The sequence below is a fragment of the Vigna radiata genome, chromosome 9 (genome assembly GCF_000741045.1).
Source record: "Vigna radiata var. radiata cultivar VC1973A chromosome 9, Vradiata_ver6, whole genome shotgun sequence".
Taxonomy (NCBI): domain Eukaryota; kingdom Viridiplantae; phylum Streptophyta; class Magnoliopsida; order Fabales; family Fabaceae; genus Vigna; species Vigna radiata.
The window spans coordinates 13,156,463-13,218,346 of record NC_028359.1 but is presented as its reverse complement, the minus strand read 5'-3'; the positions used below and the strand labels follow the sequence as shown (position 1 = coordinate 13,218,346).

The 61,884-nt window shown below is 29.8% G+C and overlaps 4 protein-coding genes across 6 annotated transcripts in view; 2 read left to right on the top strand and 2 right to left on the bottom strand.

The window, feature by feature from the left end:
• Positions 1 to 30,185: 30,185 nt before the first annotated feature.
• LOC106774140 (delta-1-pyrroline-5-carboxylate synthase) lies at positions 30,186 to 39,874 on the top strand. The gene is made up of 20 exons (XM_014661008.2): positions 30,186 to 30,416; positions 33,406 to 33,477; positions 33,573 to 33,676; positions 33,982 to 34,084; positions 34,208 to 34,369; positions 34,625 to 34,902; positions 35,499 to 35,649; positions 35,988 to 36,152; positions 36,288 to 36,365; positions 36,658 to 36,747; positions 36,980 to 37,066; positions 37,201 to 37,287; positions 37,363 to 37,459; positions 37,533 to 37,636; positions 37,790 to 37,865; positions 38,319 to 38,469; positions 38,566 to 38,634; positions 38,997 to 39,063; positions 39,143 to 39,213; positions 39,490 to 39,874. The coding sequence occupies exons 1-20, from the start codon at positions 30,255 to 30,257 to the stop codon at positions 39,569 to 39,571; spliced, it is 2,256 nt and encodes a 751-aa protein (XP_014516494.1). The 5' UTR covers positions 30,186 to 30,254; the 3' UTR covers positions 39,572 to 39,874.
• Positions 39,875 to 46,307: 6,433 nt separating this feature from the next.
• LOC106773380 (putative cyclin-D7-1) lies at positions 46,308 to 49,368 on the bottom strand. Of its 2 annotated transcripts, XM_014660078.2 has the most exons (6): positions 48,715 to 49,368; positions 48,277 to 48,363; positions 48,083 to 48,181; positions 47,622 to 47,820; positions 47,144 to 47,277; positions 46,308 to 46,575 (listed from the first exon to the last, which is right to left on the bottom strand). In XM_014660078.2, exons 1-6 carry the CDS (start codon positions 48,961 to 48,963, stop codon positions 46,468 to 46,470), a joined length of 876 nt encoding a protein of 291 aa, XP_014515564.2. In that variant the 5' UTR covers positions 48,964 to 49,368; the 3' UTR covers positions 46,308 to 46,467. The 2 variants fall into 2 exon arrangements, with proteins under 2 accessions (XP_014515564.2, XP_022642064.1); XM_022786343.1 differs by lacking the exon at positions 47,144 to 47,277 and having other exon boundaries at positions 46,525 to 46,575.
• Positions 49,369 to 51,552: 2,184 nt separating this feature from the next.
• On the bottom strand, positions 51,553 to 54,869 carry LOC106773649 (glucose-induced degradation protein 4 homolog). Of its 2 annotated transcripts, none has more exons than XM_014660378.2 (8): positions 54,734 to 54,869; positions 54,509 to 54,564; positions 53,627 to 53,770; positions 52,821 to 52,894; positions 52,618 to 52,672; positions 52,482 to 52,544; positions 52,262 to 52,389; positions 51,553 to 52,105 (listed from the first exon to the last, which is right to left on the bottom strand). In XM_014660378.2, the coding sequence occupies exons 1-8, from the start codon at positions 54,777 to 54,779 to the stop codon at positions 52,027 to 52,029; spliced, it is 645 nt and encodes a 214-aa protein (XP_014515864.1). In that variant the 5' UTR covers positions 54,780 to 54,869; the 3' UTR covers positions 51,553 to 52,026. The 2 variants fall into 2 exon arrangements, with proteins under 2 accessions (XP_014515864.1, XP_022642093.1); XM_022786372.1 differs by having other exon boundaries at positions 52,014 to 52,105; positions 52,262 to 52,303.
• A 4,237-nt stretch (positions 54,870 to 59,106) lies between these two features.
• The window catches only part of LOC106772896 (UPF0160 protein), a 10,189-nt gene continuing 7,411 nt past the window's right edge, over positions 59,107 to 61,884 (top strand). The window contains exons 1-3 of the mRNA XM_014659519.2: positions 59,107 to 59,435; positions 60,248 to 60,394; positions 60,587 to 60,685. Coding sequence (XP_014515005.1) covers positions 59,193 to 59,435; positions 60,248 to 60,394; positions 60,587 to 60,685 — 489 coding nt within the window. The 5' untranslated portion in view covers positions 59,107 to 59,192. The remainder of the gene's footprint in view (positions 59,436 to 60,247; positions 60,395 to 60,586; positions 60,686 to 61,884) is intronic.

The window sequence follows — 61,884 nt, the reverse complement described above, 5'->3', positions numbered from 1 at the left end:
ATAAAAAATAAGATTACACTTCTAACCTAACTCTATAAATGGACATTCAACTTGATTATAATCTCATTCTATAACATCAATTAGTTATAAATATCTAACTAACTTGAAGGTTAGATAATAAAACTTAATTGAATAATAAAAAAAAATATAAAAGATCAAATTAATAATTAAATCTTTTACTAAACTCACATGTATTATTTTTCAAACAACATCAATACCAACTTAACAAAAATTAGACAAAATTAAATAAAAAATAAATATAAAAACCAAAACAAATAAAAAAAACTTAAAAATTATTATTATTTTTTATAGACACTAATAGAACGTAGGAAGAGATAGCATCTTAGCTCTTTTAAGAAAAATAATAAAAATAAGTAGGAAAATAGTATTTCGAAGGTTGTGGTGTTGATTTCTCAAATAATTGGCAGCTGGAACACCATTCATTATTAGAGGTGTGAGAAATTGTTACTTCCACAATAATGAATAATTTGGATAAATAATGATAAAATTGCAGATATTCCTTTGATGTGACCTCTATGCTTTTCTCATCATCTCCTCACTCTAAGCCATGCTCACTGTCTCTGTCATTCCATCCATACATCTCTGCAATTCAACCATAAGCCACATATCACTTCAAATTTAATAATATTATTTGATAAAAGTCACGACACAAGTAAATAATGTAACAATTAATTACTTCTATAAAAATATGTTTATAGTTTTTATTTCATCGAGGAGGAGCTTTACGGAAAATATATAAATATTAATGACATCGGAATGTAATTATATAAGAGATTAACATTATTTTTAAAATTTTAAAACAATAAATTAATGGGTCTTTCGTCTTTATATAGTGTTTTATTTTCTTCTTTTATCGAATGTGGGAGTTAAACTTATATTTGGATTCTCAATATATAGAAATAATACTGTTTAAAAAATTATTTATTTTGAAAACAAATTGAAAAAGAAAATCTTTAAATATTAATATAAAATTAATGATAAGACTAATTAAATTAAGTACTAATATGTGCATCAGCAAAATATTTGTGTAAAGTATTTAAATACATGCAATATTGTTATTATATTTGTAAAATTAAGATTACGAATCATTTAAGTAATTGGTAAAATGTTTAAGAAACTTAATTCCACTAAACAACATCTAATTTGCCAATTATGGTTTATATTTGTGTAAGTGTTCTTTTGATCGTTCAAAATATTATATTATTATTAGAGTAATATTCTAAAGATTTTCTGCTTGTGAATTTAAATTTCACTGCAGTTACTAAATTTGTTGACTTTTTCGAAAACTCTTAACATCTTTCTCTTGAAAGCTCTCCAAAGGTAATTTCGCTTTGAGTGACCATGAAATTTAGTATGTTAAATATTGTTGATTTTGGTTTCACCAATCATATGCAAATTAACTTAATCTCTTATTTATTTTTTTTAAACCACTCATTTTTGTGTTTTTGTGATGGATATGGAGTTAAGTACCCATCTTGAATGAGTTTTTATTTGGATGTTTATAATAGTTATTCATTCTGCACTTAGTTACATGGCGTTTAATATTGACATGAGGATTGACATATTAAAAATACATCTTTTTTTTTGTTTTATAATTAGAATAATGATATCATGACACACTTTTATATTCATTTGACACTGAACATTATGGTAAAATAGTCATAAAAATATAAATTTTAAGAGAATAAAAAGTAAAAAAAAAGATGGTGTCAAATACATATAAAAAATTTAGTTCCATCAAAGAATATTTTTAGAGAAAGGTTTTCTTGAGGTAATAAATGTGTTTATAGGTATACTTGTCATTTTTTAAATCATCTTAACTACCTTTATTACATCTAAATTTTAAAGTAATAAAATGTTTGAACTTGTGTTTTTGATAATGGTTATAAATACTTGATGATTATTTTTCTCATGTTACTTAGGTGTACTTGTTGAAATTTAAAGGTGAGGTTGTATATGTTTATAAGGATTTTCTCACATGTTTATCTTTAAATCTTCCTTTATAGAAAATTCCAAATCCTTCATTGTGATAATGACACAAAATACATGTGCAAAGATGCTTTATTTAACTTGTTAGGTATATTCCACCAAACAAACTAGTTTTGTTCTTATTCTTTCACAGATTGAAGTAGTGCATTTAAAAATTGAGACCTGATGAACATAAAAAAGATTTTTGATAATACAAATACATGTTTTAAAATTAATTTGGTCTCAAGGGATGATAATATTTTTTTATATTTTAATTAGTTATAATGTTAAGTGTTACCTTTAAATAACCTCTTGAAAAAATCATTTGATACATCCCACTTGAGGGTGTCTAGATGCATTTATTTTGGGTATATAAAAACTTTTCTTGGATTCTTTTTCACTCTCTAGCTATATCTCTTTTTTTTTTTTTATATATATTTCCTTTGAGTTCTAAAGACTTCATAAAAATCGATGTCTCTATTGATAATCACGTGTTTCTTAGAACATGACCAAATCTAAAAACCTTCATTCCAATATTATATGTTAAACACTTCCTTCTTACAAAACAAAATTTTTGTTCATCTTTTGAGCTTCGAACAACTCTTGTTTGGACAAAACGTCCAACCCTTTACTACTCATGTGTCTAAGATCCATGTGTCCGATGAGAATCCAAGTGTGAGTCTAAGTCTCACAGTAAAAATGAGAAAGTGGAGCACTATTGTGGTTAAGAAGTGTACCTATGTGGAAAGGACTCACCTTTGAGGGAGAGATTGTTGAGAATCCAAGTGTGAGTCTAAGTTCCACATTAGATAGAAATGAGAAAGTAGAATACTATATAAAGATAAAAGACTCATTACCCCATTGTTTGAAGATTTTAAGTAGAAAGTAATCTGAATCCCTTATATAATTGAACTCATATTTAATTAGTGTTTGTGTTTCCCCGATGAATTTCGATACAACTTTCAAGTTTTTGCAAAATTTTTTAGAACATATTTCAAACATCATATGATCATCCTCATATCGTCTAATAATCTTCCTAATGCAAAAAGTTTTCAATACATAAAGTCTTATTGAATCTCCCGTCTTCTATATTTAACTTGTTATTTCATAATGGATGCTACTTAGTCTTAAATATTACTTATAATTTTCTTTTGCATGTGTGTGACACAATGAATGGTTCATCATAGTTTTCGAGTAAATTTATTTCTTTTTTTTTTTTATCTCTTTTCTTATTTGGATTTTCTTTCTCATAATATATTGCGGAAAAATGACAACATGATGAACCATATGGTCATCGTTTTTTTGTCGTCATCTTTGTCTTGTTGGAACTACGCCTCATTTGGGTTTTTAACGCAACTTTGGAAAATGTCTTTGGGCTTGGTTTAGCAAATCCATTCAATGCTACATTGCTGTTAATTACATCTCTTCCATTGTTCATTTTTTTCGATGATCTAAAAACTCAAGCCAAGATTGGTATTACTGTCCTAAAGGAAAATGAACGTGATGTAAACCATTAAAAAGAAGCTTAAATATATTCTTGTATTAAACGAAAAATTATAACTTAAAAAGATGTATAAGGACTAAAAATTTATTTTTCTAAATACATTAATTAAATTTCAATTTTATTTCATATTGCATCGCTAATTTTTATTAATCTTATTATTATATAAAATATAAAATATAAAATATAATATAAAAATATTTAATTAAAAAATATACGGTGTGACAATTATAGGTAATACTTGCAGGGGTCCAGCAATTTGATGTTGATGATACTTGTGCCTTTCATAGCTATCCATGTCTTTGGGTAACTTTTGTCATTATTAACCAGAATAAATTTCAATAGCTTTCTTTATTTTTTATTTTTTAAATATTTTATCCATTTTAGTTTATTAATCACAATAGTTTGTGTTAACTTGAATTTTAATATTTAAAAAAAAATATCAGTGACTAATAAATATCTTTATTCTAAAATAATGTTTAAAATAATTATTTTTCCTAAAATTTGGTTGTATTATAATTATATATATATATATATATATATAAGTATTTAATATTATAAATTTAATCATATTTGTATTATTATTTAGGAACTGTCACTGTTAGCCAAAATTGCTACTAGTGTCATTTTCACCGTCATCTTTTTCTTTCTTCCTAGCATTGTACACACTTATATGGACGTTGTTTGATTTCATCGCCACACACTAATAAAAATTGTGGTGACAAATACCATCTTGTTTGGTATTATCTCAAAATTGGTTAAAAATAACTAATATATATATATATATATATATATATATATATATATATAACACCAATATATATTGTTTCTATCCATTCTAACATGCATGTTAAAGAGTACGATCCAATAAGGTTTTTTAAGCCTCTTCATTATGAACGACTAGTGCAAAATAATGTTTAACGTTTAAGAAACGAAAATCCAACGTAAAAAATGACGAGTGACAGTTTTGTAAATAAAACGTCATTATAGACCTCGACTATAGAGGTATCCTATGTGTCGCAACCAGGATCGCGACGGGACGGCGAACCGAAAAACAAACGGTTTTAGAAAATATTTTGGAAGTCGCCACCATAGTTTATTATGGAAAAACCCTAAAATAAAAGTATGGTTTACGAAAACAGATTTTTAGGTTTGAGAATCGGTTACGCGTAAGAAAGGTATTAGCACCCTAGCGCAATTAAATGTATAAAATCAACGTGGTTTTCCAAAATAAATAATTTTCCCCAAAAAAATAAAAATGAAATTAAACTAAAATAAAATTATTAGGAAACAAAAAATATTTTTTGTTTTATGAACCCGACAAGATTGACCTTGGTCCTACGTATATCCATTAATGGACAATCAGGGATCACATAGTTCTTTATGTAGAAAAAGGTTTGTGAGTTTGTTAAAAAAAAATGGATTGATTTATATTTTTGAAAAGCCTAGAAATAAGGGATCACGTAATTTTGATAAAAAGATTTAGTTTAACAAAAATTAACCTTTTTTTGGTTTTGAATAGTTTTGTATTTTTCGTGTTAAAAATATGGTGGAAAAAGAAGAAAAGAAACTAGACATAGGTCGACGCGCAAGAAAAGAAACTAGACATAGGTCGACGCGCACTTATATTTAAAAAATCATGATTTTAAGAAAACATTGTCTGTGTGTAAAAAAAAATCTTTGGAAGAAAACTGTAAAGTATAATAAAAGGAGAAGAATAGGAGTGTAGACATACCTTTTTAGCTTCTGGAATTCCCTTAGTGCTTCCTCAGTGATTGTTGCTCACAAAACCTTTATGTGTGAGAACATATTTTTTCTCTATACTCCCACCTTCAATCTCTAATATTTCTAAGTGTTTTCCTCTATTTTTTTCGTCCTTTTTTACTTCCACAGAGTGTGTATTTATAGGCACATATTGTAATATTAATGTGATCTTGCCTTAATGGTGAATTAATTGACAATGGACAAAATAGGAAAAAAAATGGTCTTGATTGCAATCAAATAAATGACAAAGATTGTAATTATTGTCAGACAATATAATTCAAATTATTACCATATTAAACTAATATTTCAAAAACATTCTAAAGTGACGTGTCCTGCATTAAAGAAGATTATTTTATTATTTTCTTTTTCCTTTTTTTCTTTACCCACCATTAATTATTATTCTCTTATTATTTAATTTTGATTATTTACTTTCCCGGACGAAATTGGGTGTTGACACTATGTCAAATACGTTATAGACATCGTCTCCCCCACCCACAGACATTAAATGGTCTGCAAACAGAACTGAAAAGTCACTATTTTACTAACTTTAGACGTTAGCTATAGGTCTCCTGACGTCTATTTTGAATTAGACGTCGGCTCCCCATGGACATCAAAAAGGTGTGGAAAGACCTAATTTTTGGCACCAATATTAATTTTTTAATGAATTATTCACCAACTCCAAAATGCGAGCATCAGTTACGAGTTTTTTCTCTCGTCGTCTTCGTCTTCTTCCTCTGGCTTTCTTGTTCGCCATTAACATTGAGGTAAGTTTTCTTCCACTTTGCACTATTTAAAATCATTTTACATTGATATATTACATTTGGAACCATTATCTTTCATTTACACCGATTAAATTCATTTTCATTGGCTTTTGGTGTAGTTTCTTGTGTGCGAGTTCTCGAACCTCAATGGCGACGCTTTCCCTCTCCATTGCTTGTGCCCATTCTCTTTTGGTGATTTCCATTTTCAACCCTTCAAGAAGTTAATGTTTTGATTGATTATTGGTTATTGGTTATCGGTTATTAGTTATTGGATATCTGAATTTTAGTTTTGAGATGTGATTGGTTATTGAAAATATGATTTTTAGTTATTGGATATTGGTTATTGGTGTTGTGATTTTTAGTTTTTGTGCATTGTCTCTTGAGTATGCATGAATGATTGATTAAGTTTGATGTGTTAATTATGACTGTAGTATGAAATCATTGAGTGAAAATTAGTTCCTGTTTGATATTTAACATAAACGATTAAACTTTTAATCGTTTGTATTAAATTTTGAATTGTCCGATCGGATAGTTTGGGAAAATTATTTTTCATAATTTGCTATAACATGTACGTTGGAGTTTATGGATATGTTTGATAAAATTTTGGTTCAGATTATTTATATTGTTCTCCGAATGCATATTTAATTGTGTTCATCCATGACCACTTTCATTTCGTGTATTTCAGAGACCAATACGGAATGTTGCCGAAATCTAATCAAATTTATCATGTTATACTTCTTTGTATGTGTGATAGCAAATTATGAAAAATATGTTTTTCGAATGGGTAGGGCCTAACCTTGTGAGAGTTAAAAATTTGAGATTAGTGAAGTTTGTTACGAACATAGTATGAATCAAAGCTGGATGAATGAACGCCACATCAGTCAAGAATATAAAAAGGGAGTTTTAGAGTTCTTGCAATATGTTCAACAAAACACAAACTCTGTGAATGNGACATATTTTTGTCCTTGTGTTCATTTTCTTAATCAAATACTTCAAGACTTAGGCAATACATATGACCATCTATTCATGTTTGGAATAATGAGAACTTATACTGTTTGGACTTAGCATGAAGAAGTACTAGACAAGCCTACAACGTCACGCGGAACAAATTATGTCAAAGAATGGTTGAATGATCATTTAGAGGACATGATGCATGATGTTGGTGAAGAAAATTTTGGAAGAGCTAATTTGTATGATTCTCTTAAGAATGATTCAGAGCAAGAGTTGTATCCAGGATGCTTCAACTTTACATTTATATCTGCAACTTTGAAGTTGTTTAATTTAAAAGCACGAAATGGATGGACAGATAAAAGTTTCACAAAGTTGTTGGAGTTGTTGAAGGAGATGCTTTCATAAAATAACACTTTGCCTATCTGTAATTACGAGGCAAATTTTTTTTATGTCCAATGGATCTAGAATATCAAAAGACACATGTTTGCCCTAATGATTGTGTCTTGTACATAAAGGAGTTTACTTCACTAAAGTTGTGTCCAAGATGTGGTTTATCACGATTTAAAAAGAAAATTGACAGAAACAATGGTGATGAAGGCAATGATGATGCACCTGCTAAGGTGATGCGGTACTGCCTATAATACCTGAGTTGAAATGATTGTTTTCAGTTAAAGAAGATGCAACCTTAATTGGCACGTTGACAGAAGAAAATGCGATAATCTTCTTTGACACCCAGTTGATTCCCCACAATGGAAGAAGATCGATGAAACATTTCCAGAATTTAGTGTAGATCCAAGAAACTTAAGAGTTGCACTTGCAATTGATGATATGAATCCTTATGGGAACTTAAGTAGCAAACATAGTTCATGGCCAGTTATGTTGATGATATACAATCTTTCTCCTTTGTTGTGCATGAAGAGAAAATATGTGATGTTGTCTATGATGATATCAGGTCCTAGACAACCTGGAAATGACATTGATGTGTATTTGAAACCTTTAATCGATGATTTGAAAATGTTGTGGGAAGAAGGTGTCGACATCTTCGATTCAGATTATGAAGAAACTTTTCCTTTGTATGCAATGTTGTTTTGCACTGTAGATGATTTCTCAACATATGGAAACTTGAACAGTTACAGTGTTAAAGGTCATTTCACATGTTCCATTTGTGAAAAAACACTAGTCACCTTTAATTGAAGCATGGTAAAAAAAACTGTATATACAAGACATCAAAAATTCCTTCCTTGAAATCACCCTTACCGTAGATTGAAAAAAGAATTTAATGGAAGTGCTGAGAATGATGTTGTGTCGAAATCCCGCAATGGTGAAGAAGTCTACAAGGAAGTAAAAAAACATTGACATTGTTCTGGGATCATTTTTTGTATTTCAAGTGTGGTTTTATTGTAAAAACAAATTTATTCTTAAGAAAAAAACAAATTGGACATCGGTTAGTGTCAAAATTGACGTTAATTGACGTCTGGTAGTGCACAATCCTATGTCTTATTCGTTCCAATGGCTCACCCCACGTATTTCTCGCTCAGCGAGGGAGAGGCGCACTTAGCGCAACTCAACGTCGGTTTGACAGTGGTTCAACGTCAATTTTGACGTCTGTCCACTTGGAATTTGATGTCAGTTGACATCTTGTGTGGAATCCAAGGTGAAATTGATGTCTTTAAATAAGACTTCGGTGCTAGGTTGGACGTTGAATGTTTAAAATAACAGACTTCAAAGGCCTTTTTTGTAGTGATGGACCCAAATCTACCCTTATTTGAGCCATATTTAAATATTAAAGCTAAATATTTATAGTTTGGTGTGTTAGTTATTATTTATCATTCTATTATTGTTTATCATACTTTTATTGTACTCTTGAGGTAAGTATTATTGTAATAAAAACATAGGCCTACTATCTATGTTAATTCTATAAATATAACTAGTATTCCTTGAGTAATACACACCCTCTCATAAATACCAAAGATATTTACAATGATTCTAACTCTCTTACTGACTTGAGCCTCAGAGAATATTTTGCAAGTGAGTCTCTCTCTTATCAACAACAAAGAGGCCATTTCCAAACAAAGGGAGCAATCAAACTACTGTTAGGATCTTACTACTTGTCCGCAAGTCCACACTCAAGATTCGGGTAAGATCATTTGGCATCCACCATGGGGCTCGATAAAACATTTCCTTGGCCTCACCTTCTTATGGTCACCATCCGAAGATCTGTACAACTCTCACACGTGATAAAGGTTAACTAGGTGGACCCTCCACTAACAGGTGCAAATGTTCATACAACAACATGATGAACAACAACACATCCAATATCATATTGAGATTGAGCCCTGTTGAACAACAACCCAACCTTCAGAAGTTGGCAGAAGCCGACCCGCCTAAAGAATGGAGAATCATCTCCTCTGTATCAACTACCAACATGAGAAGCTTTTTCGATGGTTATAAAGCATTGTCCTTCATCAATGACATTGCCCCAGGTAAAATGTGCTTGTACCTTTTTTATATACTTGTTGACAGTGTAGATACAGAGGACCACGACTTGAAGTCCAAGAAGATGCTCTTGTTTGACCCAACGAAAGCTCAGGCCCAATTTGGAAAGACGATGAAAGCAATTGTCACCATCACTAGGGACAACATTTGAGAAATCATCTTAAACTCAAACTGACCTCTTTAACCTGACAACACGACAAGAATCTAGTAGAGGTTGAGACTAACCTCTTCAATCTCAAATTCCAAGAGAACGAAGCAAGACAACCCAACCAAGAATGAGAGATAGTCGCAAACGAGCCAGACCAAACGAGAGCCCAGTTGGTGCAAACATCGCAACCCACTTCAAGACAAAAATTAGTTAAGTCCTAAGATTCCAAAGAAAACCCTAGAAAGTGGATAAATTGGCTATAGTAAGGTAACTAATTGGTGATTAGTGCGGTAAAAATTTTGAAGAGCTTAGAGTAGATAACCCAACGCATGACTATGTAGATTCGTTAAGCCGCTTAAGACGATTGAAAAAGGCACCACAGCCCCTACCGAGATGAAGAGTCGACAGAGTTTCAGAAACATACTTCACAGCCCCTACCGAGATGAAGAGTCGACAGAGTTTCAGAAGCATACTTCACATGCCAGAAGGTGAGTAAACCGGGAAGGACAATAGACTTCTTAGGCACACACAACCTTAGTATCTAAAATTTGAAGAATGAGGTCGACTATGAATTCCCGCCAAACAACTTTCATGACCAGAGATAACTTGGGAAAACAACCTAAAGGGGATTGTCAAAGCCAAGACAAACCTCGATCGCGAAGCTCGACCCTTAGAGGATGACCTTAGACTAGAAGTTTGACCTACAGAGCATGACCTCAACCTCAAAGCTCGGCTTGGATAGGGTGATCTCGACCTCGAAGCTCGGCCTACAAAGCGTGACCCAAGTGTTGAGAGGGGAAGCTTAGTCTCTTTATATCTTGGTTTTTGGTGATGAATGGTTAAATGATTAACAATGGTTTCTTGCACAACAAAATGGAATAACAAATGTTCATATCTTTATCATATTTGTGCTAGATGATTGAATCCATTAGTGTTGAGTAAATAAAGCTTAAAACAAATTAGAAATCTAGTTTCTGGTATAAATAATTTGTTACATTAGTTGTATAATCTGTTAAAATTAGCCATAACACTTAGAGAGCTTATCTAAACTTGTTTAATTAATAATTATATATATGTAAATTTTTACATGTCTAAAATATACTAATAAATTTAATAATTTTTTATACTTAGATCTATTTTCACCAAATTAGTTTTATATAATAGTTTTCATATACTTGAACTTTAATAAAAAAATTTAAATTAATTTATTTAAATAGAATCCACTAATATAATTAAAGTTAGTTTAAAAACATTTTAAAAAACATTTAATAAAAATAGCATCATAAGATTGGTACAATAGATAAATTATCCCAATTTGTAGAAGGATAACATTGTTTCATTTTAACAAAAATTAAAACTAAATTGAATAATAAAAAAAATATAAGAAGTAAAGTGAGAGTATGCCACATGACACTCTCACATCACATTATCAATGTCATGTCACACTAATAATATTACGTGACACAATTTTGATGTGACACATGAAAAAAAATAAAAAAAAGTTACTAATTGACATATCACATTATCTTTGACATCATTTGTATGGCACTAAGGAAAAGAACTTATATACATCAATGTTTGACAAATTAAGTATTGCTTGATTTTAAAAAATTAAAGTTAATGTGAATTATGCATGCTAAATGTAAATTAACTTGTTGTTAACTAAGAGTGGACATAATTAATTAAACTATACTAAATTATAATTAATTATATTTTTAATAAACTAAAAAAAGTTGAACTACTTAATATAATATTTATCTGTATTAATTTTTTAAGACTTTAGTTTTTTAAAACCGAACTTATATAAATTAACTAATAACCGAACTTTATATATAAGCATGTCTGAAACAGTGACCCTTCTTGTCAAATCTAGAAATAAGAATGTCAACATCGTCTGTAAAATGTGGAAGGTCATTAATGGCTTCAATTTTACTTGCTGTGATAAAATTTCTTCTTCCAAGTTTCACAGTCCAAGAAGGACCATATGCCTCATCAAGAATTCAAAAAGATTAAGTCATTAAATGTTATATATTATTAGGTTAAAACCATCAAACATTTGTCAATTTAAGTTTGTTACTCAGAAAATGATGCATCACGAACAACTACTATCACAATGTCTGCACATGATACAACTCTTGAACACACTTTCTCCACCTCAGTTTTTACTTAAAATTCTAAGCTATCATCAAGTAAAATGCATCACAACCCTAGATAAGAAGAAATTCCAGTTGAGAGAAGGGTTGATTATGGTATACTCGAGGATAAGAAAGAAGATTTTTGTTGTAGGGAATGATCTTTTGTTTGAGAGGAAAATATTGGATACAAACAAAGTCTCACATCAGAAAAAAAATAAGAGATAAACATGTGTTTATATAGATATAAAATACGTCCATTAATAAGAGGTTTTTTAAAGGGATATCAAAAATAAATTCGTGAGAACTTGATCCAAAACCTAAACTAGATAATAATATAATTAATTTTTAATTAAAATAGATTATTTTTTTTTAATGTAGAATAATACAGTTAACTATAGTTTAATATAGTTAAGTTATTTTTCCCAAACTCTATCATTAGCTAATGTAAGCTATAGATTATATAGAATGGGGACCTAGAGAAACTAATAAATTAAAATATTCAAGTCCATATTTTTTTATGTGACTCTACGTGCCAACCCACATTGTCATCCAACCTTTAAGTAGAGAAGAAAACAAAAAGTGCAGAAAATACTTGTGAAGGAAACTAACGTTATCCCTACATAGATATTGGAAATGAGTTTATGAACTACAATGGAAGTTAAAAAAAGTTCATAGAATTAGTGGTTGCAATTGAACATTGAACATAGTTGCGTAATTTCCCTGCCTTGTTTTTTTTCTTTTGTTGGTTCATGAATTGCAAAATCTTTTATATCTACATATAAAGACTCATTATTTGGGAATATCTATTTGAATTGACAATGTTAAAAGCAGTTTGCAAATTAAGTACTATCATCAAACTTTAAGAGAAGCATAATCGTACCAGAAAAAAAAAAAGTTAGATTGGTCCTTATCCATTTAGAAACTTCATAGGATAGATTATGTCAAATTAAAAGATTACAAATTAAATTAAATCAGAACAATTTTTTTATATGGTTATCTTGCAATTTAAAGAGATTGACACCAGTAAGGTTTAAATTTTTTTTTTTCTAATATCATATCAGAGTCATGATTGAAGCTTATCTTAACAAGATTTATGTGAATATTTTGTTCCACCTGTTGTCGGATAACTATCAGACCATCCATTAATTCTACTATCACATTTTTTTATGTTTATACCTTAGCGTGAAGGGATGTGTTGAAAGTCTCACATAGAGATAAAATCAAATTATGATATATATATATAAGTCAATTTTATAAGGTTGAGTTAAACTCAAAGTTGACTTTCTAATAGTTAATTCACAAGTCAATAAACGAATCCACATTTTTGTTGGTTTTTTTTTACTGTTTTTGAGTTTTCAAAGTGTACGTATTAAAATATTTTTTAATGTATTTTGAAAAATTAAAATAAATGTTATTATATTTTGAAAACAAATTATACACATCACCGAAAATTCAACAAGAGAATCCAAATACTTTATAAGCCAACTATTTTACAAAATAGTAATCATGTTCAATAAAAACTAATTTTATTTATTTTTATTTGTAAATTAAATTATGATGTTAAAATTTAAATTTGTATTCAATAATATAATTGCAATTTTAATAATATATTTTTTATTTAACTTAGCTTGATTTTTAATTTTTTTAGTTGACTTTAAAACGAGCAAAAATATTCTAAGGGTTAGATAAAAATAGGTAGTCTATTAAAAAATATGGGTTTTGTTGTCGTCTAATAGATGTTTTAAGCAGTATGTTAAGATAAGTTAGATTAAACCAACACAAGCCTTTCAAAACTTTAGGCCTAATGCACTATTATTTTTTCATTTGCATGTTTTAATTTATTTGCGATTTTATTGTACTAATAATATATATAATCTATTTTTGAATCATTCAATTGAACGTTATTTTTTGAATTTCATTTAGTTTTTTATATTTTATATTATATATAAAAAATATTCTTGCTAAATGATGATATTAAAAGTTATTATATTTTAAATATAATTTTTTTCTTTAATTTGATAATCTTGTATCAATAAAGAATTTGTTTATTATAACAAAACATAACATGTATACATATGAATTCATTAAAGGTTGACAAATAAAACACGTTTGTGACATTTTGAGAATTTTTTGTTTTTGTATGTGTTTTTCATAACATTTAAGAACAAAGTAAATAATTAATGGGATTACACGATTTCTTAAGCAATTTGTTTAGTTGTTAGAATCCAAATTCATCTTCTCTTTGATTAAGATTATTAAAATGATCATTAAATTAACCATCAATTCAATCCTGTTTTTTGTTTTGACTTTCTACAAGTATCAGTCTTCATCATGACACATATAATCACTAAATTAAGTATAATAAAATAAAGATTAAAATCTCAATTATAAACAAAAATGTCATGATTCTTACATTATATATGTTCCGAGAGATCAATTGTTTAAATATTATCAATTCAATAAACTATATCTTATACATCTAATTGATTTCCATAAAAATATTAAACATTCTTCCCGGACATTTTTTTTTCAAATATTAGTTTTAGTTCATTAAATTTGTGTTAACTTTTTTTTTTCTTTAAAATTAAAATTTATCATTTTATAGTTTCTGAAATTTGAAAAACAAATTGTTTCATTCTCTTGGCTCAAGTGTTAAATGAACACTTTGAAAGAAAAGCAAAAATAAACACATAGCTAACAATTTTATGATATAAAAATGTAAAATCCGAGTATATTATAATATAAATTATTAGTATTTATTATTCGTATAAAATTTTCAATTATAAAAAAACGAAACTTATCTGAAATTAAACTAACTAAAATACATGTAAGCTATATATATATTAAGTCAAATAATTTAAAGTAGATTTAAACAAGTTTTTTTTTTATAAACAAATATAAATAAATAAATCAAGTTTCATGAATTTAAATTAACTCGTATACAGGCTAAAATGCAAAAAGTTTTTCATATAACTTTTTTGTATTATTATTTCGAATAAATAATAAATATATTTGAAATTTCACTAAGATTAATGCCATTGAATTGTGTTTGATTTATAATAATTATTTTATAGATTTATGAAAAGAAAAGTTAATATCAATACATAATTAATTTTAAAGGATCATTAATATATTTTTAATTTACAAAACAAAAAAAAATGATAAAAGGCGTCTCTATTAATATTAATTTTTTTTTATAAACATTCGTTATAGTTACTGAATATTAAACACTTTTCAATTATCTCATTCACTAACGAAGTTAAAAATAATTAACAAAAATTAAATTTAAATATTAAAATTGTTTAATTTTTTTATTATGGTAAAAATAAAATATTTAAATATACATCGAATTGAACCTATTCTTTATTTTATTATTTTTTATTATGATATTTTTTTTATCAAAAGTGTTTTACATAGAAGTTGATCTGAACAAAACAGTTTTAAATTAAAGATTTTGAATGGTTTAACTAGGTAAAGTGAGAAAAGTGAAAAGAAATCCATGTGAAGATAATATTAGTTAATTTAAATAAGATAATGGTATTTTAAATTTTTTTTTTAATAATTTTTCGACAACAGAAAATATATTGTCATTTTATTAATTTATTTAAATTTATTTTAAAAAAATATTTAAAACAAACTAATCATAAATTGTTTGTAAAATTATTATGAAAAAAAGTAATGTTACATAGAATTTTTCCTTTAAATAAAAATCTTAAAAGTGCCTGAAGAGCCGTGAAATCCTTGGCTTCCAAAACGGTCAATTGCAGACACAAAACCAATCATTCACACAATATCTTCTCTTCGTGTTCTCAAAAGATGCTCTGTTTTTTGGGAAAGCCGAAAACGACAGAATCACGACAACGACAGCGACATCCTCCACCACGTGGCTGCATCCAACGCCAGCAACATGCCAAAAGCAACGTACACATCACGGATTCGTCGGTGACGTGGTTGGAATCCAACGGAGTGCTGCTGCTGGGTTAAGCCTTTGCCGTTGATAGCAACGGCTTTTATACCTACCAATGATGCGCTCTGGACTTTGTCGTTTTGCTCACAAACTATACGAGACGTGGCAAATCCTCACCTTGATGTTAAAAGGCTCATCATTACTTTTATCATTTTAGCTCCCACAGTAACGTCTTCCGTGCATTACAAATATACCTCATTACTTCCAACTTAAACATTACACATCAAGCTCTTCAGGATGTTTATGCTTCTGGCTGGGTTGAAACTTTTATTATAAATAAGATTAATTTATAATATCAGTATAAATTTTATTTTATAAATTAATTTTGAAAAATTAAATTACATTTAAAGTTATTTTTTAATAAATATTTTTAATACTTTTGTTTCGGTTGAATTTATTTGATAGTCGATCTTTTCTTGTGTTATGTTCTTATTTTGATTTTTTAATATTTTTTTTTTAAATATAATTTGTTTCGATGGATGGTTGATCTGTAAAAAATATTTTAATATTCAAGTTAGTGATATTTCATAAAGAGATCTCTGTAATTATTAATTTTGATCGATATATTTCATATAATACAGTTGTTATTATTATTATATTTAACAAATAGTTAAAATGAGCATTGAAATAGAGGAGACGAGTAAGAACATTTCGACTCTTTGCATCAACATTATTTTTTTTTAATGAATAGTCAAAACTTGCTTTTTTTTTTTTTTTCGAAGTGAAAGAAGACAAAAGCCAACTCTTACTAATTCTTTTCAAAAACAAATTTTTATGACTTTGGAAAGAGAGTCGTGTAGAGAAAATGAAGGAGTAATTTATTAAGGATGGTTTATGTTCTTAATTTGAGTGTAATTTATTAATATTGTCATAATTGAGTGTAATTTGAAACCTTTGCAACAAGTTGAAAAGGACGAAATTTAATGTGATGCAATCTTGCCATGAATTTGGAATTTTATAACTTCTAGTAAATTAAAATATATTTACTTTTTATTTTAAATTATTTAACTTTTAACATACTCTTTTCATTAAGATAGTTTAAATTTTCTAGTTTGGATAAAATATTATTAAATTCAAAACATTATTATTTCAATCTCACAAGACAAAAAATAGTCACTATAAATTTCAATTGAAAAAATATATATATTTGGTTGACATAACTTTGATTTAGTAAATTCTAACAAACATAAGTCCAAAAATAGCTTTAATATGTCTCATTAGAGATAAATAGTCTTCATTAGGAAATAATTTATGTCAACTTTGACCGTAAATCCGTAAATTCTAACTTATATTAGTGAAAGTATAATTTTATTAGAGTTGATAAAACCTAAGTTTATTTTGATCAAAGAATAACCTTATCAGTATTAGTTAAGAGAACTCTTATCAATGTTGGTTAAGAAATAATTTTAACTGCATTTTGATCAAGTTGATTGAAACTAACTCTCATGATTACGAATAATATTTTTCTTAATAACCAAATAAAATCATATTTCTGAAAAAAAAAATGTTGATATTAGTAAAACAAATCTCAAAATAATTAGTTGATAAAAATAATAAGCTAATGAAAGAAAAATCCCGGTAATAATGACAGTAAAAATAAAAAATCAAATTCACTTTAACTTGAAACAAACATTTGGTTACATTATAATGATATTGAACCAATAATTTCTAACTTTAATCCAGTTAGAAAAAGTTCTTACTAAAATTAAACTAATTAACAATATCTTGATAGAGATTTTGTTGTAGAAGAGACATGAAAATTTTATAAAAGAGAAAATAAAAAGAATAAATATTTTAATATTCTCAGTTTCAAAATTATTTAAATTTAAAAAATAAAATTACTCTTATAATTATTTATTTTTTAAAATTTATATTTAAATAATATATTTGTGTAAAATATTTAATAAAATTATACAAATAATTATCCTATTTAAACATAATGCTAATGACCTGGTATCGTAATGTATTTGAAAAAATCAGTTTGTTTAGTTTTCAAAATGAACAATGATTTACAATATATTTCCATCTCTAAACAATCTTGGAAAATGCTCTTGATTGCATAAAAATAATTATTATAGGAACCTAATATAGAAGATAATTATTAATTAAATGAATATGTCATTACTTTCAAATGCTTACAAATGATTATTTTGCATCAAAGTTTATAACAACAATATCGCCTATGTAACATCACATATTAGTAACATAATATTATTATTAAAATAAAAATTTCATTATAAACATTCAAAAAATAAATAATTTAATATATATCTTATATTAATACAATTTTACAATTATAATAATATTACTTATATACATTCTCAAATTACTATATTATAATTTTATTACAAAACTATACTTAAATATAATCTAACATCCCTTAATCACCCAAACAGTTAACTTCTTAGACTCCTTAATCATTAAAAGTGTCTTTATGCCTACATTTTCAAATTTAATATATATCTTATGTTAATACAATTTTACAATTATAATAATATTACTTATATACATTCTCAAATTACTATATTAATCTAACATCCCTTAATCACCCAAACAATTAACTTCTTAGACTCCTTAATCATTAAAAGTGTCTTTATGTCTACATTTTTATTCGCTTACACTAATAAAATGATCATTGTAAAATAAAAACACAGTAAATAAAAAACAAACAAACAATAATAGAGGATAAACTAATTTATAAAATGAATACTATATATTAATAAAACATCTTATATCAAATACAATACAATATAACTAATCATACAAATATAAACTATATAGTCAAGACTCTTCTAAATTCAATATACGTGCACTTGGGTCAAATTGTGAAGCCCATCACCTGTGGTGGAAATACATTGTTCTACCGAGTTGCTCTTCAGAGCTACCACAACAGATTAATTCTTGACACAATCATAAAAACTATGAAGTTGTCCTTATGACTTGATCTCCTGCCACTCTCACCACATAACCATTTTGCTTTACATAGTGTGAATTATTAGTAGAGTTAAGGATAGTTACACAAAATGAAGTAGTCCTTACCTTAAGACACACACCCTAATGAATCACACATGATAGTATTCTCTTATTGGGAAATCATTATACATAATCATTTCCATCATCATAACATCACATTCAACAATCTACATCATCACCATTCATTTAAATACCTACATATATCACATAACAATTTATTCAAGGCTAAACATTCAATTAAAGATATTTGAATTTCCTCCAAACTTACCAAATATCTTTTAACGTAAAAAAACATTAAAAATTATATAATTTATTTTCTATTAAGTACATCAAATGGAGAGCAAGATTTTTCTAACCATAGACCTCAACTTAAACGTTCCAATGGTCAAATTAAAGATTCATATTTCTAAGACCTGTTGTCAAAATTTCAACTTGATCTGACAGTTAATGAAGCAAGAATCCCATTTTTCTTGAGATAATGCAAACAAAAAAGAAAGGATGGTACCCAATGCTGGAAAATGGTAACCGACGTTACAACCCCTAAGAACCCATTGATTTAAGTGTGCCCGGGGTCCAAAAGTGGCACCCAACGTCCCCAAGTCAGTGGCCACTGTCTCAGTGGCACCCAATAGCATTGCAACAACGTCTGATAATGTATCCGTATCCAAAACTACCCTTTTTAGCTTTAATTGAGCAATTTGAATCTTCTTGAATTGATAGTCACTTAGTAAACTTTTAAACACTTAATATTTTATTTTTTTAACTTAAGTTGGAACATATTACTCAGTTAAAGAATCTCATAGCATTACGAATTATAAATTAACCATTAAACATATGACAAGACATATGAATAACACACATCTAAAATAGATTACATCAATTTCTATATCATATTTCAATATAAATACATATAATTAACCAGATAGTTTAACCTAAATCAAGTATAATTAACTTCCATCTTCTTTGAAAACAATCCTTAATAACTCTGATCGTCTTCCACTTCACAAAATACTCTATCTACATATAGGGACATCACAAAAATAATCAAGTCCTATTATCAAGATAATATTTATCTTAATAACCAAATAAAATTATATTTCTAAAAAACAAAATGTTGATATTTGTAAAAAAAATCTTAATATAATTAGTTGAAAAATAACAATAAACTATGTATGAAAGAAAAATTTCGGTGATGACGATAAAATAAATAAATAATCAATCTCACTTTAACTTGAAATAAACATTTAGTTACATTATAAAATGATATTGAACCAATAATTCCTAACTTTAATCAAGTTAGAAAAAGTTCCTACTACAATTAAACAAACAATATCTTAATAGAAATTTAGTTGTAGAAGAGACGTGAAAATTTTATTAAACAGAAAATTAAAGGAATAAATTTTTTGAAATTCTCATTTTCAAAATTATTTAATTTTAAAAAATAAAACTACTCTGCTATTTTTTTTAGTTTTTAAATTTATATTTATATAATATTTTGTTATAAAGTATTTCAAAAAATTATACAAATAATTATCCTATTTAAACATAATGTTAATGACCTGATAAGTTGTAATTTATTATTATGAATTATTTATTTTGGTATCATAATGTATTCGAAAAAATATCGGTATTCATCAATGGAGCTCTTTTAGCATTTTTATTTTTTTTTTCATATAGAGAACTTGGGAAAACTAAAATACTTCCTAAGATTGGAAGTGGCCATATCTAAAAAGGGGATTCATCTGTGTCAAAGAAAGTATGTCTTGGACATCCTTGAGGAAACAGGAATGTTTGGGTGCAAGCCTTCTTCTATCCCCTTCCCGAGTGACACAAGTTCGCTATATAAAATGGACAACTATTTAGATGATCCTGGTCCCTACAGAAGATTAATAGGGAAGTTGCTCTATCTCACCAATACCAGACTCGATTTATGTTTTTCCATTAATTTACTTAGTCAATTCATGCAATCTCCTACTAACTATCATTATCGGGCTGTTCAACATGTCCTTAGGTATATAAAATCTAAGACCTCTGAAGCATTATTTTTTTGCTGACTCTCCAATGCATCTAAAGGCCTTTAGCGACTCTGATTGGGCAACCTGTCTGAATACTAGAAGATCTACTACAGGATTTTGTGTTTTCCTTGGATCATCCCTCATATCATGGAAATCTAAGAAGCAGAGAATTGTGTCCAGATCCTCCACTGAAGCCGAATATCATGCTCTAGCAGCCACTGTATGTGAAATACAGTGGATCCACTATCTCCTACAAGACCTTCAAATACAAGAAGCAGGGACCCCGACCCTATATTGCGACAACAAATCAGTAAGACACATAGCTCATAACCAAAGCTTTCACGAATGGACCAAGAATATAGAGCTTGATTGCCATATTGTTCGTGAAAAAATACAGGAAAATCTTCTGCATCTTCTTCCCGTTCGATCCGATGGCAGCTGGCCGACATCTTCACCAAATTTCCCCATCGCGTTAGGTTCAGATATATAGTACCAAATCTTGGACTGGTGAACATACACCATCCAGCTTGAGGGGAGGCTATTAAGACTGTTTGTACCGGTTACATTACTGTCAAAAGGACAGTAATCAGTTTTTTATTGTTTATTTTTCTTTTGTTATGTCAGTTTTCCTTTGTTCCCCAAGGAGCTCTATAAATAAAGCTTTCCCCATCTCATTTTGTAAAGAAAACAAACGATGAAAGTTTCAAGTTTACAGAAATAAACAAAGATAGTATTTTTTCTTACCTTTCTCGTTGCCGTCATCAAGATCGCCTTCTTCCTCTCTCGCAACCGCCGTGATCCAAAGGTGCTAGAGGACTTTGCTTAGCCTCTTCCTTCATCATCCAGAAGAAGCTTTGAGTGCCTTATCTCTTTGTCGTAAAAGTAGATCTATCTCATCTGCCAGCAAAGAAGCATCAGAGATTTTATCTCTTTCTCGGGCTAGAAATGAGTTGGGCCACTTTCTTAAGTCATAAACAGTGCTGGGCTATATTTGAAACTTTTTGTGCAAAAGGTCCTTTATGTGATTGATTTCTACCATAGAGTTTCCTGTCAACACAATACCATCAATGTATACAAGCAAAGCAGTAAAACCTATAGGTGTTCTGTTGGTAAACAATGAGTGATCGGATCTATATTGAGCATAATTGACAGATATGAGTAGGGATGGCAAAAAAACCCATGCCCGCGGGTATCCTCAGATTAAACCCGTTGTGGATAGTTGGTACCCGTGGGTAGTGGGTTGCGGGTTTTTTAATACCCGTTCATTACATGTGTCAATGATCTATCTTTAAGTTTTAGTTTATATATATATTTTTATGTATACGTAAATGAGCATAGATGATTTTCCATCGGAAGAGGATTTTCTATATTATACTATTATTGGTTTACACTGTTGTATATTCAATTCAATTGTCTTTAATTTTTTTTCACCTGATTGGCACCAAGTTTGGCTGCTTGTATTCTTGAATGTCTAACTAAATGTAAATCTTAATGTTTTCAAGATTCATCATCACTGGTCTCTTACGCATTTTTTTTTAAATTAATTTGGATTTTTTCATTTATAAAAATTATAAAATAATTTTTTTTTAAATATTCGCGGGTTTAAAACGGGTATCCAACGGGTACCTGCGGGTTGAAAAAAATCCGCGGGTTTTTTTAAGGCGGGTATCCAGCGGGCAGCGGGTACAATTTTATCCAGCGGGTCGGGTTGCGGGTAGGCATTATTCGTGCCCGACCCGACCCGTTGTCATCCCTAGATATGAGAAAAGAGGATAGTTTTTCCAACCATTGCCTACTGGCTTGTTTCAGACCATATAGTGACTTGGTTAGTCTGCAAACCTGTCCCTTATCGTGGATGTCCAGACCTAGCGGTGGCTCCATATAAACTTCTTCATTTAGGTCCCCATGTAGGAAAGCTTTGTCTACATCAAGTTGATGTAGAAACCAGTTGTTTGAGGCTGTTAGGGCAATAAACAATCTAATAGTAGTGAGCTTGGCCACAGGGGAAAAGGTGTCCAGGTAATCTATTCCCTTCTGTTGAGTGTATCCTTTTGTCAACAAACGAGCTTTGAACCTTTCTATGGTACCATCAGCCTTATATTTGATTTTATACACGCACTTACACCTTATTGGGGTCTTTCCTGGAGGTAGTTGTGTTAAATGCCATGTATCATTGTCTTGTAGGGCTTTGACTTCTCTTTGCATGGCTTCTGCCGATTCATTCATGCCTTTTGCTTCATTGTAAGATTGAGGTTCCTTATTTCCAGTGATAGTCATGGTGTACCTTAAGTGTTTCTCTGACAATTTATCACAACACAATAATCAGAAATTGAATATGGTGTTTTAAAACTATTTTTCACAGATAAGGATTGATTGACCTGATGCTCATAGCCGTTGAGATATCCAGGAGTCCTTCTAAGCCTGTTAGACCTCCTGTAACTGTGATTTTCTTTATTGTTCTTTGTGATGTTATTGTTGTCTTGGTCATCAGATGTCTGTTGTGTCTCTTCTTGGTTATTGGCATCTATCTCGACATGTATGTCATCATCAGTGGAACAGTGGTCACCTAGAAGGTCATCGAGAGAAGCAGTTCTGTCTTCCTTTGTGTTAGTGGTGTCTCTGCTGCCTTGCAGATTTTTGTAGGGAAAAATGTGTTCATAAAAGACAATGTTCCTGCTTATAAAAAGCTCTTTGGTATTGATGTCAAGAACAATGTAACCTTTGACACCACTTTTGTAGCCTAGAAAAATTCCTTTTCTAGCTCTTGGGTCAAGTTGATTTATGTTGTTCTCAAGGGTGGAAGCAAAGCATAAACATCCAAAGGTTTTGAGGTCTAAATAAGTGGGAGGGAGGTCATAGACCAGGTCGTGAGGTGTTTTGTTATTAAGAATAGGGGAAGACAACCTATTTATCAGATAGACCGCATGTCCAACAGCATAAGACCAGTATGCATTAGGAATGTTAGATTGAAAAAGGAGACCACGAGTCACATTAAGTATGTGTTGATGTTTTCTCTCCACAATAGAGTTTTGTTCAGGAGTTTCAACACAACTTTTTGATGATTGATGTCATGCAAATGATAAAAATTCACACAATTAAATTCAGGTCCATTATCCGATCTAATAGTTTTAATCATTTTGTTAAACTGATTTTTAACCTTAACAATAAAATTCTGCAGCAAATCTCTAGTTTGTCCCTTATTGTTCATTAGAAAAGCCTAAGTATGTCTACTATAGTCATCCACTATGGTGAGAAAATATCTATGACCATGAATAAAAATAGTAGTAAGAGAACCCCATATATATCACAGTGAACAATCTCAAAACATTCAGTAGTAACAGAAATACTTCTAGGAAAAGGTAGTTTGTGTTGTTTAGCATAGTGATAGGTATCACAAACAATGTCAGGACCCATTTCCACATAGGAAAATTTTTCACGTATCTGTTTTACAACTATGTGTCCAGGATGGCTTAACCTATAGTGCCACAAATTTACATCAACATTTTAAAAAGAAAAAGTAGACTTTGAAATGAAACTTTGGTCGAGATTAGGGAAAGCTTGTAGATAATAGAGACCTTTCCAAGAGTTAGCATACCCAATCATCTTGAATGTATAATTCTTCCTTATCTGACAAATCTCAGAAGAAAAGGTTAGACTGCAATTCAAATCTTTAATAATACTTTGGACAAAGATTAAATTAAAACAGAAATCAGGATTATAAAGAACATTGAAAATGACAAAGTCTTTAGAAAATTATACAGTTCCTGCGTGTTCAGTAGTGAGTGTAGTGTTATTTGGCAGTTTGATAGAGATAGGTTTAATTTTATAGAAAGTAGCAAAGTTTTTTTTATAATGTGTCACATGGTTCGTGGCACCAGTGTTAATAATCCAAGAGAGAATACCTTGCTTGTTTTTTGTTTCATTTCTCTGTACTTGATTGACCTTGTGAGTGGGTTCATCAATCTTGTCTATCATTTTGAGGAGTTTTTGCATCTGTTCTGGTGTAAAAGCATTAAGAACGTTATTGTTGTTAGCTTGATGAATGTTCTGAATGTCCTCTGGTCTTGTATTTTTTTGGCAAGCATTCGCAAAACTCCAATCATTTCTCTTGTCTTGATTATTGTCTCCTTTCTTATACCAAGGTGGGTAGCCGTGCTTGGAATAACACTCATCTACTGTGTGATTCATTTTGTTGCAGTATGAGCATTGTTTTCCATAGTTAGGATTCCTTCCCCTTGCTCTTCCTTGACCACGAGATCCAGCACTGCGACCTTGGCTTCTCCAGGTTTGGTTAGATCTCCATTGATTGCTTCTGTCAGCAACATTAGCCAATATCTTGGTTTCTGCAAAATCTTGTTTCTCTTGTCTCTCTTGCTGCATAATGAGAGAAAAAACACGATTGATGTTGGGGAGAGGGTCCATCAAAAGGATTTGAGTCCTTACAGTGTTGTAGGCATCGTTTAACCCCTTTAAGAAACATATAACATGCTCAATTTCTCTGTGTTTCAAGGAAATTTTTTAGAGTTCACAACTGCATGGAGTTTTGCACGTACAAGTGGGTATGCGTCTTAGGGATTCCAATTCCTCCCAGAGAATTTTTAAATTTGTGAAAAACTGACTCACCCCTCTTTCTCCCTGTTTGATTGAATGTATATCCTGGAGTAAGTCGGAAATTTTAAAATAATCACCCTTAGAGAACCTTTCCTTTAACTCATCCCATAGTTCTTTTGCTTCTTCAACATATATCACACTTTCTGCAATCTGTGGAGAAAATGTCTTTGTTATCCAAGAAAGGACCATCACGTTGCATCTCTCCCAAGCTTCGAATAAAGCCTGACTTCTTTGAGGTTTCTTGATAGACCCATCAATGAATTTAATTTTATTCTTGAAAAGCAGAGCCCTTCTCATGCTTCTGCTCCAAGAAGAGTAATTGTTTTCATTTAAAACCTGAGTGATGAGAGTGAGTCCTGGGTTCTCCCCTGGGTATAGGTAGAAGGGACTGGTTGGGTTAGCTGACTGATCCATCTGATCCATGTAAGCAGGAAGCAAGAAAAGAAATCAAGAATCAACCCAAGAAGATACCAAGAACAGTAACTGAGGTAGCGGAAGCAAAGCATGTATTAGACCTGCTCTGATACCATATTAAAATATGGCCCAACACTGTTTATGACTTAAGAAAGTGGCCTAACTCATTTCTGGCCCGAAAAAGAGATAAAAATATCTCTGATGCTTCTTTGCTGGCAGATGAGACAAATCTATTTTTGCGACAGAGAGATAAGGCACTCAAAGCTTCTTCTGGACGATGGAGGAAGAAGCTGAGCAGAGTCCTCTAGCACCTTTGGATCACGACGGTTACGATAGAGGAAGAAGGCGATCTTGATAAGGACAACGAGAAAGGTAAGAAAAATATTATCTTTGTTTATTTCTGTAAATTTGAAACTTTCACCGTTTGTTTTCTTACAAAATGAGATGGGGGAAGCTCTATTTATAGAGCTCCTTGGGGAAAAGGGAAAACTAACATAACAAAAGAAAACCAAACAATAAAAAACTGATTACTGTCCTTTTGACAGTAATGTAACCGATACAAACAGTCTTAATAAAAGTCAAACATTCTTTTAATTAAGTGTTTGTTTAGTTTTCAAAATGCAACGAATGATTATACACTATATTTAAATATATCTAAAGAATACTTTGGAAAATGTTGCTTTCGAAAGATGATGGCTTAAAAATAATCATTATTATTGAATATAATCAAAACTATGAAGTTAATCTTTCTTGTAATATATATATATATATATATATATATATAGACATATAGACTGCTCTATTTATAACAGAAAGAAATGTGGATAAAAATGTGGGGAAAGTATGTGTCATGTATCATGCTTCCATTGGAGAGGATTTAGCTTTAGAAATTGCCACATGACACTCTAGGAATGGACGAGATTGTGTTTTGTTAGTGGCCACATGTTCTCCCATCATTGGAGAGGATTTGTGGACACTTGTTCACTCCTTAGAAGGCCTCAGTTTTTGCCATTGAGAGCAAAGGTGTGAGATCATTCTTTTAGGGTTTTTAGGAGACATCCTTAGCCTATAAATATAGAGATGTCTCCTATCATGTTTTCATCTTTGATGTTGAGTAATGTTATGCTGTCCATTTTTTTGCCATATTAATCATCTTAGATCAAGACTAGAGCAACTTATGAGACTCATCTAGTTACCTTCCTTCTTGAGTTGACTTAACCTCTCTTGGACCCACCAAACACTACACCATCAACACCATATCTCCAAGAGGTCGTGAGCTTCTACCATATCCACACCTTAACTCATCATCCTTGGACCATTTACCACCACATTTCTGCACCATTCATCCAAGGAAACACCCCTCCATGCATATCTCCTAGCTTTGGCCCAAACCTAGCCAAGGATTGCTATCACACCTTCAACCTAGTCTTGTACTACCGAATACGTTTAATGACTTCAGTCATCTAACACCTTGTAACTTTTTTAATGTAACACTTTTGACTTGAGCTCGTCTAAGCTTCACTTTCTCGTGTTTGCTTCAGAGTTCAAGTTTTAGCTTTCTCTATACTAGTTATGCTTTTGCTTTCACTTATTGAATAACCAATAATCCAATATATATATATATATATATATATATATATATATATATATATATATATATATATATATATATATATATATATTCATAGTAAGGACATGGTCGCCTGATAGTTATCTATGAGCATCTAGCATGGTCTTTGACCTAGTTATACTTCTCTACGTCTAGTTCTTATTTAAGAATATATTCAAATCATCTTTAGTTATCATGGAATATTATTATATCAACTTATCTTCCTTGTTTCATTATATATTTTGTTATCATCAAAATCTGCTTACTATCAAATATATGTTAGGTTTTCCAGTGTCTAATGCTAATAGGCCAAATCTAACCCAATTTGTCTCAGTCCCACCTAAGCCCAACCCAATATGGATATGGCTTGAGCTAAACTAGACCGAACTTGATGTCATACCCCTTAGCCATGCCCCAAGAACATTCAAGAAGAGGTTCTATGCAAGAGGAAGCAAAGTTTTCTCTCTCTCTCTCTCTCTTAAGTCATCATGCAACACCTATAATAGATTAGGAGTATTTAAATCTTGTATTAAGAGTTAAGTATTGTAGGGTTTTTGAACAGTCTTGCTTAAGTTGTAGGGTAATATGTGTGCCTAGCTTAAACTAATCTTGGGTGTTTAATTTTGTAACTCTAGCTTAGTGAAGGGTGTCCCACATGAGACATGGTGTCCACATGGCAAACTTTTAGTGAAGAGTTTTCTTATAAAGGTAGTGATCATGTGTCATATTCCCAGTGGGGAACTTTTGCTGAAGTGGTTTTCCACATGGCAACCTCTTAGTAGAGAATTTTCTTACAAAGGCAGTGATTATGTATTATTTTCCTAGTGGAGAACTTTTAAACAAGTGGCTTTCCACATAGTGGAGAATTTTTCTAAAAATTAGACTACCATATGTCAAGCTCTCCTTCACCAAGATAAGATTTTTAGGGTTTGGTGCAAAATAGAGTTTTATAAATAGAGGTGTCTCTCCATATGTAAATCCACTTTGAGAATTATAATGTTATGTTGCCAAAATATTTATGCAACCATATCTTATCTCAATTCAAGGCTAGAGCATCCCATGTGGTCTCCTCTACTCATCCTTCTCTAGAGTTGGCCCAACCTCTCAAGAGAACCATCAAACACCTCTATCCCACCACAAACACTCACAAACCGAGAGCATCCTCTACATCCACCCATTGCTCTCGTGCCAATCTCACCTTCATGGTCTCATCATCATGCTCTGGCCCAACCTAGCTTGAGAAAAAGCCTATCAAAACTTGACTTGATTGGACCCATCCTAACGTAACTAAATATGATTCTTCTATGAATTAATATGGCTTGGACCCAAGTCAACTCAACTAGACCTAGGCCTTGGTTAGTTTGGCTTAATTGACCCAAGCTGACTCTACTTGATTAAACCTAGGTCAACTCAACTCGACCTAGCCCAAGCCAACTCATATGGACATGTGCTTGGCTTGACCTAGCCTTTATCAAGCTAGGTCTAGCCTAGTTTTAATTGAACTAAAAATATACTTAGGCCTTGCGCAACTCAATTGAACATGGGTTAGTGTTGACTCAAATGAATATGAATCCACCTAACTTAACTTTCTCTGGGTTCCCTAACTCAACTCAACTTAGACATGGACTTACTTGGCTCGACATGGGCCCAAGCCAACTCAATAAGACCTAGACCTAGAGCAACTTAGTTGGAATTAGACCAAACTCAACTCAATTCAACATAGGCTCCAACAAATTTGGTTTGACCTAGGTATGGAGCATCTTGATTTGATGTGAGTCTAAGCCAATGTTTCTAAATTAGGACCTAGATCTACTTAGCTCAAATTGGGCCTAAAACGACTTAACTTGCGTTGCACTCAAGTCAACTAGGTTTGACTCGACTCAACCTTACATGAATCTGATCTAATATGTTTTACTTGGATTTTGACCCTATTTAACATTTCATTACTTAAAAATGATCTCATTTAATGTAAATAAAGAAAGAGTTTTACAAATATAAAATAAAAAAAAATTAGGAAACTTTAACCAAAAATTAACATAAATCAAGATTGATTACAACATGTTATCAATATATTTAAAAAAATTCAATTTTTGTGGTAATTAAATTATTTGATTTAAATGAGAAAAATTAAAACTCACCGAATTTAAATTGTATTATCCAATTAAAACATTTAAAAAGTAAAACAATGTTGAGATAAACTCAAATCAAATTCAAATGTATTTATAAACTTTCTTATTCGAGGTTTTTTAACTGATTTTTGCATATTTTACTATACGTCCCTTTATTTTTGTTTCTTTTTATTTTCCATCAAGCACTTTTTATTTTCCCTTTATTTCTCAATTAATACCAATATTAATTCTATTTCTATTTTTTTATTCCGAAAGCGTTACAACGTCTTGACATCAATAAATATTTGCATGGGAATCACTCTCATATTCTTTATAATTTTACGTTAATATATCATTATAGTTTCACAGTTTGGCAATGCAACAGCTTCATCATCTCATTCACTGCTAATTTTTTTTAGCTGAAAATTAAAAAGAATAAAACATCTCCTCTCAAAAATTCCTAATTAACCCAAAAATAAAAATCTTATACCAATAATCTCTACTTATAAACATGAATTAAAAATTTAAATGTGAGATGATATGATGATAAGAAATTAACTCCTTCTCACACACTCAACAACTCCATTGGCAAAAAAACTCCAATGAAGATGCCGTAGTAGTCGGAAATTTTGGTGGTTACCAAATTCAGAAAAATATTGCAAATTATTAAGAAAAAATAAAATAAAAACTAAAAAATAAAAATTATTAACCCTGTGCATGCCTTTAAAAGCCCTTATCATTTGAACAGAACTTCACATCTCTGTGGCTCTTCTTCTTCTTCTTCTTCTTCTTTCGTCTCAGTCTCTCTAACAATGGAATTTCACCAAAATGGCACCAAAACCAAACCCCCTGAAATACCCCTCGTCAACGGAACCGCGTTAACTCACCTCAACTCGCTCTTCCAAACTCAGTTCTCCGCTAACATCGATCCTTCCAGAACTTTCGTCTCCAAGGTCAAGCGTCTCATTGTAAAGGTGCACTTTTTCCATTTTTCACTCTTTCTTTCTTCATTCTTTTCGCCATATTATTTTCTATCCCAAATTCTCAAACAATTTTTTAAATTTCCGGTTTTCAATCATAAAAACTGAAACCTTTCTATAATTTTAGGTTTCTTTGTTCAAACTTCAATATCAGAAGTGCTATGCTATGATTTTAGCATCACTGTAATGGGTGTAGTGATTTTGTTTTACTTGATTTTCGAGTTTTTTTTTGTTATGAATATGACATTTTTAGAAAGCTGAGAAATGTTCTTTATGAATTTGTTATTTGTGTATAGAGTGATATAATTTATTTATTAAATTTTAAAAAAATAAGGTTGAAATTTTAGTTTACAACTTGTTTTCTTTTAATTTCTATTAAATATTCTGTTGCACATGTTATTTGTCTCTTACGATGTATCTTACAATCGACTCTATGTTTTAGGAGTTTGTTTTCATTTGAGTTAAAATAAAAAATAACAAAATAAACTTTTTTAAATGTATTTTCATATAAAGCAGATAACACATGCATTGAGAAACATCAATATAAATTAAATTCATTATTTTAAATTATATTTAACTATAAGGATATATATTAACTATATATATATATATATATATATATATATATATATGTACATATTTATTTCGTTTCTATTTTCATATTTATTTTTGTTTTAAATTGATAAAATATTTTTGAGTTATGAGTCTATTTTAAAAGAGAAAATGCATGTTTATTTTATCATATAGTTTTTTTTTTACTCTTTTCAAGAAGACTATATACAGAATGTTACGAGTCTTCACTTTCTTTCTTTCTTTTCTTTTTATTGCATACAAACAAAAACTAAGATGAAAAGGACTATTATTGACATGCTTACTAGTGCATTTTTGAAAAACAAAAAGCAAAAGTATCAATATGATAAACATCAAATAATTCAAAAATAATTTTTAGATGAATGTTATTAAGCCAGTTATTTACTTTAAGATGGTATATAAAAATGTTTTTACATATATTTATATTTTATAAATAAAAGTATGTGTTAAACAGTAATACTTTTAGGGTTTTGGTCAGTTTTTAACTTTTTGTTTAAACATTATATATTTTTGTTAAAATTAAAAGTAACATAAAATAGTCATACAGTGTTATAATTAAAAGTAAATGAGTTACTTAATTTTAGAAAGAGAAAAAATATTTAAATTAAAGTATTGAAATAAAACAAATATTATAAATCATTGCTATAATTTAATTTTAAACCCTACTTCAAATGATTTTTAAAATCAAATACTATAAAGTAATATGAAAACTTTGTTTCACATAGTATGTTTGGATAAAAATTTAAAAGGTTATTTATTTTGAAATATTTTTATGAAGAAAATTATATTGTTTGTTTATATATTTTTGAAAGGTTATCCATATATATTGTTTTGTAAAACCTGATGAATTGACATAATTTTCCATTTTTTTCAATTCGAACTCGCATATGAAGATGACGTGTAAATGTTAGTGGTGTGAGATTTCGAAACACAACAACATCGTGATTTGTGGGGCCCACAAAGGCTAGTTTTACACGTAGCAGGCTCTTGAATATCTAAACTCTGACATCTATGAAATACGTAGTTGTATACGTAGGTATTTGTTGGTGTGTTTTTTTTATATATTAAAAAATATATATTATATTAAAAAAAATTAAAATTTAAAAGTAAGATTAAATTAATTCTTTGGTGATTTAAAGTAATAAAATAAATATAAGTAAAAAAAAAATGAATATTTAAGACACTTGTTAGTAAGTTAAATATAAATAAGATGATATTTTATATTATAATAGATGACAATGGAAATAATATTTAGAACACTTGTAAAATAAATATGGACAATAATATAAATTTTTTCGTATATTTTTCTGGTATTAGAATATGTTTTGACTTTATACTAATTATGTTGTTGTTTCTGTTTTTAAAATATATTACTTTTTTAATGTTACTTTCATTTTTAAAATATATATTAGTTAAATATTTTAAAATATATTAAAAATTAGTGTATATGAAGGTACGTAAAAGAAATAATATAAAGAATCCTTCCGACTGCATTTTCACACTCGCCCAACACTGACATCACCAATATATATAATTAATAATAAAAATATTTATGTTTATAATAATTAATCTATATTTATAATTAAGGATTCATTATTATAATAATAATTTTGTAACCGTTATATAACTATTTGTCAATTTTACTATTTACCTATATATCTCATTACTTTATTGTTTTATTTAAATATTTTTAAACTTAATTAACTATTTCTAATAAAAAATTACATGTGATAAAATATAAAAAATTATTCATTTTATGAACATAGCTTATCAAAATCCAATAACATTTTTTATTTAATAATTATAAAATTGATATTTTATTTTTTTCACAAGAAAAAGCGCATATGATTGAAACATAAATTAAACAGTGTTTTGTTAAATAAGAATACAAATATTAGTTATCAGTTTCATTCTATTATGAGTATAGTATAAATAATAGTCATAATTTATTAATAAAAAACAAGATTAATTATGTTAAAAAAAATTAACTATATAAAACTAAATTATGTTGAGAAGATATTTTGTTTGCCTGTCTTAAGTTTAGAACAGTGTATTTAAATCTAAACCTTGGTAATATAAAAAATATATATATTCTTAGAGTGTTTTAAATTTCATGTTGTCATCCCTTAAACAATATTAATAAATATTTTTGATAGGTAAAATTTAATAAACAATCTTTATTTTCGAACAGATTATAATAAAATCAACATGACATAATCTATTTTCTTATGTATGTTGAGATGTTAGTTCGTTTTTCTTTAAGTTACTAACTTACTGATTAGCCATTCTGCATGATTCTTTTTTACTTTTCTGCAGATTTACTTGTTTTATGTTCTACTTGCATTATTTATGTTATTAACAAATTTTGTTTGGTGCATGATCTTCAATGAAGGTTGGGACAGCTGTTGTTACTCGAAGTGATGGAAGATTAGCACTGGGTAGAATTGGAGCTCTTTGTGAGCAGGTATTGAAAAGAAAATTTTAGGGTTACATATCTAAATTGTAATGTATTTTGTATATATGTGACTTAAATTTGTGTTTCCAATGAAATTGTGGCAGCTTAAAGAACTTAGCTCTCAAGGATTTGAAGTCATACTGGTAACTTCAGGTGCTGTTGGCCTTGGCAGGCAAAGACTTAGATATCGCAAATTGGCCAATAGCAGGTTCCTATAAATCATCTTTTGTGATGATTGTGTATCTTTTTCAATGAAAATTATATTTTGCCATTTCCTTTGCCATGAAAATTTTGTTAATCAATAATGGATTTCACACATTTTTGTCGTCATAGTTAAAGTACTTTGATAATTTAAACCCCTACAAGCATTTTATCACTGGAAGTTTCAGACCCATTTGTGTGATTAAGAGTGAATCCGGGTAGGAATGAAGTAGCTAATGAAAACTTGTTCACTTTCTGTTAATTGAAGGTGAGAATGATTAACCTGAAAGAAATTGTTTGCTTGTGATACAGTTTTTCTGATCTTCAAAAGCCACAAGGTGAGCTTGATGGAAAAGCATGTGCTGCTGTTGGACAAAGTAGTCTCATGGCTCTCTATGATACGATGTTCAGCCAGGTTGCGACAAAACTGAGTTGCTTGGTCCAATATAAGTGTTTTCTTTTCTTTAGTTACTGCATTTTCAAATGATTTTGTTGTTTTCTGCATATTGATGCTGATATGAGATTTTTCTCGGTGCAGCTTGATGTGACTTCTTCCCAACTTCTTGTGAATGATGGATTTTTTAGGGATGCTGGCTTCAGAAAACAACTTTCAGACACAGTGAACGCATTGTTAGATTTAAGGGTTATCCCCATTTTCAATGAAAATGATGCTGTTAGTACTAGGAAAGCACCATATGAGGTAGGCTGATTTTTCCTCCTCTGTTTCATTTGAATTATCTCTATTTTTTATTTTAAAATGTTTTAGATTTTTTCTTTGGATTACTATCTTAGTTTGTTGAGATGGTATGACAAAAAAATATGTTTGTTGCAACAATATGTTAATTTGATTAACAAAAGCAAAACAAGCCAAGTCTCACCAGGTGGGTTTGGCTATATGATTGATGAATTTGTAAAATCTAATGTGATCATCTTAAATTGCAAGTACTGTGTGCAGGATTCTTCTGGTATTTTCTGGGACAATGACAGTTTGGCTGGACTTTTAGCCTTAGAACTTAAAGCTGATCTCCTTGTTTTATTGAGTGATGTTGAGGGCCTTTACAGTGGTCCTCCAAGTGACCCAAACTCAAAGTTGATCCACACGTATGTAAAGGAGAAACATCAAGGGGAAATTACTTTTGGAGACAAGTCAAGATTGGGCAGAGGCGGTATGACTGCTAAAGTTAATGCTGCAGTTTGTGCTGCTCATGCTGGTATCCCTGTCATTATAACTAGGTACTTTTCATTTTTGTTTAGCTCTTTTAGTCATATAGCATAATACTTTCACCAAAATAATTACTTTTAATTTCACATTTTTTAATACACCACTACATAAACTGTTTTGGTTGATTCATTTTTTTTTGGGAGCATTGGGGAGTAACCTACTTATGCTAAATTTTAAACCATGAATTCAACATCCAAAAAGAATGGTTTGAATTAGATTCTCTTGTGAAGTGGTCTGCAAAGGATTCTTCCTTTTTCTTTGTTGTGAAGATGCATCAATTGATATGTTCCTTTGCCCCCTTTTGATATAACATCTAATTTATGGATATCATATGCGAAGATAAGGGAATATAGATATATATTCCACTATGTTAAAGTATAAATTATATCCAATAGTCTTCATGAGCTTAAAATAAGTAAAATGCTTGTTTCTATCATGCTATTTATGGAAGCTCGTGGATATGTTAGAAAGAAAAAAGTGGAGAAAAGGATGAAAAGGATTCTAATTTTTGTTGTGACTAATAATTTGGAGGTAAAGCAGAATTGAAAGTATAGATTAGGATTTTGGATTTGACTAACTTCGTATTATATTTTAACTTCTCTTGAAGTGGCTATGCTACAAACAACATCATACGAGTACTTCAAGGGGAAAGAATAGGTACTGTCTTTCATAAAGATGCTCATTTATGGAGCAATATAAAGGAAGAGACTGCACGTGAAATGGCAGTTTCAGCACGTGTGAGTTCTAGAAGACTTCAGGTGAATACACAGTTGCATGTTGAGTAATTCCTAAATTGGTCTTCCAATGATACCATATCAACATTTTATTCCATCTAATAAATTGTTGCTAGATTCTTTGAAGGACCAATTTAAGGCTTATTAAATAATAAACAGAAAAATTATCTGTCTTGTATGATTACCTTACTTTGACCATTATAAATGTTTTACATAGTGATTTGTGCTACTATTTCTACCATATTGTCAATATAAACTTCAGACTATTTCTTCTATTATTGCTACTACTGCACTTGTTACTTCTCAACGCAATGAATTGAATTAGGGTAGCTTTAGAATTATATTGATGTTTTTTGTATCAGATCCTCAAATCTGAAGAAAGGAGTAAAATATTATTGGCAATTGCTGATGCATTGGAGAAAAATGCAAGTGCAATAAGTCTTGAGAATGAAGCTGATGTTGCTGATGCTGTGGCTGCTGGATATGAAAATTCGTTGATATCACGTTTAACCCTGAAGCATGAGAAGGCATGAGAATGATAAGATGCATGATTTTCTTTGTTGTTATTGTGAAACACAGATCTCTCATGCTCCAAAGCATCTCTTATGAATTTTTTTTTTCTAAGTCTGTTTTAATCTGACCTCTATCTTTGTACTTTACAGATCTCTAAGCTTGCAAAGTCTGTGCGAATGTTGGCAGCTATGGAAGAACCAATTGGTCAAATTTTAAAAAGAACAGAGGTCAAAAATTATTTTTCTTTTACCCTCCAAATTCTGCTTTGCAGCCACCAATGAGTTATAGTGTATATTTCATATTTGTGACACCATGTTGAAATATGAAACCCAATTTACATGTTTCCAGTATTTGGTAAAGTAACAAATTCTAGAATGGATCAGGGAATATATGTTCACTAGTCTTGATTTGATAACACATTATAACCATTGTTTTGACTGAAAATTGTACCATATGTTTTTAAATGTTCTATTGTTCAAAACTCATTGTGACAAGAGGATTATTGTTCTCTTTTCTCAGATAGCAGATAAACTCATCCTGGAGAAAATTTCATGTCCTTTGGGAGTCCTTCTGGTTATATTCGAGTCTCGACCTGATGCCCTTGTGCAGGTTATTTTAAGATTATTATTCCTTCTTATCTTCCTTCCATCTTCAATAAATTATGTTAAAGGAGAAATGATCTGAACATGATTACAAATTATATCAATGTAGTATAAGTTGATTGTTGTTTCACTATGACATGTAATGTTGATTTGTTCAATCTTTTGACTATAAGTATGCTCTTTTGAAAGTTTAGTTTTGGGTGTTGATCTTTTAGTGGTATGGCTAAATGGATTAACAGATAGCTGCATTGGCAATTAGAAGTGGGAATGGTTTACTGCTTAAAGGGGGAAAAGAAGCCCAACGATCAAATGCAATCTTACACAAGGTTTATACTGTTTATTGATTTTGATTGAGACATTTCTTTGATAAGATTTATCTGGACCAAAATTGCTTGTTGTTTCTTTGTCATCATTTTAATCATGCATATGTTTCTATCTTTCATATTTTTGTTTACTGTAGGTTATTACTTCGGTGATTCCAAATACTGTAGGTGACAAACTTATTGGGCTTGTGAATTCAAGAGATGAAATTCCATACCTACTTAAGGTTGGATACTTCTAATAAAATCCCTAAAAAAATATTTCTCTTCAAGGATTTGCCACTAACTATACTCTTCCTTAGCTTGATGATGTGATAGATCTTGTGGTCCCTAGAGGCAGTAATAAACTTGTTTCTCAAATCAAGGAGTCAACAAAAATTCCTGTTCTTGGACATGCTGGTAGTGTTCTTGTATATAAGTTTCCTATTTCTTATATAAATCTTTTGTTGAATTTATTATTTTTGTAATGCAGATGGAATTTGTCATGTATATGTCGACAAATCAGCTAATATTGATATGGCAAAACAGATTATTAGAGATGCAAAGACTGATTATCCTGCAGCCTGCAATGCAATGGTAACATTCGCACATCCTTTACAATTCACTAAGTAAAACATGTTCATATGTAACATTCCCCTCCTTTGGGGTTTTACTAAATTGGTATGTATGGTGTGATTGGAATTTATAGATTATGCTCATCAAAATATATTATTGTTCTGGTATTCTTAGGAAACTCTTCTTGTACACAAGGATCTATCAAATAATGGTGGACTTAATGAGCTTGTCCTTGAACTCCAACGTGAAGGTATGACTTCAATTGCAAATGGATTTATGACAAACAACATTGATTTAACCTGAAGATTTTGTTTTATTTGGAATTTTAACAATTCCCTTCATGGGATGAGAAGAGATTTTGTTTTAGTTTTATAACACACACATACACACACGTATATGTTATCATTAGATCATATCATGATATACTTGTACAATGAATCAGAACTAAAATGTGCATGTTAAGGGAAGAAAAAGTAATCACAATGCAGAGAATGATATTAGTCTTGGGAATTCAAGTGAGTTCAAAAAACCAGAGAAATTGTTTTATGTTGAAACAATTTTTTCAAAGAAAAATCATGTGTAATACATATTGTGGGTTATTTAAGTCTAGAAATAAAACTCTTGTAGAAAAAGCAACATGCAGATTATTTTGCTGCACAATCAGAAAAGACTTATCATGAACAAAGGAGAAAAAGTTTTGCAGGTGTTAAACTGTACGGTGGGCCAAGAGCTAGTGGCTTAATAAACATTGTTGGAACAAGCGATTTTCATCATGAGTATAGTTCACTTGCTTGCACAGTTGAAATTGTAGAAGATGTATTTGATGCCATTAACCACATACATGAACATGGAAGGTATGTTAGGATCCTCCAAATAATTTTCATTCCATTCTCTTCTCATCAGCACAATTGTGTTTAAAATTGTTCTTACTTTCTTTGTTGTTCTTGCAGTGCTCATACTGAATGCATTGTTACAGAAGATTGTGAAGTTGCTGAGGCTTTCTTAAGTCAAGTTGACAGGTATGTCTACAGATTAATAATGTCTCTTTCCAACTGCTATTTACATTCTTCTAGCTCACAAGATTTGAGTTATTAAGTATGATTTAGCATTAATTTATCTTTAACAAATTATTCCATTTCATAAACATTACTATCCCATTGCACCCAAACCAATCCATAGGTCTGAAAGTCTGTGCAGTCTGTAAATTTCATAGAATCATCTATTTTTGTGCACAAAAAATATTTCCTTTCATCTCACTTTCTTCATACAAGGTGCCACATGTTTCCTTAATGACAACTCTGATAACTTGACTATGAATAACTCTTGTTTCTTCCTCATACTTATTGTGGAACATATGGAAATTTGCCTTGTCTACAAATAGTGCTGCTGTTTTCCACAATGCAAGTACACGATTTTGTGATGGAGCACGCTTTGGCCTTGGTGCAGAGGTAATGATCTTCTACAAAACTCATTGCTGTTAGTAACAGTAACTTTATTTTCTCATTTGGTTCCATTAATTATTGATAGGTTGGAATTAGCACAAGTCGAATTCATGCACGAGGTCCTGTAGGAGTAGAGGGTTTGTTGACAAACAGATGGTATGAGCTCTTTTCATTTTTAGTTTCAATGATGAAAATAGAAATAAGATTCAATTTAATTTTTTTTTTCTGTGGGTCTCTTTTGGTAACTATTGTACTAAAAACACATACTTCCCCCACAACCTTTGCAAATAAAGTGCAATGAATGATGTAAAAAGTATGTTCAAGAAGCAACCTATTACTCTTAAACTTGTCAATCAAACACCAATCTAGGCTTATAGTTAGATTATCCAACTTCTTTTGTTCCCATTTTCATATTTCATGGATATAATGCAGGATATTGAGAGGAAGTGGGCATGTGGTTAATGGAGATCAAGGAATCAATTACACTTACAAGGAATTGCCACTAGAAGCATAATTTTTTATATAGAACTTAGTTAAGTTTCAAGCTAATATGCTCCCTCAAGCAAGCAACATCTCTGTTCTGTGCTGTTATGATATGCAGAAGTGGGTGACATGTTGGCCATGTATTGGTAACTATCACTTGACCCTTTTTCCAGGGCATTTTTCTTACCTGGAGCAAGTTCATGAGAGAGGAAATAATATGAATGTTTGTATTAAATTATATTGTATTTCAGAGTTAGCATAACAGCAATGTTATTACAGTTATATTGTATACTAGTGAACTTGAATAATTATGGAGAAGTTTTTATTATAGAAATTCTAATTTGTTTTATGTAGAATTGTTGTCAGTATACTGTTGATTATTATAGATCTTTTTTAATACTTAGATGTCAATCAATGTTAATTTTAATAGAGAAAGGGTCAATAGAACCTTTAGTCTAATATTTCATGAAAAGAAGGTAAAGAACTTATAAAATATTTCATGAAAAAGAAACGTAATTAGAAAAACACTTGGTCTAAATATATTTTAATTAGTTATAATTTTTTTCTTTATTAAAATGAAGCTCTATGAATGTAAAACTTGAGATCCAATCTAAGTTTGAAAGTGTTGCATCTTGTTTTTAAATTAAATAAAGATTTGTAGGGCTTAAAAGCAAACTTTTTGAGCGTAGTGTTATTGTCTAAGTGCTTTCTTACATAGAATGGTTTTAGAAGAAAAAAAAAAGTAAACATTACTATGGCATATAAAGACTACACTTTTTTATTTTATTATTGTTTGTAAGTAACATTATATTTGGTACTTCTGATTAATCTTTCCGAATAATTATCTAAGTTAATGTAGATTAAGTTTGAGATGAGTATGACGAGAGAATTGAGACTATTCTTGAGTTTATAGATTAAACAATAGATCAATATCATACATACACCAAAAAGAAATATATCAAAAGAAATATATCAAAGAATTTCAACTAATAAAATTGGTAACCCATTCTACAACCTCTCTTGGAATAGAAAACTTGAAGAAAGTAGACGTCATTGTCTTTATATATGTCTTATGTGTTGGGTCTATCGAAGAGGAGATTCATCGAAAAAACATAAAAATGAGACATGAATCCAATCATATAAGAAATAAACATCACTGGATTAATGAGTTTTTCATTTTTATATAGTGTTCTATTTTCTTATTTTTATCTAATATGGGACTTAGACTTACTGATATTCTCAACATTATATTAAAAGATGATGTGAAATAGAATATGTATCACCTGCTGAAGATTTTTCACTAAACCACTTGCTTAGCTTCATTTTGCAGTGCTCAGCAATTTCATGGTTGTGAGCACTGAGTCTTAGACCTTTGGGTCAACATCTCTTTTAAACCAAATTCAAAACTCAATAGTTTTTCCTCCAAAATAACTCGTTGTTGCGTTGAACCACAAGAGAAATCACCCCTTCAAACACCTCAATTGCTCCCAGAATTCACTTTTGACAACTAATAAATTTTTTTATAACTTAAAATTAACAGATATACAAATTAAAATAATTTTTTGAAAACCTTGTACAAAAAATTTATATTTTAACTTACGCATTCTTTTTTCTAGAAGTTTTTACCAGTTTTTTTCCAAAATAATACTTTTTAAAGAAAAAAAATCTTTAAATAGACTTATTAGAACATTATTTCTCTAAATAGATAGCAAAAATTAAAATAAGATAAAAATAATTTGAAATAATCAACTAAAAACGCTGAAATTAAATTTTAATTTCTTTGTGAAAAAAAACTAAAAAATAATTTAAGGGTAAATAAATTTTAATTTTATAACATTAATTTTATAATATAATTTGGAATAAACTTATTAGAATTGTTTGTAGAAAAATATTGAGAAATAGAAGATAAGTTTAAAATTTTAAAATATTATATTATCATTGTTTTTATTATTATTGATCACATGTATTTTCTACAATAATATTTTTATTTTTCAAAAAAATCAATAATAACAAATTTTGTAAAGATTTAGAAAATGACATTTTAGATGTGAGTGGTTTAAAAATAGTGAGACTCAATTATTTTAATATTATAATGTTTTAATATAAATAGTTTTGTTAGGAACAAGTTTCATTATTTTAAAAAGCACCATTTCTCTAATAACCACTTTTCTAAAATTTTATGACTTCTCTTTGAGATTTCTTTCTCTATGCTCGTTTTATTGAAGAATCGAGACCATAAAATTAATCCTTGCGGTGAGTTCCTTAATTTGAATTGATTAGTTTCTTCGTCGTGTAAGTTAGTTTCCAATTGCTTTTCCTATGTTTCATCTAGTTGCATGTAGGATTTTTTCTGCTCGCATGTGTTCTTGTGATGTGTTTCTTGAATCTTTATTAATCAATGTCTTTGTTGGTATAGTTGAATTAATTTGCGAGTTAGGAGGCCTTTTGTCTCTTTGGTTTTGTTGAAAAACTGTCAAGGTAAGGGAAACTAGTCTTTAATTCTTTTGTAGTGTTTTTGCTAAATTGATAAATGCATGATGATGGTTGATTGTTATGTTGAGAATGAACTTTACTTGTTTTTTTTTTATGAATTTGATTTGTGGTGAGCATGATTAATTTGGATGGCATGGTTGAATTATTAGAATTTGAGCAATTGAGCTAGTTAGTAAGTGCCATAATATTGAAAATTGTTTTTACCTAAAGTACTCAGAAAAGAAATACTAAATTGATCAATTGAACAGGTCCCATTTCTCCGAATCACATAATTTCATTTGTTGGTGTCTGTTATATCATTCAACGATGACAAACTAGCACTAAGTGTCAACCTCATTATGTAGATCTGGGAGCATTTTACCTCAAGGTTGTTGAGCGCAAGTTTGTACAGCTGAGCATCGTATTTTGCAAATGCCTTGATGTTGGACAGCAGCAAATCACCGTTGAGCGTAAATTTTGTGAGAAGAACGGCGTTGAGCGCCAAAACTATCGCTAAATGCCACTTTTTATCAAAGGTTTGGCACTGGGTGCCACTTATGAATGCCAATTTGTACATTGGATCTACTTTTCTTCTTTAGTTATTTGAAATAGATTTGTGATGAAACTGATGTATGTTTATAATATTGTTTATGATTAATTGAGTTGATGATTATGGTTGTGGACATGTATATATGGTGATGGTGTTGAGAGAATTTCAAAGAGAAATTCTTTGTGATGTCTGGTATAGCGTTGAACGGTGACAAATTGGTGCTCAGCACCAACCTCGTTGTGCAGGTTTGGAACCATTTTAGCTACAGGTTATTGAGCACAAGTTTGTAGCACTGAAAATCGTATTTTGCAAATGCCATAATGTTGGGCAGCAGTAGGTCACAATTGAGCGCAACTTTTGCGAGAAGAGTGGCATCGAGTGCAAAAACTGTCATTGAATTCCACATTTTGTGAAAGGTTTGGCATTGTGTGCCACTTTCCTATTTGCATGTTGGATCTGTTTTTCTTCTTGGTTGTTTGAAATAGATCTGTGTTGAAAATGATATATGTTTATAATATTGTTTATTATTAATTAAGTTAATGATTATGGTTGTGGAGATGTATGGTGATGGTGTTGAGAGAATTTCAATAAGAAATTATTTGTGGGGATGATCTTAGTGCATGGATTGACATTTTGGGGGTTAGTAAAGGAGGTATTCTAAACTTTAATAACTATTTATATTCAAATAGAGGAGAATGAGTTATGTGGTAAGAGTCGCAAGAGGTCCTAGCCACTGGACAATTAGGTCCTAGGTGTAAATGGGACTAACCTTATAAGTAGTTGGGTGATAACCCATTAGTTTATGACTCTACATAACATAAGTACTACTACAAGTGCATGCCTACAGTGAAACCCAACGTCAAAGGCATGTAAACGGATAATTGAGTCTAGTGTCAATTGTTTGTGTGTATCTATATGATTTATTGTATTTAATCCATGATTAGCATATTTTTTATATGATATAATTGTTTTAGAATAACCTTTTTTGCACTAGTTTTTGTCATCTCTTATGTGTTTTCTTGTTTTTGTTTATCTCTTTTATGAGTATCACTTCACGATATGAGAATATGAGGGATTGATGTTATATGTCTCTGGTGAAAGATGAAATGCACAGAAAAACACTAGAAGGGGGTAAATAGTTTTTTCAAAACTTTTCACAAATGGCATATGATGGGTTTTCTAAAGATTAACAAACAAACGAGATATATCAAAAAGGCTTTATAAAAACTTTTAAATAAGGGAGACACTAAAGCATAACTTTTATACTGATTCACTCAACCTACGCTACATCCAGTTCTCTTAAGAAATTTTAAAGGGTTCCACAAATCTTACTCACCAGTTCCATGACAACGAGTTTAACCTACTTTTGGTTCCTGGTCCCAAGTTTATATGACTAATCTAAGTATTATAAACCACTTATGATTCCCCTAGTCAATCCTAACTAGTCAGAGTTTACCCACTCTGGCTATTGAGTATTACCACTCCTGGTCCCCAAGTATTATTAACCACTCTCAGTTCCCTAGTCTAACCTGACTACTACAAGATTAATATGAGTGTTTCGATACAAACATAGTTAGTCTTTGGTTACAAATACAGATTGAATAAACTCTCATGGAGAGGATTAATACAATATAAAACAGTTTGTGAAGTCATGAAGTTCTTTCTCGTATGTTGAAAAACATTAGACGATATAAGCTCATGAAGTTTTTTCTCTCTTTTCTTCTATTCTGATCTTTTAAATGAGCATTAGGCATTGTAAGCTTGGTGATAGACTTCAGATAAGATACTCATTAACAACTCTTTGTTCTTCTCTTTCATATTCTTTTTCCTTCTTTTCTTTTCTTCTCTCCTTTTTCTTCTTCTCTTTTATTCTTCTCTACCTTTCGTTCTAGAAGCATCAAACGTTGTAGGCTTGGAGATAAAGTAAAAGGGTAGATGTGATGATAGCTTTTTCTTCATATTTTCTCTTACTTCAGCTTGCTTTCATCATTTCTCTCAAATTGAAGAGCATCAGACGATATAAGCATTGAGATAGAGTAGAACTAATATTTAATGATCTTTATTGTGCATACTCTCTCTCTCTTTTTGTCTCTTATTTTCTCTCTTTTATTTTTCACTTTTCTTTTCTTCTACTTCAACTTATACTTCTCTTTAGATTATCTTCTTTATATAGGCTTTCTTTAGAGGTGACCATTGGACATTGAGTTAATTTTAAGATAAGCTTCATAGCCTTTTTCGATAGCTTATCAGACTCGAGTCTATGTTGTAGAGTAGCAGTGCTTTCTCACGTGAATAGCTTGTATAGTCCTTCTGGACTAGAGGATTTGAAGATACATTCTTATTTCTCAATGTCTCTTTGTTTAGAGCTTTCAAATAAAGCTTGGCATTTTCATTTCCTACGTATACATAGATAAAGAGAACAAAGCATGCAAGCACAAAAGCATTTTTTTCGTATAGTATTAAATGTTTTATTTGTTGACGATTGTAAAGTAAATTATTTGTTCAGAGCATTCTTGCATATGTCAACATCATTTAATTAATGCATCGTTTGATGGTAAAACATACAATATGTATAATCATTAGATGATATAAAACATTATATACTTCTTCAAAGGCTATATCATTTAGCAGCTATACATTAGACGGTGTATTATTTAAGATGCTTTATCTTTTGATCATGCATATGTTGTTTCAGTTCAGACACAAAAATGTTTGGATACTCTGTTAGGAGTTTTCTATCGTTTAGCAGTAGTCTGAATAATATTTCTCTTCATTAGATGTCTATCTTTTATCCTTGCTTTCTTCTTAGACATTATATTGATTAGACTCTTATAAATGTTTTTTGATATCGTTTAGTGTCTTTCGTTAGATCATATAATTACAAGACGTTTGCTTGATAAAATGTTGTTTGAGTAAAACATAATTTTAGCTTTAGAGAAACACTTCACTTTGTAAGAGATTTTTATGAAGTGTGTTTAGTCTTGTCTTAGCTTTAGCTTAAGAAGTATGTTTAAGTCTAATTCAATTACACAAAACTTACTTGTAATGTGAGGTTTGCACTCATTTATATATTTCAAATTAGTCTTATCTCTAGTCAATATGGTATTTCTGACAAAGACAATTTATTTTGTTTTATCGATCTTATAATGTTTTATTTTATTTTTATAAGTTGTAAGCTAGTAAAAATAAGATGTTACAAATTTAATTTCAAATTATATTACAAAAAAAAATCATAAATTATTTTTTACTTTATTTCTTCGGTTGAAATAATTAAAATTTGAACTCAATATTTTAATTATTTTTTCATAATTTTTATTCTTATTTTTATTTTTATTTTTATTTTTTCCTTCTCATTTTAGAAAAGCAATAAAAGATAACCAGATCTATTTGAGAAAATAATGTTCCAATAAATCTATTTTTAGACTTTTTTTAAAAAAAGTATTATGGTTGGAAAAATTGTTCTAATCTATTCAAACACTTCCTATGTGTTTGGTTTTCTTCTTTCCAAACTTTTTTATCACATTTGATCTTTCGTCGAACGTAACTCTACTTCGTATACAAATATCACATGCATAAACTCAAACATGGTTTTTTTTTTCTGAATCAAGCAAAATCCTAGAAACATGCTCTTTTTCTTTTCGTGAATCAAACATGAACTTAGAAACATTTTATGGAAAAGATAAAAAGAAGAAATTGTGCATGGACATATAAACTTTTAAACACCTCCAATCAGAAATGGTTTACATATAAGAAATTTTTATTGATTCAAAATGGCTTACAAGTCATAAATGTCATGGTTAGTTTACCACACATTAAAATCTTTCAGAAAATTGAATAAGTTAAGGATGCGTTTGAACATCAGAAATAAAGATAAAGTCATCGATTTAGCCATCATAAATGCGAGTTCATGTGTTCAACAGTACTGTTGTTGGGCTTAATGGGCAATGGCGCTCATTTTCACACCAGAATGAACTCTGTCTTTGCATCAACTCATCACACTTTATCATATCATCCTGTAAAAAACAGAAACACCCAAATGAAACAAGGATATGCAATGTAAATGTAATGGAAAATATTTTTTTAACAACTTTTTTTTTAATGGTTTACGTGGTATTTTATTAGGGTTAAATATGTTTTTGATCGTGAAAATTAGAATTAGTTCCCTTTTGAAACTTTGGACTAATTTAGTCCCTTATTTTTAAAACTACATTAATTTAGTCCTTTTAACCAAATTTTGTTAAGTTTATTTGAAGTTTCAAATGTATTTCTCAATTAACATTGAAGAAAAGATGTGTTAAACAATATAAACAACTGAAATGCTACCATAAAATACGTTTAAAATGATAAAATAATAACACATAATTTAAAAATAAGAAACAATTGAAGGATATATGAATCCCTGTCAAATGATAAATAAGAAACAATTTAAAATGATAAATATTAACATGTATATATTAAAAATAGTCTTTAAACATTGCTTAACCTTTCAAAATAATTTAAACCAAGATAGATTTTAAATAACTTTAATATTCTATAAAAAAGAAACAATTGAAGGATATATGAATCCCTGTTGATTATTACCTTCTGACTTTGGTTCAAGAGTCTCATAATGTAAGCAATGTAAGTATCTGATGTTTGTGGAAATAAATGTTCAAGAGTGCAGCACAATGCAGATATGCCAATAATGCTTGGCCTGAATTCCAGCATTTTCTGATCTGCAATACATATATGCAGTTTTCATTACTAGTTTGTAAAATGTTCACATCACTTTCTGGTGAATACAATGACTCAAGTTTTGAATTAATTTTCAACTATAGTTGGGTTGGTTGGTTTATAGTTTATTTAAAAAAAAAAAACACTAAATAATCAAATTAGTCAATTCTCAAATCATGTTTTGTATTATGTTGCAATCTTATTAAAAATTGAATACCTTACTTTTATCTTCTCATCAAGTGTTTATAAAAGCAGTGAAAATAACTTCATCTTATTTTCACTATTTCTTAAAATTAACCTTAAAATTAAAAGAAAAAAGTAAAAATATGATAGTTTTCACAGATACCTAAAGTAGCTTGGAGAAGGAGTTCAGTGGCATGTGAAATAAGCTTCTGATAAAGATGAGATTCCAAGAAATCACTATCCACAATTTCCAGAAAAGAATAACTTGTCACAGAGTTAAGGTTCCACCCCAATGCTTTCAATAGGATCAACTCCATCTTCAAAATTACACTTGATTCGAATGAGTAATTCAAGCCCTCCACCTTCAAGACAAAGCCATAAACAAAATTATTTAAATAATAATTAATTTTAAAAAGTATATTTTATGAATAAAAAATTATAATTAATTTATAAATTAGATTCTAAATATCTAATTTAACTATCACTATTTTCACCATCAAAAGAACTATAACAAAAAGCAAAAACTAGCAAATAACCTGATATTAACTTTAACTTGGTATATTGAAATGCCTTTCTTTTTCTATCAAAACATAAAATGATTGATGCAATATGGCAATCGATCACCTGAATTTCATGCATGGAAAGTGCTGATTTCTCATTGAACTTTATGGCAACTGATAAGCAAGAAATAGAAAGCAATTCAAGCATCCAGTATTTCCAATCCTGTAACAAGTAATCAATGTTCATTAATTTTTCTCAGATATATTCAAATCCTGAGAAAGTGATAAACACATATCATATTAGCCAGAAATCCTTACATTGCTTTGACAAATGGATACAAAGCGATCAAGATAGTTAACAGCCAAGAAAACTGTTCCAAAAGAAAGATTAAAGTGACTTCCACACTGCATACACATGAAGGAAAAAAAGTTAAAGACAACTGATAAGTAGTGATGTACTTTCACACATAAATGGAAAGAGAAAAGTACATAAGGACGTATAATAGTATCAGAAATCATTTCCATTTCTATTTCCATTTCCTACCTATACAGAAATGATTAAAAATGTCATATTTTAGGTTTATTGTGAAAAAACAAAGATAAAGTGACATTCATTTCTGCATAAACACATTTCTGAGATAGTTTTTCTGTAAGTTTTCAATTTTTCTTCTTATTTTGTCTGTTTTTATAAGGAAAACTTCATCTCACCAATATAAAATAACTCCACAAAAGCATCCCAAAAGGAAAAATACTGACCTTGACAAGCCATTGAATAACTCTACACCTAGGAACAAACAAATTGTTGGAGTGCAAGTATTTTGCATAGTCTTGTTCTGGCAAAGAAGAAGCCTCCTTCTCTAGATACAGTGCAAAAGTCTCTTCAAACTCTTTGTTTTCATAACTCTTTAGTGAAACAAAATCACCAACTTCTTCTTCAAAGGTGTTTTCAGAATTTGAAAGCCACACCTCATCACAGAGCAAATTATCCATGCATTCACAGACCATGAACTGAAAGCTAAGGACACTGACAGTAGTGTCTGTGATCACCCTTTTGGACAGCACAGATATCTCTAAGCATATGTGCTTGAATGGAGAGCTAGAAGGACCCAAAATCACAGTAAAACAATGAGAAATTGAAAGCACCTATGTGGTAAATCTAAGTTGATCTTGACAAAAAATGTCAGATGTTGTTTTGTGATGAAAGAGTAAAAAAAACACAAGAAGGGTTGTTTTTGTTGTGATTTATGATTGGAATGTAACAACATGAAGGTGGTCTGAATGGGTAGAACATGGTACTTGGAAAGTGAAAGTGAAGTTGTGTGATAGATAATATTACTATATATGAATGGTGATGGGATTGAAGTTACAGTATAATACATTGCTATTTATATATATGAAGATTGAAGATGATGATGGGGTAGTTAGGGATGGTACAAAATGGCAAGGAGAAGTTAAAGAGGGAAATAAAAAGAAGGACACATCCCTTATGAAATGGGGTAAATGCAAGAGTGAGTTTCTTGTCAATTTGTGACCCTAACCCTAATAGTGTGCGTGATTGATTGCACGAGGATGATGTTGTCCTTATGCATGTGCATGTCAGCATAAATGTTCATTTCTCTCTCCTCTATACTCTATATACAGTAAATGAATTACAGCTAAGTATAATCTGATTTTGTTTTTGTTTAATTTCTATAAATATATTATGAAAATCTTCATTTACAGACTTCAGGGTTGTTTTGCTAAATAGATTTCATTTAATCTCACTAAATAAATAAAAGAAAAACTTTTTTTAACAACACTTTTTTAATAATTTTTTGACAACACATACGTGACAATTTGTAATTGGTCTGTTTTAAATATTTTTTAAACATAAATTTAAATAGACTAATAAAATGATGACACGATGACACGTATCTCGTTATTAAAAAAATTATCAAAAAATGTTGTCAAAATATCATTATCCAATAAATAAACAGACAAACTTGATCTTTTTTTTTTCGCATTCTTGAAAATAGTTTATTTTAATTTATATTTATAATGTTTTTAATCTCTTCTAGTTCATTGAGGCTAGACTATAAAACAATAATACTGTATAAAAATTAAAACATATTAAAATATAGTATGATTAAGCACTAGAATAAATTATTTTAAATATAAAATGTCAATGACTAAATGAATAATTATAAGTAACTAATGATTCCTACAGACAACATTAATAGGTGGAATGAAAAAAAATGAAAAACCATTTATTAGTTTGTGGGTGTACATATAGATATTGTTATGTGTTTATTTCACTTTAATACTTAAAAAGTGTTTAGTTATTATATATGCCTTGTACGGTTTGTAAATTATTTTTTGAATTTTTATTCTTTTTGAAATTGTATTATTTATTTGAAGGTATATTGAAAAAAATATATGGTTTTTTTTAAAAGAATATTTACTGTGCCATAAATAAGTGATGAGATCCTTTGATGTTTCTTTCTGAATTTACAATTAAAAGACACTACTGACAATTTCTTAATTTATTACTAAAAGACATTTGCAAAGTTTATTTTTATGAGTAAACATGGTTTTATTATAGTTTTCAAAAAACTGAAGTTCTTTCATATATGAAAATAACACTAATTGAAAATGTGCAGAAATGACCTTGTTTTATATTAATTTTATTTTAAAAAAAAATTAATGAAAAAAATATTTCATGAAATACGAAAGAGTTGGAGTTTTTAAGAACAATGTTTTGCATCAAATAGTATTTTTCTTTACAATTTTAAAAATAATTTGACTAAGCAAGGATTTAAGATGTCTATGTCCATTAAATACAAATATATCATTCACAATGAAGTTCAATGTTTACAACTGTTTGCATCATTTTCAGTTTATTTTGATTTTTCATATCACTAAAATTCATTAATTCTCTTAATTAATTTAATAAATACAGTTTTTGTTACTCACCAATAAGGAATTTTAAGAGTTTATATATAAATCACAATTTGTGCAAAGTCAATATAAATCTTTTCAGATGCTTTCTTTCCACACCTTATAATTTATATTTCCACCTATAAAAATCCAAATTGTTCATAACTAAAAAATCAAACATTTTCAGCAATCCCAAATTTAGAAATATATTTTGAATTGCACTATTAAAAATTAAAAAATATATTTTACTTTCTGCAATCCAAAAAACAAATAATTATATAATCATAAATTAATTTTCAGATATGAACATATATTTTAAATTGTACACTCTAAAATAAATTTATAAATTATACATTTAATACCTTTTCAGATAGAACAATATATTTTAGATTATGCAATCTTAAATATATTTTTTGATTATAAAATTTATTATTTTTAGATCAAAAAATATATTTCAAATTCTATAATTCAGAGCTCCCAAATTATAGAATCCAAAATGTAACTTATGAGTAATTTAGCTTTTCCAACATTGCGGTGAAAATGCATGAAGAAATATTATGGGTGAAAGAAGGAAGAGCCTTCATTTTGGACCATCTTTTTACAATCAAACTCAGCCAAAAGCTTTCTTAACATACTCTTGCTAACACATTCTATATGGAAAGAGAAACCTAGGGAAGATATCCAACCAAAATTTGTAATTTCCAATAGAAGATAAAGTATTGAAAAGAGCCTTGATAGTATTTTTCAACCTAGAGTAACCTTGCTCACTATGGGTAATCAAGTTGAGGGTTCCAAGTTGCTGATTTACAGCAGTACACTCATACTTCAGTAAACTCATCATCATCATAACAACATCTGCAAAGCATTATCTACAAGGTGTGCTTGCATTCAACCTGAGGTGTTGAACGTGAATTCAATGTGAGGAAGATTCACATTCAACATGCATCAGGAAGCTCAATTTGTGTAAAACAAACATACAGTACATATTGTACAATGGTTTCAAACTCCAAAAATCCAGTTAGTCATGTAATCAACCCTAAAGTCACTTGCCTGATCACAACATAAAATGGGGTCTCGAATTTTCTACAGGTTCCCACTCATCCAATACTGACAATTAGGTGATGAATCTTGACATAACACACCACTCACAATCTATTGTAACTCGTATGATGAAAAACTGAAACCTGATCTTCCATCGTTCGTGGATTTCAACTCAAGCTTCTGGTAAGGGCTGCAAAGGGTCCAGAGTTTCATGTCAAAAACTATCCAAGGATACAATAAAAATATGACAGGTGATAAAAAATTGTAATTAATATATGACAGGCACATGCATAAGACTAACAAGTTTGTTCAAGTTCAGGTTGAAAAACTGAGAAGAGAAAAGCACCTGCTATTGGGATCATAATAGAATCCACTGATAGAGCCATCACTGCAAGAGAAACAAATGTAGTAAAATCCGGCTATAGTTAATCCACAATCAGTTCCAACGTTCACAAAGTACTGTTCCTTCCATCTCTGCAACAAATAATTTAGTGTGCAATATGTAAAGGTTCTCATTTCAGATAAATAACTTTTTCAACATTATCATGTTCTGGTGGTGAAAATACCATAAATATGTAAGGATAGTTGCTCAGATCCAAAGACTTGCCACCATCAGCCTCCACTTGGCCCTAGAAAGTTAGAGTGCATAAGAAATAGTGCATGTGATGCATCTTATATGTTTTCCAAAACCTAAATTGTTACCAGTAAGGGAGAAAACGATGGAAATTTAGACCAGTGTCTTATATCATCCTCCGGTCTGAAAAAAATATAACAGAAAAAAAAAAGAGAAACAAACACAAGTTAACCAAAACAGAGTATATATCCACACTAATGCATGGACATCATTAGTACTGTCGAATTTAAGCTCCATGCTTGATTTAAGAATTGATTGCACAATAACATACGTTGCCTCCCATTTGCCAGTGAAGAAAGTATAATTCTTTGTGTCAACAATCTCCCCTTCCCAAAATGTTACTACCTGATATAAATCATTAAAAGATAAAGTGAATGCCAGATGATTTTTCTTTCTTTCTAAACAATGCCTCTAAGAAAAGACAACATGGATATTAATGAAAAAGCTGAAAAGTAAAAAATGCGTTGATTTAAATAATATAGACACCATTCAAGAGTATTTTAGAAAAGGAAAAAGTATATAGCTAAAGTATTCTTGATGAGGACCTTGATGAGAAAGAAGTCATCCAAAGGTGAGTCACCACAAGTACTAGAGCTAAAGTTCTCAATAAGAAAATAAGTTCTAGAAAGATATGACACATGCAACGGAAAGGTCACAAAAGATACATCATATCCAGGGTTTCTTTTATCAAATGGCCAAAACATGCGCTGTTCTAAAATAAGTATTAAACTCATTTCTTGATCCACATATTTTGGAGTTTCTATATTGAGTAAACATATGGATAAATATATAACATATTTAAGCCTAAGTCAACTTCACAAAACTGATGGGGATCAAGAAGGTAGTATTGTGCCTGAAGAAAGAATAGTCCAAGAGGCAACCAGAAAGCCCAAAGATCAGAGATAGCAAAATGGAATGTTGAGCTAGCAATTAGTTACTAAAACAGTGAGTAACCTTTAACACGATGAATAATTCAAATTAAGGCACCAAATTTTAAAACATGCATATTTTCGAAAAAGAGAAAAATGGTTGCTTTTCTGTTTCACTTTTAAGAGAGACAATAAAGAAATTGCTTACTGGTGTATCTGCCATAGGAACATTAAGGGCTTCCATGGTGCCACATAAATACCCATGCTCTAGGTCACATCCTTGTATACGGACATTTACTCTCCATGCTTCATCCTTTTGTACACTCGAAACATTCTGGGTGCCAGAAAAGGCCTGTAAACAAAAACACCTTGAGTATATGCTATAACTGTGAAGTCTGAACTTATAGTAAGATATACTGGCTGAAAGACAGAGATGTGAAAACTAATTGGGCTGAAAGTTGAAGCTGTGTTTTCTATGATTATGAATTGTGGGTGCAACAACTATCAAAGTGTACACATAGATACAGACCATGAAACTGAAAAGTCTCTACTGGACGGCCATGCAGCTTTGCAGACCATGAAACTATTCACTAATTCCTTTGTTCCATTCAGGGACAGTAAATGTTCTTTTTATAGAGTTGGTTTGAGATTCATTGAAAAAATATTTATCTATATAACTGCGAAAAAGTTAATGTTTTGAGTTTATAAGAATTTGGGTATGAGAATAAAAATCATATGATCTTTTTCATTTATGCAAATGTTGAGTCCTTACCTAATAAATTCAGATAGGTAGAATAACAGAATGCACAAACAAACATATACCATTACCATTGACATTCAAAATAAGTTCAACCAGATCTACCGATAAATTCCATCTGGTATGGTAGTTGCTACATTCAAATCAACTCTATGATTAACACCAATACCCAAATGATTATTCCAACAAATAAATTATATATAAGAAAAGAATTCAAATTTTTGTCTTAGTCTCCAGATATTCCATGTTCTCTCAGACAAAGAGTCGCAATTTCCAAATCCCAAACCTAAGAACTATTTTTCAACCAATTTTTTTAAAGGGAAGTATGAATACCTGTCCCACGCCTAGGAGACTACAAGATTGGCTTGAACTCCTTCCCGAATTTGCACCTAACACAACACAATCAAACCAAAACTGGGACATCATTAGCGCAACAACAAAAACTACAATAATAATACAACAAAAAACATTGTTTTGCCCCAAAAAAAAAAAATTATAAATTCACATAACAAAATACAGATTGCAGCAAGATAAGAAAATTTGTGGTTAGTGCGTTACCTGAAACCTGAGAAGGCGCGGTGTTCTCCAGTACTCTGACAGGCATCTTTGTTGGATGCAGAGATTGTTGAGTGTGCAAATGTGATCAACTTTGTTTTTTTTTTTTTTTTCTAATCTAGAATGAAAAGTAAGAAAATGTTAGGCCCATATTAACATTGAATTGTCTATGGGGTTATTTGTTTCTAAAACATAAAAAATATGTATCTTTATTTCAAAAGGAGATAGATATGACATTTATATTTGTATAAAAGGAAATTCTTTACTTCTGTGATTACAGTTTTTTTTTGAAGTTATTATTTTAAATTAAATAAATAAAAAATTATTTATTAAATAAAGAAAATTTATTTACAAAATAAATAAAAATATTTATAATTAAATTATAAAATTTATGTATATTTCTTTTTATAATTATAATTTTATTACTTTTTGTTATAAAAAAAAAAAGTAAACACATGTGGTTTTACAAGTTTAATTTTAAAGAGATAATATAACTTTTTCTTACCAAAGTTATCATAATAAAATGTTAGTTTTAATAAATATTAACTATACGTATTATTTTACTCATAAATTATATTTAAAAAAATAAAAATGTTTATGATGATATAGTATTCTAAAAGATTAAATTAAAAAAATTAATAAAAATAAAATAAACGCCCATGCACGTGAATGTATTCCTAATTAATAATAAATTAACATTCCCATTTTTCCACAGCATAGTATTTATATACATATGAAATCTCTGTTCATATTTATTAGTTACACTAGGGACTGAACTCAATTAATATCATAAAACTAATTGATTTTATCAAAATTGTATAGGTGTGGATTGGATTTAACATTTAATGGTGAATATAGTTTAGAATATTTAAATAGAAGAAATAAAAATAATAACTAATGTTTTAAAAAATTTATAATAGATTAGTCAGACTCTTATAGATAATATATAATATATAATAATGAATTTATATTAATTTGATTGATAAAATTATCTTTAAATTATTGATAATGATGAATATATAAATATATATTTATATTTATGACAATATAATAATATATTTTTATGACAATATAAATTATTTATGTGTAGCTAAGGTTACTTATACTTTTGTAAATGAGTTGAATAAACACATTAAAGACCACATCCTCAAATCTCTTAGTACTTATAACAATTTAATAAGAGTGAATGCTTAAGATGACCTAAATGATTTTTACAAAATTGATCATCAGATTAGATACATGGATGACAATAGAGTCATGGATATGTATTTATTTTTTTCATTTTTGTTTTTAAAGTAAAGATTTATTTTCATTTATATATTTATATTTGATAGGTATGATATATTGGATATCAAGTATATATCTGTATTTATTTTTTATTTTTTTAAATGTTAACTAAATAATTTTTAAAATAAAAAATAAAAATCTCAACAAAAGAAATATGAACAATTTAAGGTTAAAAAATTGTATATCTACTTAAATATCAAATACTACAAAATATTTATAATTAAATATTAAATGGGAGGACGGTAAAAATAATTAGATAAAACTATTTATAATTAAATATTAATAAACTAAGGACAAAAAAAAGTTAATATAATTTTCTTAGGTTAGTTAAGTAAAAATAGTTTAATAATTTAAAACGGAAGTATGTAAACGAAAAAATTATATATATATATATATATATATATATATATATATATATTTATCTCATCTCAATAATTAATTGGACAACAATGTATTACTTAAGAGTATAAGAACTTAAAAAATAATAATATAATAAATAATGAATTTATGCATAGAAAGGAAGGAATTCATAGAAGTTATTAGGACTTATACATTGAGTAATGAAAAAAATTTAAAATTTATTAAGAATGACAAGAAAATAGTGTCAGTAAAGTGATATGTTTATTGCGCGTATATGTGTGGTGCAAAGTTATGGAAGCTAAAAAAAATTATTGATGATCACAACCGTATTAGATATTTCAATGTAAAATTTATGACTTCGAAATGGTTAAGTCAAAAGATGCAAAAAAATTGTGAGAGAAAACCCTAATATAAAGGTGATGGACATTGGGGACAAAGTGAATAGGAAATGGAATGTTGATATATCTCGAAATATGGCTTTTAGGGAAAGAACCATTGCAAAAGATAATGTTGAGGGGTCATGCAAGGAACAATTTAGAAGAATTTTTTATTATGGTCATGAGATTTTGAGAACAAATTCAGGTTCAACAGTGAAAATAAAAGTTGAAAACAGTAATGGCGAGTTAATCTTTAATAGATTTTATGCATGCTTGAAGGCACGCAAAGATATCTTCATTTGTTGTAAACCCATTATTGGGTTGGATGGGTGCTTCTGGAAAGGAAAATATAGAGGGGAGTTGCTAACAGCGGTTGGAAGAATGCAAATGAACAAATTTTGCCTATAGCATATGTTGTTGTTGAGGTAGAAAACAAAGACTTAATTTGTATTCATGACAAGTGGTCATTAGATAAATTATTTGAAGTCAGACATTCTCAATTTGGGGAGCAATTTGTTGTCAATGCTGACAAAATGGACTGCACGTGTAGAAAATGGACCATTATGGCATTCCTTGCACTCACGCTATTACTACAATAAAATTTTTGAATTTAAATGCAAAAGAATACATTTGGCATTGGTTTAGGAAGACAACACATGAAGAGACCTACAACAATCATTTATCCTATCAATGGTCAACATGTCTGGGAAATTACATCATATCCAGATGTATTACCCCAAAGAAAAGAACAATGTCAGGAAGACCTAAGAAGAAACGAAGACCAGAGGCTTGGGAGATTAAGAAGAACGAAAGTGAATTAAGAAAGGGTGGGACCAGAAAAATATGTGGTCTCTGCAAGCAACTTGGACACAACAAAAAATCTTGTCCACAAATACCTCCAACATATGTGCTTCCTACTCATCAATCAACTCATGCACAACAAATTGAAGTAACAATATCTTCATCACAAGAAACTGAAGTCACAATATCTCCATCAATAGATGAGCGTCATACTCAGTAATCTATTGTGCTTCCTACTCAGCAATCAATTGATGTTTAATTAGTAGACTATGTTAGGACTTTCATTTTCAAGACAATGTTTTATATTTGATGTAATGTTTAGTGTTGAAAGATAATGTTTTATCAGTTTTCTTTTGGTGTATTTTGATATTGAAAGACAATGTTTAATGAGGTTTCTTTTGGTGTATTTTGATATTCAAAGACAATGTTTTATCAAGTTTTATGCCATGTATTTTGACAACTTTGGGGCTCTGTTAAAGTATATTATTAGGTTTCTTTTGCTTATTGACTACAATTTTTCATATAATGAGTAAACCATCCCTTCTTGCTTTTTGACCATTGTTATATTTATTAATGACCATTGTTGAATAATTTTTCACACATTATGTAACATTAATCAATAACCTTTATAATTAAAACACACATTAACATTACAAATACCAAATTATAATACATAAACTTCATATAACAAATCAACCAAGTTTCATCAACATTGATATTACCATTACATTAAAAACACATATAACAAAGACAATCTCCAATAACAACTTTAACCACTTTTCCAACATAAAAACACTTTTCTCTAAACAAGTTATTTTAATCTTTTCAACATTTGTTTGTTCAATCTTCATCAGACTTTGTTCCATCTTCATCATAGTTCCACCCGCTTCTTCATTTCTTGCACTTAGACCTTTCTTTCTACATTAAGCACATTTCCTTCTTTAATTCCTTATTTACCACACCACTGAAAAAAGTTACAGCCAACCAAATATTCACTCCCATCCTGTTCACAACAACAACACACATCTTTTCACACATCTACTCACTCTGTCGTCAAAATCCAAAAAATAAAACCCACATTTCTGCTTCCACAAAACTTACCTTGAAGTTAGATTAACCCCAAAATTTCAATAAAAGGATCCACTTGAAATTTCACTACAAATACAAATATTATCCGAGATCTTAAACCTAAATAAAACTAAAAATAGTACATTTAAAAAAAAAAAAAAGGTTGCAAATCCCACCTCATTATAAGTGGAGGCTAATATAATAAGCTTAAATACAATACTATACATAGTACTTAAAATTAGAGTATCTTTCCAATATTACATTATAATATTTAATGAACTTTTTATTATATAAATTACTAATGTACATTTTTTTATTTTATCAACATTATAAATAAATACTACATTATTTAGAAAGCCAAGTTAGTATCTAATGTAGTAAATTGCACCCCCCACACAATTGGAATAGAATAAAAAAAGAGAAAGAAAACTTAATATAATTTGGTAAGAAAATGAAGTCTAAAAAGAATTTGTAAAGACATTGGTTAAACCCTACGAAATGCTGAAAACAGGGTTTTGTATAAGAATGGAAGAAGAATGAGTGTTGGAAGAAAGTGAAGAAAAACTGGCATGTGGGCTGTGACGGCAAAACCATTTATCAAATCCCATTTTCTAAAACACACCCTTCCACTTCTTCTCATGGCAAACCAAACATCACTCTCCTTCTCGTCTGGGTCTCCCGTACACGTGCCTCTGAAGCGCGTGGGCACACACAATGGAAGTTTTCACTGCGACGAGGCCCTTGGCTGCTTCATGATTCGCCTCACTCACAAATTTAACAACGCCGAAATCGTTCGCACCCGAGATCCTCAGGTTTGGTTCATCTCTCATCTCATTCTTTTTTAGTTTTTTTTTTTTTTTTGGCTTGATTGCTGAGGAAATATGATGTATTTTTGTATGGTTGATGGTCAAGTATGATATTTTTTTGGGGTTTAGCTGGTGGAAAATATTTCTTTTGGTTTGGTCTTGTGAAATATGACTTTTTATTTTCTTTTGATTGATTAGAAAATTTGTTTTTCTGGATGGGGTTCTGATTAATGAAAAAACAAAAAAAATTATCTGTTTGGTTGCTGAGATATCCCATTGGAAAGTACCAAGTAATTAGGAAACGCACCCTCAAAAACTAGCTATTATGGGAGAACAACCAAACATTTACATACTCTGTCGAACCTGGTACTATGTGGGATTTAGGCAAATTTACATACTAAGAAGTAAAGCCAAATCGAAAATTTTCACCGATTGTTGAAAATGTGGGAATCTAAAATAAGTTAATAATAAAGCGGTAGACCATATAGTAATTTCACTTGTTTCAGTTTTGTGATTTCCTTAAGGGTTTGAGTGTTTAGTTGCTTAGAAAATGTGGATAAGGGTGTTTCCTTTTGAGTTGCCGGCATTTTGGTTTGTTGGGGGAGTTTTCTTTATATTGTCATTGAATCATGAATGGGAGGGGCAGTGGAAATTTTGTTGGGAAGCTGTGTTAAGCTTTTATATTGTTGCTGGTGTTGGTTTTTTGATGTTGCCCTGTGTTTAGGGTAGACTTTAGCGAATGAATGGAGTGGAAGTTTGTGGCGTAATATCTGTTTTAAGTTTTTTTTTTTTGCATAAATTGAAGTTTGGATCTATAGGTTTTGGAGGGTCTTGATGCTGTTCTTGATGTTGGGGGAGTCTATGACCCTGCCCGAGATCGGTATGATCATCATCAAAAGGGTTTTGAAGAAGTTTTTGGACATGGTTTCTCCACTAAATTGAGCAGTGCTGGTCTTGTTTATAAGGTAAAATTCTCATCTAAACCACCTATTTTTGTTATGGTTTTATTATAACTTCTTGTTTATGTCATTTACCTCGATTGTACAGTGGTGAATTCCTCTGTTTTGTATAATGTTAAATTGTTTGTGGGAAATTTTATTCTAAATGTGAATACTATATTCCTTGATAATTATATTTAGATTTTGTTTTCTGTCTAGCATTTTGGAAAGGAGATTATAGCAAAAGAACTGAAGGTAGATGAGGTACACCAAGACGTCCATCAGATATATTTGGCGGTTTACAAGAGCTTCATGGAGGTAATATTTTTTTGAATATTTTTCCTGTCTTCCTGTCTCCATGCATACTTTGGATGAACTTGTTTGATTTAATTATTTTATGTACTTATTCATTTTTAATTATTATGTTCTTCTAATTGAGTAAAATCTGGGTTGAGGGGATTGAGGAGAGAGTTTATCAAGAAAATAGATGCTGAGAGGAGTCAAGTATCCTAATAGATTCTTTTTAATAGAATAGGAACTAACAGGAGGGGAACAATTATTGAACAGACTCCACTGGATTACAGAAGCTCAGTGGAGAGAAATAGGGATTGAGGGATTTGAGAGCCTAAATAAATAGCCAACTAACTCCCTTTACATTCTGTCTATATGTCTATCAACCTAAGTAGTTAACTGGCTTTGATAGGGACAAGCTGATCCACATGATTCCTTGGGTCCATTCTTGTTTATCCTGGTGTAAACATTTCTATTGCGGGTCAAATAATCAAGCATTCTTTATTTTTTCCATGCATTGCAATAGTCAGTATTTCCAAGTATAGTCTATATTTCATATGTATGGTACGTAGTTTTGAATTTTGCATGCTGTATCATAAAAAGTGGACTATGTAAGTCTAATTCAATCTCACAAAACTGGTTTAGAAAGATGAGATTTGTATTTACTTATACAGTATAATTTGGTCATATGTTTAGTTGATGTGTGATCTTCAACAATAAAAATGGAATGAGAAATAATATCAAGTAACTAGATGGATTGAATTTTGCACCATAACTCAATTACATCACGGTTCTGGTGTAGTTTTGGAATGCACGTTTCTACATTTCTTTGTTGAAATATGTCAATACTCACACCTCATTTATGTTCCATATACCAGTACAAGTGCAGTAATAATAAATTCTAGGTCTTATATTTCCCAGAATAGGCTTTGCAAATAATTGGCCTGTGGGTGGTCTAGTGTCTTATTAACTTCTATGGCTTCTGCTACGAATTTTGTTTTATTGATATAGGTATATGTTTGGAAATTGTACATTATTGCTATAGATCACTTTTCGTAATTGATATTCATTACCAAATGATTGATTGTAAGAGGACATTGGTTGACTTATGTTTTTGGGACATTCAACTATGTTCTTGGATTAGTTTGATAATTGCCTGCAGGGTGGTATATGGGATTAATGGTGCATTTGAGGTTAGTTAGTCGATCCAAACTGGATGTATGATA

What these genes read in the sequence shown, in the direction of transcription:
- LOC106774140 (XM_014661008.2), top strand. Translation starts at nt 30,255, where the DNA reads ATGGAATTTCACCAAAATGGCACCAAAACCAAACCCCCTGAAATACCC. An exon ending in TTGGAGCTCTTTGTGAGCAG is followed by an intron (nt 33,478 to 33,572) that starts GTATTGAAAAGA and finishes AAATTGTGGCAG; the next exon opens with CTTAAAGAACTTAGCTCTCA. An exon ending in CGCAAATTGGCCAATAGCAG is followed by an intron (nt 33,677 to 33,981) that starts GTTCCTATAAAT and finishes CTTGTGATACAG; the next exon opens with TTTTTCTGATCTTCAAAAGC.
- LOC106773380 (XM_014660078.2), bottom strand. Translation starts at nt 48,963, where the DNA reads ATGGTCTGTGAATGCATGGATAATTTGCTCTGTGATGAGGTGTGGCTT. An exon ending in TTATTCAATGGCTTGTCAAG is followed by an intron (nt 48,364 to 48,714) that starts GTCAGTATTTTT and finishes ATGTGTATGCAG; the next exon opens with TGTGGAAGTCACTTTAATCT. An exon ending in TCTTGAACCAAAGTCAGAAG is followed by an intron (nt 46,576 to 47,143) that starts GTAATAATCAAC and finishes TGTTTTTTACAG; the next exon opens with GATGATATGATAAAGTGTGA.
- LOC106773649 (XM_014660378.2), bottom strand. Translation starts at nt 54,779, where the DNA reads ATGCCTGTCAGAGTACTGGAGAACACCGCGCCTTCTCAGGTTTCAG. An exon ending in CGCGCCTTCTCAGGTTTCAG is followed by an intron (nt 54,565 to 54,733) that starts GTAACGCACTAA and finishes GTGTTGTGTTAG; the next exon opens with GTGCAAATTCGGGAAGGAGT. An exon ending in ACTATCCTTACATATTTATG is followed by an intron (nt 52,390 to 52,481) that starts GTATTTTCACCA and finishes TATTTGTTGCAG; the next exon opens with AGATGGAAGGAACAGTACTT.